General features: G+C 38.5%; 3 protein-coding genes and 2 long non-coding RNA genes across 5 annotated transcripts in view; 1 reads left to right on the forward strand and 4 right to left on the reverse strand.

Annotated features, from left to right (window-relative positions):
- The first annotated feature begins 26,296 nt into the window (after positions 1-26,296).
- LOC109159518 (putative disease resistance RPP13-like protein 3) lies at positions 26,297-44,385 on the forward strand. The gene is made up of 2 exons (XM_019307622.1): positions 26,297-26,981; positions 44,152-44,385. The coding sequence occupies exons 1-2, from the start codon at positions 26,348-26,350 to the stop codon at positions 44,352-44,354; spliced, it is 837 nt and encodes a 278-aa protein (XP_019163167.1). The 5' UTR covers positions 26,297-26,347; the 3' UTR covers positions 44,355-44,385.
- LOC109159519 lies at positions 32,215-47,482 on the reverse strand. The gene is made up of 3 exons (XR_002050590.1): positions 46,991-47,482; positions 45,667-45,670; positions 32,215-32,225 (listed from the first exon to the last, which is right to left on the reverse strand). It is a non-coding gene; the product is annotated as an uncharacterized LOC109159519 (long non-coding RNA).
- Positions 47,483-53,602: 6,120 nt separating this feature from the next.
- On the reverse strand, positions 53,603-54,046 carry LOC109159567. Its single transcript, XR_002050608.1, has 3 exons — positions 53,925-54,046; positions 53,725-53,829; positions 53,603-53,637 (listed from the first exon to the last, which is right to left on the reverse strand). It is a non-coding gene; the product is annotated as an uncharacterized LOC109159567 (long non-coding RNA).
- Positions 54,047-56,380: 2,334 nt separating this feature from the next.
- LOC109159542 lies at positions 56,381-59,354 on the reverse strand. Its single transcript, XM_019307642.1, has 3 exons — positions 58,907-59,354; positions 58,068-58,378; positions 56,381-57,646 (listed from the first exon to the last, which is right to left on the reverse strand). The coding sequence occupies exons 1-3, from the start codon at positions 59,352-59,354 to the stop codon at positions 56,381-56,383; spliced, it is 2,025 nt and encodes a 674-aa protein (XP_019163187.1).
- Positions 59,355-71,176: 11,822 nt separating this feature from the next.
- LOC109159543 (putative late blight resistance protein homolog R1A-10) overlaps positions 71,177-72,089 on the reverse strand; it is a 2,767-nt gene continuing 1,854 nt past the window's right edge. Inside the window, exons 1-2 of the mRNA XM_019307644.1 lie at positions 71,277-72,089; positions 71,177-71,185 (exon numbers count right to left, since the gene is read on the reverse strand). The exon at positions 71,277-72,089 is cut by the window's right edge and continues 1,854 nt beyond it. Of these exons, the coding sequence (XP_019163189.1) occupies positions 71,177-71,185; positions 71,277-72,089 (822 nt within the window). The remainder of the gene's footprint in view (positions 71,186-71,276) is intronic.

Genomic DNA, 72,089 nt, shown 5'->3' on the forward strand with positions numbered 1-72,089 from the left:
ATTTGTCCGTTGGAAAAAGACAATCTCAAATTTTGAATCTTGTCAGTTAGTTGACAAGTTTAGAAAGCGGTGGAAGGAAAGAAGGTTGGGAATGAAGATTCTCGGGATCTCGTTCTCAAAGGATGGCCAATTGGAATTGACTATCGTGTTGTCAAGCTCAAGCACACATTTGCATAAGGAAGCTAGATGGATGCATGGTACAAGGAGACAAGGAATACAACAAGGAAAATGTGCAAGGAAACAAAAGAAGCTATACAATTAAAGATGGAGTGAATTGGAATTCCTAGGATTGCAATGTAGAGATATTGGTGAGAATTGAGGCTCGGTGATGGTTTGGTCATTGGCACACGCTTTGCTAGTGCTAAGCCGATACGTACTTAGCCTCTTAGGCAAATTCTATGCCTAAGGCATTACATAGAACACCTTGCCTACGTGATTGCTTCCGACCTTGGCCCTCTCGGATCACAAGGTTGAATTGCAAGTGGAGAGGCTAGAGTGTATCACAATCTCTTGCCAATACACTCATCCTAGAACTCATGCATAAGTGCGCGCTACACATACACAAGTATATACATAATCTACTTCCAACATGGATCAAACTCATATTCATTACACCTCAATCAATACATCATCAATCACGAGAAATATCCAATTCACTAAGAGAATGCTAGCTACACATGATTAGAGATTGAAATCACAATCTAGATGAATCAAACTAGCAATTCAATAATAGAAATCGGAAATTACAAGCACACGTCTAGAGATTACCAATTTGAATCACAATGTGAAGATCAATCTACAAATTGGAGAAGAGTTTTCCACAATCAAGAGAGTTGTCAAGTCTCTTCACTCTAGATCACTCATCTGTCTTAGAAATTGAAGATCAAAGTGTATAGCTAGGTGAATCTACTCTAATTTAGAGAGAGAAAATATACAAACTAAGCTAAGAGTTCTGAAAATGAAATATAGAATGAAGAATGATGAAATAATCCCGCCTAGCCCCTTTAAATAGACAGAATTCTGGTGCGCGTACCCCCTGGCGTACGGCGTTGGCGCGTCGCATACGCAGCCTATTTTCCGCCTTTTCTCCTCCACGCGTGTGGATCTTGTGCGTGGGACTTTCGGGTTCCGATCCATTCCGGCCCACGCGCATGGATCACTTCGTGGATGGGTTCTAGGCGCCTTTTTCCATTGCATTTGTCCCCGGTTCACTCCAGTTTAACAGTTCAAACCATATGCCTTCCTTTAAGCTCAAAAGCCTTCAAAACACTAAAGTGAACATGATTATGGGCATTTGCAACACATTAGCGCATTTAATAGCATTTACACATAAATCATTCACAATAGGCTTCAATTAGGCACAATTAAACCCCTTAATGACCACTAAAAGGTGGTATCTTTGGTACTTATCATTAGTCTTGTAGCCTTTTCAGAAATCTTTATTTCATTTTTAATGTTGTGTTAGACATTAAAAATGTTTAGCCACTTTTTGAGCTCCAAGTCTATGCAAATATGCTCTCCAATTTAATCTGATGAAGTCCACGCCATCTGGAAATTAATCTTCAATAATTTCTCTATTCTTGGCTCTTTCTATTTTGGACTAGTCACTTTCCTTTATTTACTTGAGCTCATATTTCTTCTCATTTATTTGACTACTGACTTTGAAATTAATCTGGATTGCAATCTCATTTCCTTGCACTTCAAATTAATTTCATCTTGAACTTAATTTCTTGAAATTCGGATCTCCTATTTTAATTCAGACTTAATCTCATCTCTGGAAATCTCAGCCCTTGATTGAAACCTCAGTTCATTGAAACTCCAGCCCTTTCTCTAATTAGTGAATTAGCACTAAAATCTCAACCCTTTCTAATTTAGAATCTGAAATCTCTTCTCATATTAGACTTGCAACTTCCACCCTTACTTTATTCCGCTACTGACAAGTATGCTCATTTTGTCTTCAGTTAAGGAGAACCCAAGGGCGAGTAGGCCTAAGGTAGAATTGATAGCATGAGTGAAGGGTGTGTGGAGAATGATGCATGTAATAATCTTGAGGGCTAGCTTTGGTGTAGGCGGTGTAGGGTGATTCGGGCCTTAGTATTCGAATGACGCTAACCAAGCAAACCTAGCTCCCACGGCTCCAAGGGAAGGCTCTGGATTAGAGTTATGGACACGTGAGCGTAAAGATCAAGATGCGAGGTGATGGGGTCAATGTAACTACTTTCTCTAGTTATCCAAACAACTAGAATAAGTGGGGGACTTGTGATGAGCGAATGGACTCCCGATCCAAAGTCAATTGGACTCAAAGAATCGATGCCCAAGAGTTAAATATGTATAGGGAATAATCAAACCACATAGTGATATGGATTTTTTGGCCCCAATCTTCTCTTCACAATCAACTAAAGTCCAAACAGAAAATTCAAGATTTATTTGGTTTGATTTGTTCAATTTGTAGTCGGATTGTGTAATTTGTAACGGTATTTTCATTCATTCATGTATAATATGCCAATTTCATTAATGTATAAAACTATAAATGGACAAAAATGCCTTAACAAATTACACATTTTGGCATATTTTAGCAGAGGAGGGGTGATTGGCATGATCAATTTTGACATGAAATAATAATCGTTGATGAAAATTGGTACTAATTAAACATGTGGACCAAAATTGTCATTCTGCTAATATTCATGGGACCAAAATTGGCATTTACTCTATATCAAATTAAACCTCTCACTTATGAGAGCTTAAATCCACTTGACCGATCCAAATCGAAAGTAGATCTCACTCAATATTTTACCTCAAAATAACTACTTGAAATGTCATTTTTAACTAATTTTCTAACATAAATGACTTGATTTCTCTCACATCTTTAAAGTTGAAACTTGAAAGAGCTTTCGTAAGGGTTGATGGATTAAAACACAAAGGTAGGAAGTGTATGCAACTTTCATGAATGCACTACTACTACGATTGAGAAGGTGATATCTATCTCTATATATATTAAAGTAAAATGATGGCCACAAAATTTTCTCTCCAAAGTGTAAATGCATTTTGATAAAAACAAGATTATAGGAAGTATGAATGCATTAATTGTGTGGGTAGATGTATTTATACATATTTTTTTGAAGTTATTATGTGTATTTATATTTTATAAATTATATTTTATTATTATAGCTCTATCTCTATCTTTATCTCTATATATATTAAAGCATAATTAAGTATGGAAAAAAGTTTTTTTTTTTTTTTTTTTTTTTGAGATACGGGAAAAAGTTTATTATGCTCAAATTTATTGGTAAAATTTTATATTTAATATAATTTGTGTATATATTCATATAAACCTCAATTATAATTAATTTGATTCCACATATATACAAAGAAGAAATTAGATATAAAATAAACATAGTTCTTACATAAATAATCTTTTTAAAATGAATAAGTTTTTTGTTTAGATTTTTGACAAATATTATCTGTTATTTTATTTAAATACGTTTAGTTATATAATTAAAGTAGTTATTTCAAATTCAAATAATAATATAAGTAACAATAAACTTTAAAATCAACATAATAATAACATAATTAAACTTTTAAAAATATTAATATTACATTGTATAATTATACTTATATTTTTAATAAAACTAATTCTAAGCTGAAGAACTCAAGTACGTTTTTCTGTTTTTACAACCATTACTTTCTTTGCTAATTTAGAAGATGTCAAAAATTTAATTGGTAAATTTGTTAAATTAATAATTGTTCGTGTATCGTACGGGATAATTACTAGTGATATATAAACAGGAAGAAACCTCAAATTGGGTGGGTGGGATGAGAATATAATTGTGTTGTATTGAATAATCAATCTGAGAGTACAGAGAGCGAATATATAGATACTAGATAGAATCCTAGTCTAACACGAATAAGGTAGTCCAAGTCTAATACTAATAATATAGTCCTAATACTCCTCCTCAAGCACAAGGTTGGCTAGCCAAAATATTGAGCTTGCGACGGAGTAAATTAAAACGTAAGGACGAAAGAGGTTTAGTAAAAATGTCTGCTATCTGATCTCTGGTAGAAATAAAATGAACTTGCAACTCCTTCTTTGCTACTTTGTCACGAACAAAGTGATAGTCGATCTTAATGTGCTTCGTGCGAGCGTGAAACACCGGATTAGCACATAAATAAGTGGCTCCAAGGTTGTCACACCAGAGCTTAGGCGCAGAAGATTGTGCAAAATCAATTTCCTTCAGCAAAGAAACAAGCTAAGTAACTTCTGCAGAAACATCAACCAGCCCTTTGTACTCAGCTTCAGTTGAGGAACGAGCCACAGTGCGCTGTTTTCGACCTACCCATGAAATAAGATTGCTCCCCATAAACACAGCGAAACCACTAGTTGGCTTTCGGTCATCCGGATTGCCGGTCCAATCTGAATCATAATATGCATGAATATCTAGAGAGATAGAAGAGGAAATATTGAGACCAAGATTGAGTGTCCCATTCACATACCGTAAAACTCTCTTCAGAGCAGCCTAGTCCGCCGTAGTAGGAGAGTGCATGTGCTGACACAAACGATTAACAACATAAGAGAGATCAGGACGGGTTACCGTAAGATACTGCAGAGCACCTGCAAGGCTGCGGTACTGAGTGCGGTCAACATATGGAACCTCATCACCTGTCACGGCTTTTGGGGTGGAAACTAGCGTGGCAACGGGCTTGCAATCCACCATACCTGCTCGCTTGAGAATATCCTTCATATACCGTTGCTGAGACAGAAGCATGCCTCCAGACACAGGAACAGTCTCAATACCCAAAAAAAAAAAAGGCACACCCATATCACGAACTTTAAATTCAAGAGCCAATTTGTCAATAAGAGCAGCCACATGAGTTGAATCAGAACCCATAACTAAGATGTCATCCACATAAACCAAAAAATAAAGCTGAATATTGCCACGTGAGTAAATAAACAAATAGACATCAGTTTTGGAAGGCGAGGAGCCCACAGAAACCATAACATCATGCAAACGTGTGAACCATGCACGAGGGGTTTGTTTGAGACCATACAGAGAACATTGAAGTAGACACACATGCCCAGACATAGATTTGTCCTCATAGCCAGGCAGCTGGCGCATATAAACTGTCTCAGCCAAGTTGCCATTCAAAAAAGCATTGTGGATATCCAACTGTCGAATAGTCCATCCACGAGAAACTGCTAAAGATAAGAGAAGACGTACTGTAGTCGGTTTAACCACGGGACTGAAAGTCTCAAAGAAGTCCTCACCAGCCACCTGATTAAAACCATTGGGAACTAATCGAGCCTTGTGACGCTCAATTGAACCATCAGCTTTCCTTTTGGTTCTAAACACCTACTTGCAACCAACCACATTCATACCTGATTTATAAGGAACAAGTTGCCATGTATTGTTATGCACCAGGGTATTAAATTCCAAGTCCATTGCATCACGCCACTCAGAACATTTGACCGCTTGAGAGTAGCACGTGGGCTCAGTAGTAACATCAGCGGAAAGTGCAACATGATCATGTGGCCCCGTGCTCCGTGTAGCCATACCGTGAGACCGAGCAGGAGTTGGTGAAACGGGATGACGAGACCGACCGCGCGGACGGCCACACGGCCGAGCAGTCAGCTGCTCCGTGACAGTCCGCTCGGACTCGGCCACGGTCTCAGGACTGGGCTAGCTGGGTGTAACACCCCGAAATTTTTAAACTTTTAAAGAATTATATAACAAAGGTATTCTCTTATTAAATCCCAAACAGAGCATTACTAAACATAAGAGTATGGGGTGCTATGCCACACCTGAGCTGGAGAACTCAGATGCACAGGCTAACTAACTAAATTCCTTAATAATGTCAATACATAAGCATGACACGCAGGCCGAAAGGAAAACTATCTACACTACGCTTCGAATCTCTAGCGCGCTCCAGTGTCTGCTCATCAGTGCCTGAAAGCCAAATATATCTGTTCAGCGAGAGATGCCGGTAACCCACTCCAACGCGTTGAAATACAATACATATAGGCATATATATAGATATAAGAAAAACCATTTCGAAGCATGAAGATATATCCTAAGAGACTCTAGCTTTTAAACGGGGAATAGACTCGACAGATAGGGATAAGCACAATCAACAGTCACATAATTCACAAGCACAGGGAACGGACTCGACAGATAGAAATAAGCACATCCAATAGTCATAACCAATCATATACGGTTTTCTAGCATGTATCCTATGGTCACACTTTCATAACATTCGTAATCATCAAACCATCCATATCTCATCACATAGCACACTTTGTTGGCGCCACAGGACCAATCGCATGCCCATACATGAGGGTCAGCGCATATAGCTCAGACACGGCCCCGCAGCACCCTGCCCCGTATCGCAACACGGAGGGGTCGATCGCAACCGACCGATGAACCGCAGCTCATCATAATGTTTGATCGCAACCAAACAGTGGACCGCAGCCCAAGAGTAGTCATCTGACCGCAACCAGGAATATGAACCGCAGCTCATGTAAAACGTTTGATCGCAACCAAACGGTGGACCGCAGCCTGAGAGTGTAAGTCTGACCGCAGCCAGCTTCTGAACTGCAGCTCAGGAATAACCAATTCGATCGCAACCGAATTGGGGTATCATGCACACATAACACATAGCAAGCACATGCAACCCACATTAACACATTGGGAAGGGGGGGAAAACGTATAATGAAACCTATGCGTGGTCATCCAAAAACTAGGAATAATCCTAATAGGTTCATACTTCTTCCACCTAGGCTAACGGGATACCAATTCAACCAGCATGCGATATATATAAGACTCATTTATCCTACGAACGGTACCCGAAACATCAAACTAGACTTAGGCACGATAGACGGAATCCGTTGGGACACCACGGGGGTCGGGGGAACGTCAAACGAGGAAGCCAAAATCCCGAGGTGGGGTATTTTCCAGCGGGTAGCCAGTGGGTGAGGGGTCACCCGCCGGCTGCCCGCCGGTGGCGTGATTCCGGGCAGCTGCCCGCCCGCCGGCTGCCCGCTGCCGGCGCTGCCCATATCGGCCGCGGGTAGGTGGCGGGTCCCCTACCCCCCACTGACTCTTTCATCACAGAAAAACGCCCCGGGAACCATTGTGGAACCCGAGACCATGCTTAGACACTTTCAAACGCAATTGACAACAATACGCAGACAGTTAACGGATTCAAAAGCAAGAACATACGGCACATAACCTATCATGCTTTTCTAAACATAATCAACACCCAAACATGCGAATTCCCACCCAATATACCAAGAATAACACCATACGAGTTTCCCGATGCAACCTAGGGTTCTAATTACTTTTATTTCAACAAGAACACAATTCATCTTCTTATATCAAGATTCGGTAGGAATATCACATAAACATCAAGAACATTATATAATTATCAAGAACACCAAGAACACCACATAATTATCTAGAACCTCTTATAATCAAGACCATCAAGATCACCCATGGAATCATACACCAATTATCAAGATCAATATAACGAATCATCAACACACAAGAATATGGGGGAAATCCTAAGAGGGGAATCATAGCTATGAAAATAGGTTTTGTTGAGACATGGGTTACCTCTTAGCCTTAATTAATTCCTTGGCTATGAAGGGTCTTTCTTTAAGCTTTCTTCTTTCTTGATTTCTCCTAAGGGGATTCTTGGAACTTCTTGTGTGGTGAGAGATTATTGTGGTGTAAGATTTAGGTGCCTCCTATGATCCTATATATATATATATATATATATATATATATATATATATATATATATATATATATATATATATATATATATATATATATATATATATATATATATATATATATATATATATATATTCCTAAGAGTCATAATTGGGGTCTAAATACTATGGGCTTGCTAATTCCATTCCTTATAGGACTAAGGACTTGTTTTAGGGATAAGGGTCCATGGTCCATAGTGGACCATATTAATTAATTAAAGAGAATCCTAATCATAATCTGAATAGTAAAAGTCCTACTTCCTTTATTCCTAATAGATAACTAGGTCTAGGATTCCTAATTAGAATCTGAATAGTAAAAGGTTTACTTTCTTTATTCCTAATAGGCTTAAGACTCTAATTTAGGCAAGGGTCCACGGTTCATGGTGGACCTTATTAATTAATTAAAGGGAAACCTAACCGAATTAAATCATATTTAATTATTATTAACGGGATTAATTAAATAATTAATCCGGGATTGAAGGCCGTAACACGGGGTGTTACACTCTCCCCCCCTTAAGAGAAGCTTCGTCCCCGAAGCTTAGAAATCATTGCTGGGGTAACGAGTCAAAAGTAGTACGGTGGTCCTATAGAGAAAGTATTCTACAGGGAAACTGTATAATTGTATGTCTATGTGTGCTGGGTTTTTGGGAACGATTGGGTTTAAAGGGCTAAGAGAGTGGGTCTCAAACCTGAGGACAAAGTGAATTTAGGAATTAGGATCAAAGTTTTCAAGGTTGCAACTTAGGGTGTGAGGTTGCCACCTTGTATGGAATCGTTAAAATAGGGAATCAAGAATGTGGTTTGAGGGGTAGAAAGGGTTTTGAAATAAGGAGGGGGCCGATTTTCCGAGGGAGGGAAAGGAATTCGGCTAGGATGGGTTAAGGGTTCTCGATCTTAAGTGACTATTCTGGTTTGATGCTTTGATCACGTCGTATTGACGAACTGATGATTCTTCTTCCTTGGTGTTGACACTTGCTTGACTTTAAGATCCTTGTTAGACCTTGCTTCCCAGGCTAAAGTTTCATCCTTCTCTCCTATCTTGAGGGCATCTCCCGTGATGATTTAACACTTACTTCTTTAATGCGTCCAAGGTCTTGACCAAGTTTAATTTGGTCAACCAAGCCAATCTCTTAGGGCACACTTCCCAAATTCTTCCCAAGGTCTCTTGGGAGTCGATAAACTTTGGGTTGACTTTCTCTTCTTATTGAATTTCATCTCCTCTTTAGTGAATGAAATTCTTAGTAAGACTTCATGTCTTCCCCGAGGTTTGGCTTGTTGTGCCCTTTTGTGTTACTTTTAATGATGAAGGTGCCCTTGCATGCTCTTTTTCTTCTTGAAGCGCAGTTGGTTTCCTAATCTCGTTGCGGAATGACTCAGTGACTTTACGAGTCATCTCATTTCTTTGTGGGTCCTTAATAACCCTTGAGGCCTTGGCACAAATTTGCTCTTTTACTTTTTGCCTAGCACCACGGACTACGTCATTCTTGATTTCATACAACTTGTAAGGAGCCCTCTGATTTGCTTGAATGATATCCATGGTTTGAAGGGGTCCCGGTTCATCCTTAGCATTTTGGCTTTTAAGGCCTTTGTGAGTCCCTAGCACGAGTTCCCAACTCGCCTCCTTGGTTTGCACAATCCTTCGCGCCAATCATCCCTAGTCGGTTACATTGTAGAGTCCAACTTCAACTCCACGTGTAATGCAATTGGTTGCGCTTTTCTGACGATGTTTCGCGTGTCAAGGTCTTTTACCGAGGACACCATGTTTGGGCAACCCACGGTTCTTTACCCAAGACTCGCGTTCATCAACCGAGGCACACAAGTGCGCCACGAATCAATAAACGAGGAGTTAAGAAATCAGCACATTGTACCAGTGGGCGCGAGGTGGGCGGTCGTCCGCCTGCCAAGCTCCTGTCAGGGACCCGTCAAGGTCCCGCCAAGGTCCCGTCAAGGACCCGTTAGGGTCCCATCAAGGTCCCGTTGGGGACCCGCGGGAAGGTGACTAGGAAGAGTGAATTCCTTCGGGAAAAATCCCAAGAATGCACAGATTCAAGTCTCGACAAGCCCCATGCCCATGTGCACAACAAAGGGGTTCGAATACATAGGATGACCCATCGTACAGCGTTATTGATCCTTAAGCACAAGTTCTAGATGAGTCAAGATTCTCGTATGTTCTTTCCGTTCAGTAGGTTGGGTCCGGTTTCCAATTAGCAACCTCGTCATATTCACTGGGTAGTTGGTTATAGGCCAACTTTGTCTTTTCCTTGCTTGATTAATGATAAGCCTTCTTGGTTTTTCTTGGAGTTCGGCTTGTCGTTCACTCTTTATTCAATCCTTTGGTGACCAAGTGCTTGGTGATGCATTTCTCTTTCTTGGAATGCATTTGATTGACTACCCTCGACGTCGCATGGTGTTTTGGCGATTTTATGTGTCACATGCACTTCTTACGGTGCTTTAAAACCATCAAGGTCCTTGTTCCAAGGTAAGACCTTTATTGCAGGGAGGCTTTAGTTGTATGATACTTTCCATGCGTCTGTTGCCTCTTCTTGCCATGTCGAGTCCTTTTCGACAATTCGCACTAAAGGTTGAGGAAGGATGTTGTTTATGCGTTACTTTACATCCTTGCATTTAATTGGCGTTTCCTGTCCCTTTTACAGGTGGTCCCCCACTTCTGTTACTCCTTCCTTTGGGTTTGTTCCTGAATTTCCCGTTGTAGAAGTTGGATTTGATAGAGGTCGGCAGCACTGGTGTAGGCTTTGTTAGGGGTTCGGGGTTTGCTTACAATTAGGGCCTTCTGGGTTTCGTAGTTTGTGGTCTGTCACAGACTTCTTTATCTTGGTTGACTCTGTAGGATCTAATCCAGGCGCGAAACGAGCCAGCTGGAGGAATTGTTTGTGGTATTCCCTGACAATGGTCATCCCTTGTTTTTAGGTGGAGACTTTCTCGTACATGGTTGCCCTTACGGGTGCGGGGTGGAATCGTCCTCATAGCCGTGCCCCTAGGCATTCCCAGTTGAACCCCCGGTTGTTGCCCATAAGTGGGTTCTTCGTGGATTTATCAAAGATCAGCCTCGTGTCTTGAAGTAGAATGAGGTTATCTCTACGCTGCGTTCCTCTGGGCATTCCACTAGCCCGAGGATTTTGCTGAAGGTTCGGATCTATTCTTCTAGGAGTGTGGGATCCTTGGCTGACTTCTTGTTGGCCCCATGCTGCTGGTTTTCAGGGCCAATATTTGTTGTAACGATGCGTTGATGTGTTGCACCCTTACCTTGGTGTGGTAAGCGAATGGGAGTTCTTTAAATTAGTGAGGGATAAAGTGAGGAGAGGTTATGTGATGGTAGGCAGGTTTCACAATCTCACCGCGCGTCCTAAGATTCCTGAGTCCTATGTTCCTAAATACCTAGAGTTCAAGCCTAATGTCCTAAAGTCCGGTCTTAAGAGTCTTATCCTAGGGTCAAACTTAGGCTATGATACCAACTGTAACACCCCGAAATTTTTAAGCTTTTAAAGACTTATATAACAAAGGTATTCTCTTATTAAATCCCAAACAGAGCATTACTAAACATAAGAGTATGGGGTGCTATGCCACACCTGAGCTGGAGAACTCAGATGCACAGGCTAACTAACTAAATTCCTTAATAATGTCAATACATAAGCATGGCACGCAGGCCGAAAGGAAAACTATCTACACTACGCTTCGAATCTCTAGCGCGCTCCAGTGTCTACTCATCAGTGCCTGAAAGCCAAATATATCTGTTCAGCGAGAGATGCCGGTAACCCACTCCAACGCGTTGAAATACAATACATATAGGCATATATATAGATATAAAAAAAACCATTTCGAAGCATGAAGATATATCCTAAGAGACTCTAGCTTTTAAACGGGAAATAGACTCGACAGATAGGGATAAGCACAATCAACAGTCACATAATTCACAAGCACAGGGAACGGACTCGACAGATAGAAATAAGCACATCCAATAGTCATAACCAAGCATATACGGTTTTCTAGCATGTATCCTATGGTCACACTTTCATAACAGTCGTAATCATCAAACCATCCATATCTCATCACATAGCACACTTTGTTGGCGCCACAGGACCAATCGCATGCCCATACATGAGGGTCAGCGCATATAGCTCAGACACGGCCCCGCAGCACCCTGCCCCGTATCGCAACCGACCAATGAACCGTAGCTCATCATAATGTTTGATCGCACCCAAACAGTGGACCGCAGCCCAAGAGTAGCCATCTGACCGCAGCCAGGAATATGAATCGCAGCTCATGTAAAACGTTTGATCGCAACCAAACGGTGGATCGCAGCCCGAGAGTGTAAGTCTGACCGCAACCAGCTTCTGAACTGCAGCTCAGGAATAACCAATTCGATCGCAACCGAATTGGGGTATCATGAACACATAACACATAGCAAGCACATGCAACCCACATTTACACATTGGGAAGGGAGGGAAAACGTATAATGAAACCTATGCGTGGTCATCCACAAACTAGGAATAATCCTAAGGGGTTCATACTTCTTCCACCTAGGCCAACGGGATACCAATTCAACTAGCATGCGATATATATAAGACTCATTTATCCTACGAACGGTACCCGAAACATCAAACTAGACTTAGGCACGATAGACGGAGTCCGTTGGGACACCACGGGGGTCGGGGGAACATCAAACGGGGAAGCCAAAATCCCGAGGTGGGGTATTTTCCAGCGGGTAGCCGGTGGGTGAGGGGTCACCCGCCGGCTGCCCGCCGATGGCGTGATTCCGGGCAGCGGGCAGCTGCCCGCCCGCCGGCTGCCCGCTGCCGGCGCTGCCCATATTGGCCGCGGGTAGGTGGCGGGTCCCCTACCCCCACCTACCCCCACTGACTCTTTTATCACAGAAAAACGCCCCGGGAACCATTGTGGAACCCGAGACCATGCTTAGACACTTTCAAACGCAATTGACAACAATACGCAAACAGTTAACGGATTCAAAAGCAAGAACATACGGCACATAACCTATCATGCTTTTCTAAACATAATCAACACCCAAACATGCGAATTCCCACCCAATATACCAAGAATAACACCATACGAGTTTCCCGATACAACCTAGGGTTCTAATTACTTTTATTTCAACAAGAACACAATTCATCTTCTTATATCAAGATTCGGTAGGAATATCACATAAACATCAAGAACATTATATAATTATCAAGAACACCAAGAACACCACATAATTATCAAGAACCTCTTATAATCAAGACCATCAAGATCACCTATGGAATCATACACCAATTATCAAGATCAATATAACGAATCATCAACACACAAGAATATGGGGGAAATCCTAAGAGGGGAATCATAGCTATGAAAATAGGTTTTGTTGAGACATGGGTTACCTCTTAGCCTTAATTAATTCCTTGGCTATGAAGGGTCTTTCTTTAAGCTTTCTTCTTTCTTGATTTCTCCTAAGGGGATTCTTGGAACTTCTTGTGTGGTGAGAGATTATTGTGGTGTAAGATTTAGGTGCCTCCTATGATCCTATATATATATATATATATATATATATATATATATATATATATATATATATATATATATATATATATATATATATATATATATATATATATATATATTCCTAAGAGTCATAATTGGGGTCTAAATACTATGGGCTTGCTAATTCCATTCCTTATAGGACTAAGGACTTGTTTTAGGGATAAGGGTACATGGTCCATAGTGGACCATATTAATTAATTAAAGAGAATCCTAATCATAATCTGAATAGTAAAAGGCCTACTTCCTTTATTCCTAATAGATAACTAGGTCTAGGATTCCTAATTCGAATCTGAATAGTAAAATGTTTACTTTCTTTATTCCTTTTTTTTTGAAAGTTTACTTTCTTTATTCCTAATAGGCTTAAGACTCTAATTTAGGCAAGGGTCCACGGTTCATGGTGGACCTTATTAATTAATTAAAGAGAAACCTAACCGAAATTAAATCATATTTAATTATTATTAACGGGATTAATTAAATAATTAATCCGGGATTGAAGGCCGTAACACGGGGTGTTACACTGGGCACGAAAATGGGTGCAGTTGGCGGTTCAGCAAGCGACTTGGCAATGTGGTCATGCGACCAGACCGCATCATCATTGGCAAAAATAGGTGCAACGGCCTACGGTTCCGGGATCGGTGTGACAACCTGCGAATCAACACGAGCAACAAACGGAAAAACACTCTCATCGAATCGCACATGGCGACTGATATAAACCTTGTTAGTGTTAGTGTCCAAACAATGATAGCCACGAAAAGACGGAGGATATCCAAGAAAGACACAGGGAGAAGAACGAAACTGTAGTTTGTTGCGGTTATATGGACGCAAGTTGGGGAAGCATAGACACCCAAATACCCGGAGATAGGAATAGGACGGCGGGGAACGATGTAATAGAGAATGTGGAGATTTATTAGACAAGACACGAGTTGACATTTTATTAATCAGGTACACAGCAGTTTCAAATGCATAATCCCATAAACGAGACGGGACAGATGCCTGAGCCATTAAGGCAAGACCTGTCTCAACCACATGTCGATGCTTGCGCTCCACCCTCCCGTTTTGCTCATGAGTATACGCACAGGATTGCCTGTGATGAATACCGAGAGATGCCAGAGTGGAGCCAAGCTTTTTATACTCTCCCCCTAAATCAGATTGAAAAGAAAGAATTTTGCAGGAAAAAGATCTTTCAACAAGTGACCGAAACTTATCAAATATGGCATATAACTCATATTTAGCACGCATGAGATAATACCACATATATCTAGTGTAATCATCCACAAACAAAACAAAATATTTAAAGCCATTCGCAGAGATTAATGGCGCAGGGCCCAAATATCAGAATATATTAATTCTAAAGGTTGCGTACTAGTGGTTACAACACGAGATAAAGGAACGCGAGATGATTTTCTCAATTGACAAGACGAACAAATATTGGGAAGACCATTGGAATTAAAAGTACTAAGAGACGAAGATCCTAAAATTTGGCGCAGAACCCGGGAGTGAGGGTGCCCGAGACGCATGTGCCAAACAAAAGACGATCATGCGGCAACAAAAGCAGCTGGAGCTGGACGCGAAGTAGGCCAGGAATAGAGACCCCCCGATGCATGCCCTTTAAACAAAATTTTCCTGGTGATAGTGTCCTTCACAAAGAAACACGAAAGGTGAAACTCAAAGAAAACATTATTATCTTTAGCAAAACGCTGAACAGATAATAACGAAGAAGATAAACCAGGGACATGCAAGACATCACTCATCCTAAAGGACCTAGAATCAGTAGCTAACGAAGCGGAACCAACATTAACAATGGGCAAACCTGAACCACTGCCGACTCGTAGTGTCTCCGGACCATCATAACATGTCGCAGATGTCAGCAAGAAAGAATCAGGGGTGGCGTGATTCGTAGCACCAGTGTCCGGAAACCACTGATGAGGGCCATCTGCAGAACCATCATCACCAGAAACAACCACATGTGCCTAAGGAGCCAGGGAATCAGGCGTAAAACGCTGCAAACAGGAAATAGTAGAGTGACCTTGGTTGCTACAAATCTGACATCGAGGGCCCGAACCAGATCTCCCTCGGCCACGGCCACAGTTCCCTCGACCACGGCCTCCTCCTCCACGCTGCTGAGAACCACCGCCCCGGCCACCGTGACCTCCACGGTTGACAGCCATAGCAGCCGGCGCACCAATAGGGATGCCATCATCGGAGCAGATCCACTCTTGCGATACTAGAAAGTCCGCTACCTCCGTTAGGGAAACAGGAGCTCCACGCGCCAGGGTCGCAACCAATGGCCAAAACTCAGGGCGTACACCACGGAAGACATATAAATTTTGGTCGTCTAACTCAACCTGACGACCGGCGAGAGCCAACTCATCAACCAACATCTGCGCATGGCCAAGATAATCGGAAATGGAAGAATCACCTTGCCGTAGCGCTTGTAGCTCGCCGAGCAGCCGTAGGGCCTGAGACTGCGTCAGTGAGCCTAGGGTTTGCTCAATGGTCTGCCATAGCTGCCGTGATGTGCTTCGGCCGACAGCGAGACGCAGAGTCTCCTCGGACAAGGACAAGATAAGCATCGAAAAGATGGCCTTGTCCTGTCGCCGCCAAGAAGTCTGCCGTGCCGAGAGGTCCGTAGCCGCCGGGCCGGAGCTGTCGGCAGTCGAGGTGGTCACCGAGACAGTTGCCGGAAACGGCACGGTGCTATCAATAAAACCAAGAAGCCCTTGGCCTTCGAGGAACGGTAACATTTGAGTTCTACAGAATAAATAATTCCGGAAGTTAATTTCAGGGAGACAAAGTGATGTGCCAAGGAAAGACTATTACTGGCGGACACCGGAGGAACGTCGGTAACGGTCTGTTCAGAAGATCCAAGAACAGAGCCGTCATCACCGAGGGTTTCCATGAGAGAAAACCTGGATAACTGATACCAGATGAGAATATAATTGTGTTGTATTGAATAATCAATCTGAGAGTACATAGAGCGAATATATAGATACTAAATAGAATCATAGCCTAACACGAATAAAGTAGTCCCAGTCTAATACTAATAATATAGTCCTAACAGGTAGAACACTACTGGAACTCAATGTGGATGATTGTTCTAAGAATAATACTAATGAGGCGAGATGCATGGGTCTCATCCATAATGAATATGGAAACTAGTTTATTGGGTTCAATTACAATTGTGAGCATCTCCCTTCAGTATGACCAATGCCCTATTTGGTAAAATAGTTAGCTTATCAATTAATTTTGATTTATTTGATCATTATTAATTGTTTGACTTGGTTAAAAAAAATCAACATCAGTATTTGGTTAATTAACTTTTTGTAACTCCAAAATGCTAAAATTTAAAAAGCTGTTCAAAACAACTTTTTCAATTAACTTTTTGAGAAAAGAAATTATATCAAACAACTATCAACTAACATCTAATACCCTTTAATTAACTTAATCAACTAACAGCCCTTTACTATTTCGGTTCGGTTCGGTCTCAAATGGAAGTACCGATCGGTTTGATGAACCCGATCAGTTCGGTTATTCGGTCCGGGTTTTACCCGACCCCAATCGAAAACCCTATCAATTTTTTTTAATAATATATATATATAATGTATTAAAGGTCCAAGGTGAGGATTGAACCCTTAATCATTTAATTATAAAACAAGAGCTTTACCCATTAAGTTATAGCCACATTTATATCAATATTTACATTTGTATGCTAATCAAGGTATACATTTTTCATTAAATGTTGTACACTCCAATTATAATGGACAAAATTATAACCTTTGGCCACCAGCCTTGCTTTATATCTGTCAACAGTCCCATCAGCCTTGTGTTTGATTTTGTACACCCACTTGCAACCTATAGGTTTCTTGGATGGTGGCAAGTCCACCAAGGTCCAAGTCTGATTCCTTTCTAAAGCAGCAATTTCTTCTTGCATAGCCACTTTCCAATATTCATGCTTGACTGCTTCCTTGTAATTTTTGGGCTCAGTATGACATGCAACATTCATAAGGAAGGATTGGAAAGGAGGGGAAAGTTTAGTGTGACACCCCAAAAATCCACACTCCAATCCATGAATTAATTGAGTAATTAATTCTATTTCTTTTGAGGAATTGATTCCTAAAATCCTTATTTTTAATACTCAAGGACTAGTATTTGACTAGTCAATCTTTAAGTTGTGTGGTACCTTGTGCTTAGAGAGGAGTTCCCTTGTTCCTTACACTTTCTAAGGGTTAGTAAGGGTAGCCTTGTCTTTTCACCAAGAGTTAGTATTGTATCCTAACCTAGAAGACTTCTTCATTTCATTCCTTACAATTCCTAGAAAAATATCTCTACCTTCTCTCTAGAAAAGAAGAGTAGCTTGTTCTTCAAGCGAAGTGAGACCTTTGCCAAGATTCAATCTTTCACCTATTTGGGCATCTAGAAGGGTAAGATCTAAGCTTGTCTAGTCTTTCTGGTTCCATCTTAGTTGTCTTTTTCTTAAAGGTGAGATCTTTATGATCTTTTGGTTTGATATTGAAGTGGGTTTGGCTAGTGAGCTTAGTGGAGAGCTTGTTGTGGTGTAAGAGAAGTCTTTTGGTCTTCAAGAGGTAACCCATGCTCTACAAAACCTATTTTGCTTACCTATATGTGATTTCTTGGATTCTACTTGTTCTTTGCTATGAAATGTGAGGGTTTATGCATTTATCTTGTGATATTGCATATCTAGAGCTTGTGTTTAGGATTCCTTTGTGCCATTGTGTAACACCCCGAAATTTCAAGATATTTAAAACTTATAAAATAAAGGCGGAATCTCATTAAATCCTAAAACGTAATACAAGAGTACGGGGTGCTATGCCACACCTGAGCCAGAGAACTCAGATGCACAGGCTAACTAACTAATATCCTTGATAATGTAAATGCATAAGCATGACACGCAGGGCGAAAGGGAAACTATCTACTTCTACGTTCCAATTTCTAGCGCGCTCCAGTGACTTATCCTTCGGTGCCTGAAAGCCAAATATATCTGTTCAGCGAGAGATGCTGGTAACCCACTCCAACGCGTTGAAATACAATACATATAGATATATATAGATATACGAAAACCATTTTGAGCATGAAGATATATCCTACGAACTCTAACTTTTAAAACCGGGAATGACTCGACAGATAAGGCTAGACACAAGCAAAAGTTATAACAAGCGTATACAATCCACAACAAGCAAGACAGATAAAGCTGAGCACAATTAATAATCATAACCCAATATAAACGATCCCCAGCATAAATCCCATAGTCACATCCCCCAAGATACTCATAGTCACAACTCATCCATATCTCATCACATAGCACACTTTGTTGGCGCCACAGGACCAATCGCATGCCCATACATGAGGGTCAGCGCATATAGCTCTGACACGGCCCCGCAGCACCCTGCCCCGTATCGCAACACGGAGGGGTCGATCGCAACCGACCGATGAACCGCAGCTCATCATAATGTTTGATCGCAACCAAACAGTGGACCGCAGCCCAAGAGTAGTCATCTGACCGCAACCAGGAATATGAACCGCAGCTCATGTAAAACGTTTGATCGCAACCAAACGGTGGACCGCAGCCCGAGAGTGTAAGTCTGACCGCAGCCAGCTTCTAAACTGCAGCTCAGGAATAACCAATTCGATCGCAACCGAATTGGGGTATCATGCACACATAACACATAGCAAGCACATGCAACCCACATTAACACATTGGGAAGGGGGGGGGGGGGGGGAAACGTATAATGAAACCTATGCTGGTCATCCAAAAACTAGGAATAATCCTAATAGGTTCATACTTCTTCCACCTAGGCCAACGGGATACCAATTCAACCAGCATGCGATATATATAAGACTCATTTATCCTACGAACGGTACCCGAAACATCAAACTAGACTTAGGCACGATAGACGGAATCCGTTGGGACACCACGGGGGTCGGGGGAACATCAAACGAGGAAGCCAAAATCTCGAGGTGGGGTATTTTCCAGCGGGTAGCCAGTGGGTGAGGGGTCACCCGCCGGTGGCGTGATTCCGGGCAGCTGCCGGCGCTGCCCATATTGGCCACGGGTAGGTGGCGGGTCCCCTACCCCCCACTGACTCTTTCATCATAGAAAAATGCCCCGGGAACAATTGTGGAACCCGAGACCATGCTTAGACACTTTCAAACGCAATTGACAACAATACGCATACAGTTAACGGATTCAAAAGCAAGAACATACGGCACATAACCTATCATGCTCATCATAATGTTTGATCGCAACCAAATAGTGGACCGCAGCCCAAGAGTATGTCATCTGACCGCAGCCAGGAAAGTATGAACCGCAGCTCATGTAGAAACGTTTGATCGCAACCAAACGGTGGACCGCAGCCCAAGAGTGTAAATCTGACCTCAACCAGCTTCTGAACCGCAGCTCAGGAATAACCAATCCGATCGCAACCGAATTGGGGAATCATGCACACATAACACATAGCAAGCACATGCAACCCACATTAACACATTGGGAAGGGGGAGAAAGCGTATAACGAAACCTATGCGTGATCCTTCACATACTAAGAATGGTCCTAAGGGGTTCATACTTCTTCCACCTAGGTCAACGGGATACCAATTCAACTAGCATGCAATATATAAGACTCATTAACCTACGAATGGTACCCGAAACATCAAACTTGACACGGCACGATGAACGGAGTCCGTTGGGACACAACGGGGATCGGGGATACATCAAACGGGGAAGCCGGGGTCCCGAATGGGGGAGATTTCCAGCGGGTAGCTGGTGGGTGGGGGGCCACCCGCCGGCTGCCCGCCGGTAAACACTGTTCCGGGCAGCGGGTCGCCGGCGGGCAGCTGCCCGCTGCCGGAGACGCCCCTTCTGGCCGCGGGTAGGTGGCGGGTCCCCTACCCCCCACTGACTCTTTATACAGAAAACGCCCCGGAAACCATTGTGGAACCCGAAACCATGCTTAGGCACTTTACAACGCAATTAGCGATCAACACGTAGACAATTAACGGATCAAATACGAGAAACGTACGGCACATAACCTATCATGCTTTTCTAAACATAATTGACACCCAAACATGCGATTTCCCCACCCAATACACCAAGAATAATATCATACGATACAACCTAGGGTTCTAATCACTTTTATACCAACAAGAATACGATTCGTCTTTTAATTACAAGATTCGGTAAGGATATCACATAAGCATCAAGAACATCACACAAGCATCAAGAACGCCAACAAGAACATCAACCTAGGGTTCTAATTACTTTTACATCAACAAGAATACGGTTTGTCTTCTAATTACAAGATTCGGTACAAATAACACATAAGCATCAAGAACGCCATACAATTATCAAGAACACCATATAATTATCAAGAACTCCACATAATCGTTAAGAACACCATAGTTATCAAGAATCTCCCGATATCAAGATCACACATGGAATTATCCCACCAATCATCAATAATAACATCACAAATCATCAATACACAATAATATGGGGAAATCCTACGGGGGAAATCATAGCTATGAAAATAGGTTTTGTTGAGACATGGGTTACCTCTTAGCCTTAATTAATTCCTTGGCTATGAAGGGACTTTCTTTAAGCTTTCTTGCTTTCTTGATTTCTTCTAAGGGGATTCTTGGAGCTCTTTTGGGGTGGTGGGGCGTTATTCTTGTGGGAGTTCTAGGTGCCTTCTAGGTTCCCTATTTATATATCTAAGGGTCTTATTTAGGGTCTAATTCTTTTAGGACTAGGGGTTGGGTTTAGGGGTGAGGGCCCATGGACTATGGTGGGCCTTTTTCCCTAATTAATTATTATAATTTATTCTTTCTCTTGGGCTATGGGTTAATTAATTAATTGGTTTTAGGGGCCGTAACACGGGGTGTTACACATTGCTTGGCATGTTCCTTGGTTCAAGTCATTTTGTTGTGTTTGGTGAGATTTGGCATGTTTTGGATTGAATTTGTGTTTGGAGAAGAAAATCCCCGAAGGGATTTGTTGTGGAATAGGGATGTTTCTGCGGGCGGAACGGCGGGCGAGGCACCACCCGCCGGCCTACCCGCGGGTACATAGGCCTGTGGGGATGTGCTCCCGCGGGCGGGACCACGGGTGGGGCACTACCCGTGGGTCCACCCGCGGGGAACACAATGGTGTTCGTTCGGGATTTGTTCCCCGTGTTTTGTTTGTCTCGGTATTTGATCTTTTGGCTTCCCGATGTTCTTTTGTGGAACTATTTGAGTGTCTTCTTGATGTTTCGTAGGTCTAGAACTATATGGTAGGTATCCATGTAGGATCTTTGGTGTCTTTAATCGTGCTAAGTGTTCAACATTGTGTTTCGTTGAACCAAGAAGTGTCTTGTGTGTTCCTCGGAACTATCTTGAGTTTCCCCGTTGTTAATCATGCTAGTTCGTTGTCTTAATGCTAGCGTGGGTGTTGTTCGTACCTTCCGTTTGGTTGATGATAACTTGTGTTATTCATCGTTGTTGTCGTTGGGTTGTGACCCGTTCCTTGATTGAGTGTGCTTCATACCTTCTTTGCAATCCGTTGATTGATTCGTGTGAGTGGTGGTGCGTGTGTGGCTCTACCTGGATTGCACGATTAGTGGTTTGGGACACTAGTCACCAAGGTATTGCAGCGGTCCTCGTGGTGGCCGTGACGTGATTATGGAGTTGTGTTCCTTCGAGAAAGGTTCACGTGATTGGGGGATAACATTGTGTTATCCGGGCATGTGTTGCCGTGATTGGTGGTGGTTTGTTGGTGGTCTGTTGGTGGGGGACGACGGTCCCGGCGGAATAAGGTTGGACTTGGATGTACAGGGGATCTTGGAGGTAAAGGTTGGCTTGAAGGTACAAGGTTGGGGGTAGCCATAAGGTTGGAACAGGGCATAAGGAAGGCATACCAACTCGCGATGGGTGATGTTGCGAGGGCTTGTAAAGCCGGTGTTGTGTGATCTTCTCTCGTGACGTGTGTAGTCACGGAGGCTTGTGGTGTTTTGGCATGTGTTGCCATTGGGTGAGTCTTTATCCTTGTGTGTGGTTAACCTTTGTGGTTGGGATGTGTTCCCGGTGTTATCCTTGTGAGTGGTGAGTCTTGTGTTGACTGGTGATCTTGGTTTTTGACTTATATATATGTATTCCGTTTCGAAAATGGTTTTTATATCTTATATCTACCTATTTATGATACTTAACGGTATTGGTGGGTTACCAGCATCATTCGCTGACCGGGCGTCGCCCCGATGTTTATCTTTGTATCTTTCAGGTGTTGAGTAGTCGAGCGCGATGTCTAGAGGCTGGTAGCTTAGCACCTGTATCTTTAGACTGTGTTTTTGCGGCCTGCGCGCCAATGTTTTTAGATTGTTTTTAGATTGATGTTTTGGGTTAGTGTGATACACTTGCAGATTGTTGCCTTAGCGTTACCTAGTGTGGTATACGTGGCATAACACCCCTGTTTGGATTTATTTTATCCAGTTTCCATTTATCTTCCGCTGTGCTAGTTTTGTTGTTAATCTGCATGTGTTAAGACTTGTTTTTAGGTCTTGTTTTTGGGGGGGGGGGTGTTACATTTAGTGTAACTCACAACTGTAGAGATGTCGTGAAGAGATGTCTTTACCACAGAATTATGGCAAACATAGTCCTTTAGGTAAGTTGGAATCTGTTTTTGTCTGAAGGATTTTCTAGCAGGTTGTTTAGGCTCTTGGGGAGGGGAGTTGTCTGTTTGTTCAGGTGGGATGTTGTCTGGTAAGTTGATGTCTGATTCTTCAGGAGCCTGATTGTGAACCTGCTCAGGTAGGTGCTCAGAACTGTTATCAGGTTGGCAGCAAAAAAATGAGTCATCAGAAAACCTCATTGCAGTGTCATTTATAACAGGAAGTATAATCTCAGAGAATTTGTTCTTTTCTTGAGTAGCAATAGGCTGAAACGGGAATATGTGCTCATAGAAGGACACATCTCTGGATACAATTATCCTTTTTGTGTGCAGATCATACAGCTTATAACCTTTAGTACCATTGGTGTAACCCAGAAAAACACACTTCTGGGCTCTTGGATCAAATTTCAACCTGGGACCCAAGGTAGCAGCATAGGCTAAGCAACCAAATACTCTCAGATGTTGATACTGTGGAATCTTGTGAAGAAAGACTTGATAAGGTATCTGATTACTGATGGCAGCAGATGGCAACCTATTGATGATGTAAGCTGCATGTAATACACACTCTCCCCAAAAATACTCAGGTAAGCTTGCTTGGAATCTCAATGCCCTAGCAGTTGACAAGAGATGTCCATGTTTCCTTTCAACTCTGCTATTTTGTTGTGGAGTATAAGTACAAGAAGTCTGATGTAGGATCCCTTTCTGACTGAAGAACTCATTCATATAAAACTCTAGGCCATTATATGTTCTAATGCACTTCACATGAGTTTCAAACTTATTCTCAACCATATTGCAGAAATTTATGACCAGGCTTCTAACTTCAGATTTTTTCTTCATCAAGTATATCCATACTGCCCTACTATGGTCATCCAATATAGTGAGAAAAAATTGATGGCAATGGGGGGTGGGTACCTATAGGGACCCCAAACGTCTATATGCAATAAATCAAAGCAAGCAACAGAAATAGAATCACTGGGAGAGAAGGGCATTCTTTTTTGCTTAGCAAAGTGACAACAGTCACATGGCAAGTCTTTATTCATATGAATTGTGGAGTCCACCTTATTCAAACACTGTAGTTTAGAATAGGAGGCATGTCCTAGTCTAACATGCCACAAAGTACACTTATTCACATTTGAAGTAACACTGTGTACAGAAGAAAAAATATCAGGAAAGCTCAAGTAGTACAATCCATTCTGAAGTTCAGCCAATCCAATCATATTGCCATGGACAGCATCCTGTATTATGCACTGGTCAGTATGCAACTTCATGGTGTAGTTGGAGCTCTTAATGAATGCCCCCACATATATCAAGTTATAGCAGAATCCAGGAATATATAACACATTATACAAGATGAATTCGTCATAAAGATGGACAGTTCCAATGCAAGAAATGGCAACCTGCTGTCCATTGGGTAGTTTAACATGCATATTGTAGATTTCTCTGGGATTGGTTAACAGCTCCTTATGACACACAATGTGATGAGTAGCACCACTATCTAGTATCCACATATCTTTGTTATGACTAGCAGATTTATGAGAGATGGCAGTACCTTCCATCTGGTTAACTGAGGCTGTGTTGGCATGTGCAATGTGGATGGTTTGATCAAGAGGAGTGTTGTTCAGTGGTTCCTTGTCCCCATGTGTCTTTTGGTCCTGTACATACTCTAAAAATTTCTTGAAGTCATCATGAGTAAATGATATGCTCCCACCAGAACTTGGCTGCTGGAGTGTCACTGGACCTTGAGTGTTGTTCACATAGCTCTGGTTCTTGGGCCTTGGCTTAAATCCAGGTGGATAGCCACGCTTTTTATAACACCTATCCTCTGTATGTCATGTGAATCCACAGAATGTGCACACAGCCTTCTTGTTCCCTCCTGTGAATTTCTTATAGTTTTGCTGTCCAATATTGGTTCTAGCCATCAATACACTACCAGCTGCATTGGTTTCTCCGGATTGGAACATCTGACTGCCAGAACCAGATGAGGTAATGTGGAATTGCCTCTCCTGCTGTGCTATCATAGAGTATGTTTCACTGACTTCTGGCAATGGTTTCATCAACATAATTTGGTTTCTTGCACCTGTATACCTGTCATGCAATCCAATCAAGAAGATAGACAACTTGTCCTTCTCCATTTGCTCATTTATTGTATCAATTTTCCTCCCACATTCACACCTAGTATTACAATTGCAGAACACAGAAGGTCGAAGTATGTGTAATTCATCCCATAATAGCTTTTGTTGAGTGAAGTATTCATTCAACGAACTGTCTCCCTGCTTAGATTGATAGATTTTGCATTTGATTTCGGCGATCCGGAACAGATCTTGTTGACTGAACCTCTTCTTAAGATCGTTCCACACTCCATATGCTGTATCGATCCAGAGGACACTCCGGCCGATCATCGGAGACAAGGAACGAACCAGCCAGGTAACTACCATATTGTTACAGCGTTTCCAATAGGGATATCTTCGATCATCTCTGGACGGTTTGGTGATGGTGCCATCTACGAACACAAGCTTATTCTTGCATGATAGCGCCATGGACATAGCCCTAGCCTAGGGATGATAGTTCGGACCTTCTAAAGGCATAGACACCAGCTCCAAAGCCGGATTCTCGCTTGCATGCATAAAATAGGGATTTGATTGTGTTTGTGAATCTAAAGATACCTCAGTCATGAGAGGAAGCGGAGCAGGCGGAGCAGGCATCGTTGGTGCCGGAGTTCCAGATGCCGGTCCTCCTGCTGCATTATCGATCGGAGTTGTTCGTGTGCCGATCGGCGGCCACCCTGCCATGGTGGTGGTTCTTCTGGAAAGCGAAGTCTCCTTACAGGAGCTCTGATACCATATTGCGAATTAACAAAGGAGAAATAGAATGCACAGAAATTGGAAAGAAGGAATGTATTTCATTATTCAACAGAGAGAATATCAGACTGTTTATATATTTACAAGAGGAATGGTGAGCGGGAAATATAACAAAAATAACAAACTTGGTTGGAGGTGGTTAGGCCAGGCTGTCAATGCTGCAAATATCAATCCCCTGAAAGGCTACATGAGTTGGTTGACTTTCTTGAGAAATCTAAGAATCAATTCAACGCTGATGAACACGTGCCGATGCAAGACTGGAAAGCAAGGCTTAAAGATAATGCCCTGGGAATAGAAGATGAAATTGAATCGAAAGTAATTGAGAGTTGTAGCCGAAGGCAGAGTGCGAGTACTGTTGCTGAAAGCTTTCGTTACACCTTGGACTATGCAATTGAAAGGTTCGCAAAGTGTTGTGTGAATGAAGATTTGCAAGTGAATGATATTGTTTCATCGAGGGAAAGGATTGAAAGTAGTAGTTCCTCCCTTCCCATAGCCTCAGAGCTTCAGAGCACAATGGTAGGGCGCACTACTGAATTGGAACGTATCAAATGGTTACTCCTTGAAGACAACTCTGAAGAAAGACTGGTTGTACCAATTGTTGGCATGGCGGGAATAGGTAATACAACTTTTGCTAGAAGCTTGTACCAAGATCCATTAGTTAAATCTCATTTTGATGTTCTTGCCTGGACAACTGTGTCTACGTCTGCAACATATGACATACGTAGAATGCTTCGTGAGCTTTTGTTGTGTATTGATCCAAAACAGAAGGAATTCATCCATCAAGTCAATGACGACCTACCTGACCTAGTACATAAAGGGTTACTTGGTCGGAGGTATTTGATTGTTCTAGATGACATATGGGACAGTAACCATTGGGAGGAAATTAAAAGGTCATTTCCAGAAGATCCTACTGGGAGTAGAATATTGTTGACCAGTCGACATGCTGAAGTGTCCATGCACGCAAGATCGTATAATAATTGTTCTTTAAACCTGCCTTTCTTTAATTCAGAAGAAAGTTGGGATTTATTTCTTCAAAAGATTCATCTTGCAAGATTGGGCTCAGAAGTTCAAGCAATATGGAGACACATTGTCAATTATTTCAAGGGATTTCCCTTTGCAATTGTTATAGCTGCTAGACTTGCACAAACTGTTAGGAATAAATTGTAATAGATTTTGATATGCCATATTGTAAATCGTAGATCTCCAATTTTATTTTGGTTAGACTAGTCAAGTCATAGACCAAGAAAGGGAAAAATAAATTCATTAGTTGAGGAAATGGATGAAGAAGATATAAAGCCTAAAATCAAGAATTTGCCTAGAGAAAATGGCAAACAAAAGAGGAAGATGTATGCGTATGATATTCAAGAAGAAATCCCTCAAGAAATCCCTAAGAAGAAAGAACGTGACTTAAAGTTTGCATGAAGCTATCTTGAAGATCAAGCATCTATGGAAAGAAAGGAGTACACCAAGTGAAACAAGAAAATAACCAAAAATTTGTAAGGATGAGTTGGTAGAAGTTTGAATTATTATATGCAAGGTCACAGGTTTGAATCTCACATCTCACATATTTTAAAGAAGCCAGATAAAGTATGAGGCGATGGTTTGGCCGAAGGAAAGCAATTTGCAAAGTCAATGGGATGAGATTTCCGTGAAGGTGTTAGGAATAAAGTGTAATGGTTTTCATATGCAAAATTTGTATTTGTAGATCCCCCAATTTTATTTATAGGTCTTGTAGAGTCTTAGACCGTGATCGGGAAATTATTTAAATCTGAAAAGAGAAAAAAAGAGGAAGATGCATGAAAATAGAAGAAGATATCAAGCCGAAAATTAAGAATTTGTCTGGAGAAAATGACAAATTGAAGAAGAAGATGAATGATATGAAATCACGTCAATGCTACTCAAAGAAGATATCCCAGAAGAATTTTCGTGAAGAAAATTAATATTGGAAGAATGCATGAAATTGACTTGGAGATCAAGCATCTATGGAAAGAAAGAAGTACATCAAATGTGATTGGAAATTTAATTAAAAGTTGTATGGACGAAGTGGATGATGCTTGATATATTATCCGAAATGGCTCAAGTTCAAAACTTACCATCAATAATTTTAGAAGTCAAATTAAATTAATCTGATGGAGTTGGGCGCTAGTTTAAGCTTTGGGCGCCAATTACAAGTGGAAATTGGGAAGCAATTTCACTTGGGTGGCAATTGAAATGCAATTGGGAAGCAATGAAATCAATTGAAATTGGGAAGCAATGAAATCAATTGAAATTGGGAGCCAGTTTCAGAGAAAATTGAAATCAATTGAAATTGGGAGCCAGTTTAACATGGGAATCAATTCAAGATATCAATTGAAATTGGGAGCTAGTTTCAGAGAAAATTGAAATCAATTGAAATTGGGAGCCAGTTTCAGAGAAAATTGAAATCAATTGAAAGGAGCAAGTTTAACATGGGAATCAATTCAAGATGGGAGCAAGTTTAACATGGGAATCAATTCAAGATGGGAGCCAATGTAGAATTGAAATTGGGAGCCAATTGAGGTTGTAGTAGGGGACCGATTCAAAGAAGACATGGAGATCAATGGGATGCAATTTCAAAGTTGGGGACCGATTCAAAGAAGACATGGAGATCAAATTGAATGCAATTTCAAAGTTGGGGACCGATTCAAAGAAGACATGGAGATCAAATTGAATGCAATTTCAAAGTTGGGGACCGATTCAAAGAAGACATGGAGATCAAATTGAATTGAGATAAAATTCAATACAGAAGTCTGGGAGCCAATTTCAAAGTCAAAGTCAACAATTCAAATTGGGAAGCAATTGAAAGCACCAAAATTGGGAAGCAATTGGAAGCACCAGGAGTAGATTGGGAGCCAATTGCAAGTCAAAGTCAATTGGGGGCCAATTACAATGGAGAAATTCAAATTGGGTGCCAATTACAAGCCAATTGAAATTGGGTGTCAATTACAAAGGAGAAATTCAAATTGGGTGGAAGTTCAAAGCCAGTTTGAAGTCTGAGAACACCCAGACGTGAGAATGAAGAAGATGAAGATGAACTTACAGTGAAAATATTCTCACAAGGAAAAATACTAGTTTAACTAGTATGGGATTAAATTGAAGAATATTTTTAAATCCCAAAGATACAAGGACCACTTCAGAGCTAATCAGAGAAGCCATTCTACACCAAAACTGAGACCCAGATATTTCCACTCAACGTAAAACCGGAGGAATATCAGATGAAGTTTGGGAGCTCATTTACATGGAGATGAAACTCCATCAACGGCTAGCTTATCTCTTTCTGATATTTTTGCAGAAGATAAGATAAGATCTCTGACAAAAGATACAAGATTTCAAAAATGAGAGCGTCTCTTTCCAACGGACAGATTCTCATTACCAGCTATAAAATGATGAAGATATGAAGACTTGAAGAAGGGGGAACTCACGAACAAGAGAGCAGAAAATTCGAATCCATAAAAGGGATCGAATAGAGCAATTAAGCTAAAAAGAGCATAGAGCAAAAATCTCATTTTGGTAAAGAGCATATCAAAAATCTTCAAGTGAGAAGTGAGAAAAGAAAAAGAACTCAGAGAGCTTCAAAGAAAATATTCTGAGAGTTCTTAAACAGAGCAAAACAGAGCATAAATATCAAGTGCTTTACTTGATATATTCAAAGAGAGAAAACACTCAGAGCTATCAAGAGAAATCATTCCAGAGTGTTTATCTTCATCAAAGAGACCTGTGCATCATTGAAGATCAACTACAGAGTCTCAGAAGTTGGAAGCAAGACAACACTTGTTTTGGAGCAAAACAAGATAAGGGAGGAAAGTAGCATGGAGCTGTGAAATCCTGGATTGTCACACGGAGCTGTGAGATCCGAAGCAGCAGTGTCGGAGGCACTGGGCGTGATTGGTGTGGGCTTGGTGATCAAAGCACCAGATCACGAGATACGTTTCTACCGGAGTGTGGAAGACGGGGGGAAAGTAACGCGGAGTCGTGAAATCCTGGGATAGTAGCGCGGCGACGTGATACCCAAAGCAGCAGTGTGGTGTCACTGGGCGTGATTAGTGCGGGCTTTGTGATCAAAGCACTAGATCACGGAAATTCATTGTATCTTGGAACCAAGGAGTGGTAGATATAGTGAATTGGCTCTTGGAGAAAAGAGCAAGTGGAGTAGGAGGATTACACCACCTCGCGAACCACTATAATTGTCTTGTGTTCTTTGCCGCTACATATTCGCTCTACACGAGATATACTGCTCACACAATCTCACACACACTTTATGTTTATTTATTTCCGCTGTGCACCATACTCTAACAATCTAGTTAAGAGTTTTGGTTTATCTCTGGCTTAGCAATTGTTGTGCTGTGCGAAAAAGTTTGAAAGTCTATTCACTCCCCCCCCCCCCCCCCCCCCTCTAGACTTTCACCTTACCTCTTTTGGGACCAACAGAAGGGATGAAGTTTCTCAAAATTGATATCCCGAAATTGATATAGGGATGCAATTTCATCTGAAAGTTGAAGTTCAAAATTGATATCTCAAAATTGATACAGGGAAAGCAATTTCAAATTGAAGGGATGAGATTTATAAGGGTCTCAATTCAAATTGGAGATATAAATAGCAAGGGATGAGATTGCAAGTCCAAATCAAGTAAGGGATGAGATTTCAATTGACAAATCTAGCAAGGGATAGAGATTTCATTTCCCAAAATAGCAAGGGATGAAGTTTCACAAGGGAAGAGATTTCCCAAGTCAATTGAAGAGATGAAGTCTGGAAGCAGTATACAGACCCAGACGTGAAGTACAGAGGAAAAATATAAGAAGAAGTTGCAGAAGCAAAAATACTAGTCTAACTAGTAAGGGATTATATTGGAGATTATATTTTGAAGATAAAAATCCCAAGAGGCGTGATCGACACCAAATGGAGATTTTTGGGACGCCATTTTTGCGAGAACTTCTACCTCAACTTGCAGAGAATCTCTGACATATCTGCAATGTTATCTTATCCTCTGAAAAGGCTATACAGCTAGATGAAATTCAAAAATGAGAATGTTTCTCTCCAACGGAAATATTCTCATTACCAGCTATAAATAGATGAAGATTGAAGCTGAGGAAAGCAGAAGCATAGAAGCAAATAAGCAAGAAGCGAAAAGAATAGAGCTAAACAAAGCATACAAAATTAAAAGAAAGCTTTCCATCTCAAGAGCTTAAATTGATATATTCTTTGTGAGATAAACACTCAGAGTGATACAGAGCTTACAAAAGAAATATCCAAGAGTGTTAAAATCTTCATCAACTACAAGAGACTCAGCACACCATCGAAGATCATCTACAGAGTCTCAAAGTTGGAATCAAGGCAAAACTTGTTTTGGAGCAAAACAAGGGAAAGGAGGAAAGTAACACGGAGTTGTGAAATCCTGGATTGTCACACGGAGTTGTGAGATCCGAAGCAGCAGTGTCGGAAGACATTGGGAGTGATTAGTGCGGGCTTTGTGATCAAAGCACTAGATCACGGAAGATACGTTTCTACCGGATCGTAGAAGACGGGGGGAAAGTAACGCGGAGTCGTGAAATCCTGGGAAAGTAACGCGGCGACGTGAAACCCGAAGCAGCAGTGTTGGAGGCACTGGGCGTGATTAGTGTGGGCTTGGTGATCAAAGCACTAGATCACGGAAATTCATTGTATCTTGGAACCAAGAAGTGGTGGATATAGTGAATTGCTCTTGGAGATAAGAGCAAGTGGAGTAGGAGGATTACACCACCTCGCGAACCACTATAAATTGCCTTGTGTTCTTTACTGCTTTCTTTACTTACTACTTTTGCTTGCTTCTCACGAGAATAATCTTGACACAATCTACACGCACACCGTATCGTTTATTAATTTCCGCTGTGCACTATACTCTAACAATCTAGTTAAGAGTTTTGGTTTATTTCTGGCTTAGCAATTGTGGTATTGTGCTAAAAAGTTTGAAAGTCTATTCACCCCCCCCCCCCCCCTCTCTAGACTTTCACCTTACCTCTTTTGGGACCAACAATTGGTATCAGAGCAGGTGCCTATCCGAGTCAGATTTTGTCTTTAACTGATACCAACAATTGGTATCAGAGCCTGTAGCCTATTTGAGTCAAATTTGTTTCAAAGCAAGTTGTCTCTTTGGGTCAACTTGTTTCTGACTGCTAGGCAGATCCATCTTACCCAGTGTGTGTAAATTGGATTATTTGTCTCTCGTATCAACCGAGAAGATGAATAAAGATTTAGCTCAAAATCTATTATTCTCGCTTGATAAATTTGATGATTGGAAAGTTCGTATGCAGGTTCATCTATCAGCTTTACACGATGAAATGTGGGAAGTTATTTCCACTGGCCTGATCGAAATATTGAAAGTAAATAGGCTTTTCTTCTATCTCCGGATGCTCAACAATTCGTACCAAAGCCAAAACCGGAATGGACATCGGATGATAGAAAGAGGAACAATCTTGACAACATTGCCAAAGATATTCTGTTCAAAGCCATTGATGATACAATATTCCCAAAGGTTCGAAAATGTACAAGTGCAAAAGAAATTTGGGATACTCTCATCAAGATCGGAGAAGGAGATGAACAAGAAAAAGATAACAAGCTCACTATTGCTATGAAGAAGTTCGAGGACTTCAAAATGCTCTCAAATGAATCCATTGTTGATATGGAAGCTCGAATGATCAAAATCCTTGGAGAAATTAATGACCTTGGCAAAAATATTAGCCAAAAGGAAATTAATCTCAAAGTTCTACGAGGCTTACCATCTACATGGGACATGAAGGTTATGGCTATGCGAGATCACCGAGATCTAAGAATATTGTCAACCGACAAATTATTTAGTGATCTTAAAGCATATGAGTTCGAGATGAAGGCCAAAGATGATGAAGTTCATGAAATTCGAAATCCAGCTCTAATGGCCGAACAACCATCATCCTCCAGGTCAGTAGATAATATTGATTTTATAACTGACGAACAATTTGCTCTTTTTGTTAGAAAATTCAAAAGGTTCATGCGAAAAGGAGACAACAAAAATTCTGCTCGTGGAAAATTTGTCTCTCGCACGACACAAGAAGAGAAAGTCGAAGAAAACAATAATTTATGCTACAATTGCCGCAAACCCGGACATTTCAAAATAAATTGTCCGTATCCGATCGTTAGCAAGTATCAAGGCATAAATGTTGAATCTACACCGAATAAATCCGAAAGCAAAGATCGAAGGTTCAAGCGTGACAAAAGAAAAGCTCTCATTAGCAATGAACCAAATGAAAATGATGAGTCGAATGGATTGTCATCAAGTGATGAAAGCTCAAGTTCGGAAGATGACACGGCTCTAGTATGCAAATCAATTGAGTTGAGTTCAAGTGAAGAATGCTTTATGGCTCTTGGAGCAGAGGAAGAAGAGGTAACATCTAATTCTTTCAATTCTGTTATTTCCTCTTTTTCTCGTGAATCTATTGGCAGTCTAATGCGAGATTGTCAAGAGATTATGCTCACCCATCCTCAACTCAAGGAGCGCAATAATATTCTAATTCTTGAAAAAGAAGAGATGAATAAAAAATTGCAAGATGCTTTACTTGAAGTGAGTAACTTGAAGAGTGAAAATATTCAACTTCAAGAAGAGTGCAAAGCAAGAGAGGTTAGAGAACATAACCTTCGGGCTACCATTGCTACGTTTACTAATTCGTCCAAAATTATGGATAAAATGGTAAACATGCAAAAGCCATCAGGAGATAGAACCGGAATCGGTTATGACTCCACATGTTCTCAAACCCCTCCGAAACTGACTAATCTTACTACTCCTTTAACTAATAAAGTGCAAGTGGTAAAATTTGTTAAAAGTCAGTATAACACAATGAGACAAGGACTTGGCTATCATGAGAAAGCAAAGTTGAATGTTGAAAGGCCGAAACAGTTCAATAATACGGCAAAACAACAAAAATTCTTCAAGCAAAGATATGCCAAAGAGTCAAGTGCAAAAAGAATTTTTAGAAAAGAGGGAAGCTTTTCTAGAAATAGAGATGGAAGATTTTATTCCACTCAAAAGGATTGGCTGTGTAAATCTTGTTTTAATGCTTCTTATAGACCAAAGCAACAATCCTCTTCCCAGGTGCCTAGATTTAAAAATGTTTTTCAAAATCCGGCGCTAAAAATGTTTTCAAGAGTTAATTATGATTATCGTGTTTCAAATGGTTACAAACCACCTTATCTTAATTCAATAGGATCTAGGTGGGTTTGGTTACCAAAAATCACTAACAGCAAAGGACCCAAGCAAGTGTGGGTACCTAAAACCAACTAATCTTTTTTGTAGGATGTTTGGTACATCGACAGTGGTTGCTCATGCCACATGACTAGAAATAAATCTTGTCTAGTGAATTTCAAGAAAACCGATGGACCAAAAGTTATATTTGGAGGAAATCAAAATTATGGAACTACAAAAGGAGTTGGTACAATTGAAAGAAATGGTTTAAAGATCGAAGATGTTTCATTTGTTGAAGGCCTAAAATTCAATTTGTTGAGCACTAGTCAATTTTGTGATAAAGGCTATCTTGTGGAATTTTCCAAAGATAATTGCCTAATAAAAAATGAGCTCTCAAACGAAGTTGTGCTCACTGGAAAAAGGCGAAAGAACATCTATATTGTTGATTGGAGCACAAGCAAAGATTCAGTATGCTTAATGGCCAGAAATTCGAATGAAGCAAATTGGGAATGGCACAGAAAGCTCAACCATTTAAACTTCAAGACTATCAATAAGCTTGTAAAGAAAAATCTAGTTGAAGGACTACCAAGTATTATCTTCAAAAAGGACCAAGTGTGTGATGCATGCCAACGCGGGAAGCAAATCAAATCATCATTCAAGTCTAAGACGCACGAATCAACATCAAGACCGCTAAGCTTGTTACACATGGACTTATTTGGACCGGTTGATCCAATAAGTGTAAGTGGTAAGAAATATACTCTTGTTGTTGTTGATGATTTTTCCATGTACACTTGGACCGTGTTTCTCAAGAAGAAAAATGAAGTTGAACAAGTGTTGCCGAAGCTGTTGAAGCAACTACAAAATGAGAAAGAATTGCAAATATCAAAAATCCAAACCGATCGTGGAACCGAGTTCGTGAACAGCGTTATACAAGCTTTTTGCAATTCACATGGAATTTCTCATCAATTATCTGCCGCTAGAACACCACAACAAAACGGTGTTGCCGAAAGAAGAAACCGGACGCTTAAAGAAGCCGCACGAGTGATGATTAGTGCAGCCGGTCTCTCGAAATGATATTGGGCGGAAGCTATCAACACAGCTTGCTATACGCAAAATCGAAGCATGATCCACAAGCAGTATAGCAAAACGCCATATGAGCTATATAAAGGGAGAAAACCAAATATTGGTTATTTTCATATTTTTGGATGCAAGTGCTTTATTCATATTAATGATAAATTGCATCTAAAAACTTTTGATGAGCGTGCAGATGAAGGAATTTTTCTAGGATATTCGACTACCAGCAAAGCATTCAGAGTGTTGAACAAAAGAACAATGGTGGTTGAAGAATCCATACACGTGGTATTTGATGAAAAATCACACGTCAATATTGATGCTCTGGACGAAAATGGCGAAAATATTGAACAAAATGGTAACAAGTGTCATATTGATTTTTGTGATACTGATGATACGTGTGAAGAAAATATTTTGCAGGGAATGGATGAGTTGGAAATTAATTCTCTAGAAAATCCCATCTCTCATCCAGTAAGAAGTGGAGTGTGGGATGCAATTGGTATTGAAATTGCAAATCAACCCAGGGATACAGTTGAAGTGGAAATTGCAAATCACCCCCTGGATGCAATTACTGGAGAAGTTGGATATCTAGAAAATGAAGCAGAAATTTGAACCAGTGCTACCTCTTCTCAACCAGTGAATCCACCCAGCACCATGCACCCTTTTGAACCAGACTTAAGATGGCTCAAAAATCACCCACAAGAATTAGTGATCGGAAATGTTCGAGATGGCGTGAAAACAAGATCATCTACCATGGAAGCATTGTTCACATGTTATCTATCTCAGATTGAACCAAAAGAAGTGGACGAAGCTCTAAATGATCCAAGTTGGATTGACGCCATGCAAGAGGAACTCGATCAATTCAAAAGAAATGACGTTTGGGAACTTGTTCCAAGACTAATGAACCACAATGTTGTAGGAACTAAATGGGTCTTCCGGAACAAAGCAAACGAAGAAGGCGTGATTGTTAGGAATAAAGCAAAGCTCGTTGCAAAAGGATACTCTCAAGAAGAAGGAATAGATTTTGATGAAACCTTTGCACCGGTAGCCAGACTCGAAGCTATAAGGATTTTCCTAGCCTACGCCGCACACAAAGATTTCACTGTTTATCAAATGGACGTGAAAAGCGCATTCTTGAATGGATTACTCGAAGAAGAAGTTTATGTCGAACAACCCCCAGGTTTTGAGGTAAAAGGCGAAGGTGATAAAGTCTACAAACTTAAAAAGGCATTATATGGGTTGAAACAAACACCTAGAGCTTGGTATGACACCTTGTCAATGTTCTTGATAAGCTGTGAATTCACCAAAGGCCTTGTTGACAAAACTCTCTTTAGAATTCAAGATGGTGATCATATTTTATTAGTGCAAATATATGTTGATGATATTATTTTTGGAAGCACTAACAATTCTTTGTGTGAGAAATTTTCGAAGCTTATGCAGAATAAATTCGAAATGAGCATGATGGGTGAATTGAATTATTTCTTGGGCTTATAAGTCAAACAATTGAAGGAAGGAATATTCATCAATCAAGCAAAGTACACCCACGACTTGATAAAGAAGTTTGGCCTTGATGGAAAATCATCGATCAAAATTCTAATGAGTACATCAATAAGGCTAGACAAAGACGAAGATGGAAAAGATGTCGAACAAACGAAATATAGAGGAATGATTGGTTCACTACTATACCTCACTGCAAGCAGGCTGGACATTTCTTATGCTGTGGGAGTGTGTGCAAGATTCCAAGCAAATCCAAAGGAAAACCACCTCACCGCAACAAAGAAAATCATAAGATACTTGAAGAGCACAATCAATGTTGGATTGTGGTATCCTAAAGGTACAGATTTTACGCTAACTAGTTTTTCAGATGCGGATTTTGCAGGTTGCGAAATAGACAGAAAAAGCACCTCCGGAACTTGTCAATTCTTGGGAGGAAGGCTTGTTTCTTGGTTTAGCAAAAAGCAAAATTCCATCGCAACTAGTACCGCCAAGGCCAAATATATTGCTGCAGGAAGTTGTTGTGCTCAAATTTTGTGGAGCAACAATTGAAGGATTACGGAGTGAATTGCGACGATATTAGCATATTTTGTGACAATACAAGTGCGATCGCTATCACTCACAATCCGGTGCTTCACTTAAGAACCAAACATATCGACATACGACATCATTTCATAAGGGATCATGTTGAAAAGAAAGATCTAAAAATCGAGTATATCCCTACGGAGAATCAAGTTGCAGATATTCTCACGAAGCCTTTATGCGAAACGAAATTTTCTACTTTAAGGCATGAATTGGGAATGCTTGAAATGAGCTAAGTATCACTGGACTTAATCTCATGATTTAAATTTGATACTTATGCTCATATATTTTATTTGATATGTACGTTCATATATTTGTTCGAAAATTGCATGAATAAATTAGTTCAATGTGTTTAGTATCTATTTGTAAAATTGTATGTGAAATTTAACGTGAAAATATGTGCCATGCAATTCATTTTCAAAAATCTGTGTTTATTTGATTTAATTGCGTGACTAAATGTTTTTAGCTATGGCATAATACGTGTGTTATGTATAATTGCTTATGTGAAAATTGCCATGCTAAGTGTTTTAAATTAGTTATTTTAATTAATTGGCTAGTTTCTAAATATTTGATTATTTGATTAGATGTGTGTTTTAGAATCTACCGTATATATGTATGTTTATTTTTGGTGATTAATTGAAATTTGTCTAATTTTCTAAATCTGTGTTTATTTTAATTAGGAGATTACCGTGTATGTGCATATTTATGTATGGATGAAATTTAATTGCTATATTTTAAATGTCCATATATGTTTCGAAAATTATATGTGAGATTTACGGATATATGTGTGATTATAATTATGTGATTTTATATGTTATATCTAACGTGTACATGTTTTTTAGAATAAAAAGGAAGAGATCAGATTGAGTTGAAACCTCCATTTTCTAAACCTCTACCCCATAAAACTCAATCCCATTAAAACTCTTCACCTTTCAAACCTATACCTCTTAAACTTCTACCCATAAATTAAATCCCACAAAAATCTCACCCTCTCTCACAAAATCAGATCCCCTCTCCCGTAAAATCTCCTCCCAAATCCATACTCTCTCTTAAATCTTCAAGAATAATCAGAGGTGTCCATTCATAATCTCCTTACTCTATACACCTTACATATATAGGGTACCTAAAAGACTGAGAAGCATTTAATGCTCTTGTCTGCTAATGATAACTTTCTTCTCTTTCCTAGTAACACCTCAACCAAAAGACACCTCCACCCCTAAAAGTGCCTTGTCACCACACCTATTATAAGGGTCTAAATTGAGATTTCTCTCTGAGAATTATACATCCTCGTAAATCCTTCTTAAACCATACGAAACCCTTCGTATTCCTCTCAGACGAAATTTTCCAGTTCTATCAAGATCAGAAATCTCTCTCTCTCAAGCTCTCAATCTCACCGGCGAACACCATGTCTGGAACCAAAGCCATGCAACCCAAAAATCTGCTTACTCTACAACAACAATTGATCGATGGGATGACACTCAATCCGGAGTTCTTTATGATTGGAGCAGCCGACAAGGAAATAGCAAAGAAGATTCTCAATGCTTTGAAGGATTGTGGACTATATGATTTCTTCACCTACAAATACGTTGGAATTTTTGAAACAGATGTGACCGAGTTCTATTTGCATGCCACTGTGAAGAACCACGTGATTCACTCTAAAGTTGGAAGAACAGATGTTCAAATTTGTGAAAAAGATATCAAGGAGTGCTTCAAATTTCCTGATTCGGAGCTAATGCCAGAAGCTCACCATTATGACGCTCAATCTTTCTGGAATGAAATTCGTGGTCCAAAAGCACCTGTAATTCATGACTCAACCAAGCCAAAGAACGTGCTGAAACCAGAATATGATATGCTTATAGAGATGATGTACAAGATTCTTGACAACAAGCTTGGAAGTGTGGACGATCTATCTAGAACATCCGTGAGTCTGATGAACGGAATCATGCAAGGAATAAAATTCAACTGGGCAAAATACATCTTCAATCGCCTATTATTCTTTGTAAACAATGCAAAACCTCATGGAAGACCACTTGAAGGAAATCATTTTCTCCATAAAGTTGGGTACGGACTTATTATTGGAGAAATTCTAAGAAAGAAGAATGTGCCTCTTAGAAGAAATAAAAGTGTTGGAATCTACAGAACACTTTTCAGAAAATTTGGACTCGACTATGGCAAGAAAACAAATCGAAGAAAAGGATCAGAAGGAGGTGGTTCCACAAGCACACCACAAAGTTCTAGAAGAAGGAACAGTAAAACTCCATCTGCAGCAAGTGCACACATGGGTTCTAGCAACCCAAGCAACAGAGATCAAGAAGTCGTAAGCTCGGCTATAGCACTTATTCCATTTCAGGAAGTGGCAGAGTCTGAAGCTCATGAAGTAGAGATACCCGAGATGCCAATGGAAGAAGATACCACTCGAATGGAGTTTGCAGGAGTTGAAGTGCAAGTTTCCAATGACTTGCAAAGGAGAATCGCGAATCAATCTGCAGTTGAAGCTAGTGTTGAACCCATTGTGTTCGACAAAACACAAACTCGAGATGATCCAGAACTGATGAAGGAATTAAACCGAGTTCAAGCATGGAAGGAATGGAGACTTGAAAGATATCACTCTTTTATCTCCAAAGTTGATTCAGAGTTGATACAAAGTGAAGAATTAGCCTTTGAATGGCTAGGAACTAACTCAATGCTTGAAGCACTAAACATGGATGCAAATCAAGTTTATAGGCTGAAGCTTCAAGAAAAGAACAGTAAGGGAAAACGAGTGGCCACAGCAACTCAAGAAGATGCCAATCAAGTCTCTCCAAATGATATTGAAAAAGAGAATGAAATGAGGCTACATATTGCTCTACACATATCGTTGACTGACACTCATTGACATCCAGGTGATACTTCAATTAATATAGCCAATGATTTTCTTGAAAATTTTGGAGAAAGGGCGAATGAAGGAAGTACACTTGTAGAGGTACCAATTTCAGCCTCTGAAAATCATGAGTCTATTCCTGTCAGAGTTCACTGTGGTGAACTTTTGATATCAAATGTGACCCCACTAATATTGATATAAATGCATTGGACCCTACAAGGGATGAAGTAAGGGATCAAATTGATGGTGAAATTAGACCCTCAATTGGGGGGGGGGGGGAATACTTATATGAAGCGTCAGTGCACAATAACACCTCTGTGATGTCTCCTCAAAATAACTCTCTGGAAGAAGTCAATTTAAATACAGAGATTATCTCACGAACAGAGGTGATTGAAGAAGAAATTGAAAATCATCTTGAAAAAGCCGAATCGCTAGAAGAAAATTTGCAACTCATTGAAAATCTAGTTCTTGGTGATCCACGAAGGAATTTGTTCAAAAGTCTACACTCTCTGAACATGAGTAGAAGCCGAACCCGAGAAGAAGATGAAGATGATTTGTTAACTTCACTGTTTGCAAAAGTTACAGAATCAAGTGATGTTGTGTGTCAAAAGATTGGAACAACTCTTACCGAGCAAGGACATCTCTCGTTACAACACTTTGAGGACACACGAACAAATTTGAAGGAGCTATTGGAACATCAAAACGCTCTGCAAACAAAGATAGACAGAGCCGAAAGACATCTAAAAGGAGATCTCACCGAATGATTATTGGAGATAATCCAACTGATGAAGAAGGAACGAGAAGCTACCGAGAAGATCAACAATGAAAGACAGATGAGACAAATAAAAGCCATACAAGACCAGGAGACAAGGATAAATCACCTTGAGGTAGAATTATCCTCTATGGCTAACAAAATATCTGATTTGCAGGATGTTTCTCTCAAAACACATGATGGTGTTAAGCTTGTTAAAGCCAATCAAGAACAAGATTCCAAATCCATTGGCTTTTTGATTGATAATGTCATAAGGGGGGAAGAAATTCTCAATCATCTGTCTTTACAACAACATGAATTCATCATTGGAAGTCAACCGCAACAGCCAGTTTTGACCGCCGCACCAACAAAAGGCCAAGGCCGAGGACGTGGTCAACAATCCCAAGTTGGTTTCGCTCAATTTTCAAATCCGAGTCTTGGATCAAGCTCATCTAAAGTTGCTGAAACTCGAAATTGGTTCGAATGCTCAAAAGGAACCTTAACACCGCAGAAAATTTGGACATCCGAGAATGTGCCAAGTATGGTGAAAAGATGGCCCAAAGCTGATCAAGCTCAATGGATATCTGAGAAGAATAAGGAAGAAGAAGCAAAAAGGAAGCAAACCGAGATGTGGTATGAGCTTAGAGATTATACCAACAATAATGGTGAAAGTTTGGGATTCCAAAGAAGCTTTGAAGAATGCATAATTTGGTGGGAAGCCGGAGCTCTTCCGGGCACCAATATTAAAGAGGCCTTTGGACACTACATGGCTGGAAATGTGACTAAGAAGTTTGAATGTGAAAAGTTCAAAAATGATATCTGCAAGATGAGAGAACATATCAAGGATATATTGAAAGCTGACATGGGAGTCAAGAAACCCAGAAGGTAATCAGATATGAACTCCTCAAAAATATGATGTTTTGAATATCTATATTTTGGAATGATTTTGGCTATAATAATATTTCCTCTAATCGACTAATATGAATAAATATTTCCGATGGTCTGGTCTAAGTCTGTTTTGATTTATTTTGGCTACATGTATTAGTTCGTGAATTAAAAAGACAAGAATTGTTAAACGCATGCAAAAATTTGAAAAGATAAAAATTGATTAAAAAAATTAATCAAGGATGCGTATAGGACTTGTCTAAATTAATTCACAAGTTTTTGTTTTCCCTAGAATTATTTTTGTCAAACTCATCTTGGCTTTGTCAAAATAAAATTGAGCAAAAATATTTTTCAAAGACTTAAAGCCAATATTTGAGTATAAGTTATGGCATTATCAAAAGGGGGGAAATTGTTAGGAATAAATTGTAATAGATTTTGATATGCCATATTGTAAATCGTAGATCCTCAATTTTATTTTGGTTAGACTAGTCGAGTCATAGACCAAGAAAGGGCAAAATAAATTCATTAGTTGAGGAAATGGATGAAGAAGATATAAAGCCTAAAATCAAGAATTTGCCTAGAGAAAATGGCAAACAAAAGAGGAAGATGTATGCGTATGATATTCAAGAAGAAATCACGAAGAAGAAAGAACGTGACTTAAAGTTTGCATGAAGCTATCTTGAAGATCAAGCATCTATGGAAAGAAAGGAGTACACCAAGTGAAACAAGAAGATAACCAAAAAGTTGTATGGATGGGTTGGTAGAAGCTTGAATTATTATATGCAAGGTTATGGGTTCGAATCTCACATCCCACATATTTTAAAGAAGCCAAGTTTAAATTCCATCAGATAAAGTATGAGGATGAGATTTCTAAATTGACTAAGGGATGAGATTTACAAGTGAAGAGTTGAAGTTCAAAATTGATATCTCAAAATTTGACAAATTTAGCAAGGGTAAAAATATAAGAAGAAGTTGCAATATAAGAAGAAGTTGCAGAAGCAAAAATACTAGTCTAACTAGTAAGGGGGGGGGGGGGGGGGGGGATTATATTGGAGATTATATTTTGAAGAAGTTGCAATATAAGAAGAAGTTGCAGAAGCAAAAATACTAGTCTAACTAGTAAGGGGGGGGGGGGGGGGGGGGGGGATTATATTGGAGATTATATTTTGAAGATAAAAATCCCAAGAGGCGTGATCGACACCAGATGGAGATTTTTGGGACGCCCCAACGTGAAGTACAGAGGAAAAATATAAGAAGAAGTTGCAGAAGCAAAAATACTAGTCTAACTAGTAAGGATTATATTGGAGATTATATTTTGAAGATAAAAATCCCAAGAGGCGTGATCGACACCAGATGGAGATTTTTGGGACGCCATTTTTGCGAGAACTTCTACCTCAACTTGCAGAGAATCTCTGACATATCTGCAACGTTATCTTATCCTCTGAAAAGGCTATACAGCTAGATGAAATTCAAAAATCAGAACGTTTCTCTCCAACGGAAATATTCTCATTACCAGCTATAAATAGATGAAGATTGAAGCTGAGGAAATCAGAAGCATAGAAGCAAATAAGCAAGAAGCGAAAAGAACAGAGCTAAACAGAGCATACAAAATTCAAAGAAAGCTTTCCATCTCAAGAGCTTAAATTGATATATTCTTTGTGAGATAAACACTCAGAGTGATACAGAGCTTACAAAAGAAATATCCAAGAGTGTTAAAATCTTCATCAACTACAAGAGACTCAGCGCACCATCGAAGATCATCTACAGAGTCTCAAAGTTGGAATCAAGGCAAAACTTGTTTTGGAGCAAAACAAGGGAAATGAGGAAAGTAACACGGAGTTGTGAAATCCTGGATTGTCACACGGAGTTGTGAGAACCGAAGCAGCAGTGTCGGAAGACATTGGGAGTGATTAGTGCGGGCTTTGTGATCAAAGCACTAGATCACGGAAGATACGTTTCTACCGGATCGTAGAAGACGGGGGGAAAGTAACGCGGAGTTGTGAAATCCTAGGAAAGTAACGCGGCGACGTGAAACCCGAAGCAGCAGTGTTGGAGGCACTGGGCGTGATTAGTGTGGGCTTGGTGATCAAAGCACTAGATCAGGGAAATTCATTGTATCTTGGAACCAGGAACTGGTGGATATAGTGAATTGCTCTTGGAGATAAGAGCAAGTGGAGTAGGAGGATTACACCACCTCGCGAACCACTATAAATTGCCTTGTGTTCTTTACTGCTTTCTTTACTTACTGCTCTTGCTTGCTTCTCACAAGAATAATCTTGACACAATCTACACACACACCGTATCGTTTATTAATTTCCGTTGTGCACCATACTCTAACAATCTAGTTAAGAGTTTTGGTTTATCTCTGGCTTAGCAATTGTGGTACTGTGCTAAAAAGTTTGAAAGTCTATTCAGACCCCCACCCCCTCTCTAGACTTTCACCTTACCTCTTTTGGGACCAACACAAACAATAATAATCAATGAGTCAGTATGGATTTCCAAGGAAATCGAGAGAATATTTTATGAAAGGATGTGTTATGAATTTGTTGAAGGTATTTCAAAGATACTTATTTTGAGTTATAACAACTTGCCTAACTTTTTGAAGATTTATTTTTTATATTTGGGGATTTTTCCGGAAGGTAGCACTATTCCAGTGAAAAAAACTTATTAAATTATGGATAGCAGAAGGGTTTGTGAAGGTAGAAGGTCATCTAGGTGTTTAGTTTTGATTGACAAAATTAGTTTAGATGGCAAGATTAAAACATGTAAGGTGCATGACATAGTACATGACTTTTGTAAGAGGAAAGCAATGGAGGAGGACCTCTTACATGTTGTAGATGGACATTTTGGTCACTTAGATACTTGTCGTTGGGTAAGTATTGAAAAAATGGATGTTTCACTTGACGTTATCTCAAATAGATCTCGATCCATTTTATCCTTTTGTCACGATGAAGTTAATTGGTTTATTAGAAAAATTACAAATTTCAAGATGTTGAGAGTATTGGATCTAAGTAGTACTCCCTGTACTGAATGGAATTTGTTGTTTACTGGTGTTTGTGTTGATCTAGTTCTTTTGAGATACCTAGCTCTGAGCATTATATACTCCCCTGGTCAACAATTGGGAATGTGGAAGTCGAAAGAGAGTGTTAATCTACAAACTCTTTTGCTTCTGACAGACAAAGAAAGAAGGGTGAGTTGTTATACAACAAAGGTATATCAAACTTGGAGGATGCCAATGTTGAGGCATCTACAATTGAGCCCAGTGTATATGTTCGATAATCCGAGTGTTGTTTTAGAGTACTTGCAGACAATTTATTGGTTACGCCCTTCCCAATGCACAAAGCAAGTATTTTTTAGAATACCAAATAAATACAAAAGTGATGGGAATTTTCATACCGTGGTTGGGGGATGAATTTGTATATAATCCTGCTCGGTCGGATGAGAAATGTTGGCGGTTAAATGAAAATTGGTTGGATGATCTTATCAATTTACAGAAGCTTGAGAAACTAAAAATTAATAGCCATGATGAGAGTCATATTATACTTCCACATGCAAGTGTTTTTCCAGGACAACTCAGAATATTGACATTGAAAGGAACTTTGCTGCCATGGGATGCTATGGAAGAAGTTATTGGAATGTTGCCAAATCTCCAGGTGCTTAAACTTAAAGATCGGGCTTGTGAAGGATCATATTGGAAACTTAGTGGAGGTGGATTTCCTAAATTAAAATCACTGCTCATTCAAGGAATGGGGTTGAAGCAGTACTGGACAACTACTGACAATGCTTTCCCTGTCCTAGAGCGCCTCATCAATATTACATATTGTTATAATTTGAAGAAGATCCCTTCTACTTTTGCTGAGCTATACACTTTGCGATTAATTGAGTTGTACAGTTGTGATTCTTTGCTTGTTCATTCTGCAAAAGAAATTCAGCAACTGCAACAGGAGTCAATTGGGGATAATTTGTTTGGTGTTCATGACTACAATACTCATAAGGTTTTAATTTCCAACTATAACTCACTCAAATTTTCATTTATTTAATTTTTTTTAATGGTTTCGTCATGGTCATTAATTATTTAATTTCAGGCAGCAAGTATTGAAGAAAAATAACAACTGAAAAGTGGAAATTTTGAAGAACAAGAACGTAAAAAGGTTTGCATTAAACAAAATCTTGAAAGTAGTAACATTTATAGATTTGTTGTATTTTATTTTCATTATTTGTTTTATCCCAATGTTTAATTATTGGGAAAAATGCATTTAGTTATTTAATTATTTCCTTTCTAGTAGTTATTTTAGTCCTTGCATTGTTGCAACATACCTTTAACTTTGAAGCCATGCATGTCCTTGGACTTGTTGATTTAGGAAACTTCTTGACATATTTGCTACTTCTACTCCAACTCAAAATTAATTAAACTTTATTTTGATATGATAATGTTTACTGAGTAACCGAAAAAGTTACATTCCAATGAAGTATTGATGTGAGACTTAGATTTAATTTGTCAATTGTACTCTAACAATAATTTACATTGCATTAACTCTAGTTACTCTACACAAGTGCTTATATACACTTGTTTTGTTTGTCTAGTGCTCTTCTTAATTCCAACTACAATTGGGGCCATTTAAAAAAAAAAAAAAAAAAAACAGAATATATACATACACACTCATTGCTAAAAGATTTGTTATGGCTTCTTGATGAGCATATTACCATATATGAAGTAATAGGATTTTAATTATTTAAAAATTATATGCACTACTGGAAATTCTGAAATTTCCGACCACCTGAAAATGATCTTAAATTAAGTTGATACCAAAAAGTCCAAAAAGTGGTCGGAAATAGCAACAAAGGTTTTTCCGGATACCAAAAGTGGTCGGAACAAGACTTTCAACTTGATTTAAGATCACTTTGATGTGGTCAGAAATTTCAGAATTTCCAGTAGTGATGGAGTAATATAATATATATGTATATATGAATTATGTTCGACATTCAACAATTTGAAATACTCTATACTTGTGGTATAAAAGTGCAAAAAAAAAAAAAAAAAAAAAAAAAAAAAAAGGAAAAAAACAATAGTCTAAAACCTATATATTACTCATGTTTTCTATAGCTTTATGTTGACCACTATGATTTGTAACAAATTTTGGATTGATAATCTGCAGGTTTCTATTTAATTTGATCAACAAATTTTATTTTATTTTTAACTTTTTGTCAGATTATTTTTGGCATAATTTGTTTTGGTTATATATAATCTGTAACTTTTTGTCAGATTATTTGAATGCTTAATATTTATTAGTTTTTCATATGAAAAACTTTAAAATAACTAATCCTCATAAGTTTTGAGTAGCTGAAGTACAAGGCAAGTGATCCTGAATAATCCAGCTACTTTGCAAGTCAAGTTCAAGAGGAGGAAGATTCGAAGCTCACCAATGTTGACTTCTTCATTTGCTTTGAAGATGACTTCGACAACAATGACATCAATTGAAACAATCTTTATTTCTTAGCTCCCGGTCTACTGCCCATCCCTGATAAAAATCTTAAGCTTTATTATTTTTGCTATAATTTATCTTAAAAGACTTCTTTAGTTGCATATTTTGGACCTATGGATGTCCCCCTTCCTTTTTACTTGAGTTTAGCGCTTTGAATTTGGTCTGAGAAATTGTTTCATTGAGGAGTGGAATTGCTTTGCAATAAGTAGTGTAGGGATGAGCTAAGTTTGATTTTGATTATTGTTTCTTTTGTGTGGGCTCGTATGAATTATATTTGATAATTTCTATATGTTTATTCACTACATATTTCAGACTTCTTGTTAATTAATACCATGTGAATTAAAGGTTATATACATTTCAATTTTCAAACTTTTATATTTTGTGAAAGGAAGAAAATTATAAAGTCAAGTACTTTATATTTGTTTTTTATTTGGAATTACAATATATACTTGGTAATGTTATCATCTAGCAACTAAAAAATATTATATATTTTATTAAGTATTAGTTTTTCCTTCACAATATAATTTTCTCCTCCCAAAATTACAAACCCCTCTGGTTTTTTTTTTTTTTTTTTTTTTAATACGTACAAACCCCTCTGTTAGAAATGCTGTTTATTAGATTTAGATGATGCTAACAATGTATAAGTTAAGCACTTTAGAACCCAAAATTTTGATGTAATTTTGAAAATTTAGAAACAACAAAATTATATATCGATAGATCTTTACCCCATAGATTCTTTGTATGCATAAAAAAAAAATTGAATTCCAACGTATCCTCACAGGGCGTTTGGTTGGAGAGGGGGAATTACGTGGGAAAGAATTTGCAATTTCATGGGAGATGAATTACTGGGAATAAAGTAGGAATTTAAATTCCGGTGTTTGGTTTACAGGAATAGAATTACTGGGAATTTCAATTCCAATGATTGGTATACATGGGAATTAAAAGGGAATAAATAGTATAAAGTAAAAAATTAAATGTTCAGTTGTTGTTAGGCATTAATTTTAGGTTAAAAAATGAATGGGTAATTTTGACTCATCACTATCTTTTTTTCTTCCTAATATCCCAGGAATTAAAATCTCAGGGGAGACATGAGATTTTAATTCCATGAAATGGGGAAATTGCAATTCGAGTAGAATTGCAATTCCTTTAAACTAAATAAGGAAATTTTGTGGCATTTGAAATTAGGTGGGAAGGGAATTTAAATTCCCTTCAACCAAATGCTCTGCCATAGATAGGAGTGAGCATCGTTCGGTCCATTTAATCCTGCAACTATGACAATTGCAAGCAGAAACCCTTTACAATACTCAACAATGTGTCTCCATATCCCTTCAAGTTTCATAGGCAATTAAGCTTAAGCTTTTTTTTTTTTTTTTTTTTTAAAGAAGGAACTCTTATTAAAAACCAAAACAACGTCTTGTCAAGGCCCAAAAGTGACCAAGGCTACAAAGATATAAAAGAATAAAGCTAAGAGGCCTAAGGCTAACTAATAAAGAAAATAAACTCTAAACCACCAAGTGGGCCCAACACCCATTCTACAAACCACCTGTATCACATGCAAAGTTGAACAATTCCTGGGCGTCATGCCCTACACAAAGGGTGGGAACGGTGCTTCAAAGCCAAAGAAGGACTAGTTTCACCCTCAAGCGTCAGGTCGATCCCCCACGGTACAGAGCTCTGCATTTTTATCCGAGGGGACCTATGTGACCATCCATAGAAGCAATGAAACCAGCCTCGCGAAACCCTACCACCCTCATGCGTTGGACAGATCCCCTCCGATACAGATCTCTGCATTTTTATCCGGGGGGACCGTGAATAGTCCGCCACATGAGCAATGGTTCTCACCTCCACCCACCCTTGGAACCCAGGCCACCCTCGTACGTACAGAGCTCTGGATTTTATCGCAGAGGGCTTCAACGGCCCAAGGTCCCAAGTGATGGCTCCCTAACCACTGATGCCAACATATATACCACCCTTAAGCGTTAGACCAGCTCCCTCGGTACAGCGTACTGTATTTTAGCCCGGGGAACCTATACGGCCATCCACAGAAGCAATAGTATATATGCTAAGCACCAGAAGCCCACCTCACACCCACCCAACCCTTTATATAACAACCAGCCTTTTCTTCCAATCGCCAACTCAAGCAAGATATTTAAAGCAGACTAAGAGAGCACTCCCACCTCAGAGTGTATGCTATGCATGAAACACAGGAATCAAATCCCGCGAAACACACAGCCACAGATAGAAGCAGGACAGGCACAGAGAGCACAGAGCAGAAAGAGAAAACCCCCAGTATTGGAAAGCCCCCTACGCCCTATGCCAGCAAGGCCAACTACTCAACTAGCCCAGCAGAAACCAATAAAACATGAAGTGATAGTACAAGTCCGGAAATATCTCCGCTAAAGAAATAAATGAAAGATAAATAAGGAAAATAAAGACGCGGCTCGCAGTCCAACAGGCCAGCCAATCTCCTATCAACGGCACCAGCAACGAACAATAACCAGAACCCTAACGGCATTAGCTACTATGGGCCAGCAGCAAGCCTGACTAGGTCAACGGATTTGATAGATCCTGCCCGGACTAGGGTGCCTCTTGTACCGCTGACACCTACGTTGTTGAGGCTAGGCCTGACACAAAACCAAACCATCATTTCCTCTAAGTAGTACTTTCCCTTCATTTCAAATTTTCTTTATAATTTCCTTTTCTCTTTTCGTCTCTCTTTTTTTAAAAAAAAAAATGTGATACAATTCATCAAAAGCAAAACATAGTTCAAGGCGGGTCATAATCATCAAAAATCACCGATGGGATATCATCATGAACAAGCAACGCACACACCCTCGGCGGTAAGTCTGACAAATTACGGAAAATAAACTCCACATCCTTATCCCCAACCCAATCTGCCAATGCAGCCACCGGGAGGTTACCCTGCGGCAAACACTGAAGAACAGAAACAGATGCACAGGAGCAAAGAAACCGGAGTCGTGGCACTTCAGAGTCAAAGACCCATGGACTAGGTGCGGTGGGGTCTACATAACCCTTAAGCTCAGGCAATACAGACTCTAAGACTATGGACCTAAAACCCTCGGCTAAACACCATTCAAGAGAGCGGTGCATACCATGGAAAAAATCCCGAAACCCGTCGACTGCCGAAATGGCTAGGCCGTAGCAGAAACCACCCCCCCCCCCCCCCCCGATTATGTACCAAGGCAGCAGTCCCACCCAACGACTCGGAATATGAAAAATTGAGCTTTATAGAACCATCCGAAGGGGGATCCCATCTAACAGCGCAAACCACGCGCCGCGGTACAGTGGAATCTATGTAGGACAGAATGACCGGCCAATTAGGTGGCAAGATGTGTTCCTGCGGTCATCGCCTAAAGAGACATTCTGCCACCCCTTTGGCAACCCCATACACCACTCGAGGTACACTCGGCGGCCCTCTGCCATGTAAGCATGTGTTCCTGTGCTTCCATAACTCCCAAAGGATAAGATAAGGCAACCTGCAAATAACAAAAGCAACAAGACGGTTATGTGAAACCACCCGCTTCCACCCAGTCAAGAGCGTCCGTAGACTCGATGACTGAATCGCAAGCCGAGTGATCCCATAAAAAATCCCCATACAGCCCTAGCAGTGTTCCCTGCATAAAAGATGTGATCAATAGTTTCCCTAACAAGGTTATTGCAGCACCAGCATCTGGAAACAATAAGGCGCCCAAATCTAGCCATGGCATCATCAGTGGGCAAGCGACCCCTTAACACACGCCAAGCAAGAAATGACACCTTAAAGGGAAATGCTTATGCCAACATGCACTCAAAAGGGGATCTGACTGCACCGGTTTAGGTCTGAATAAATATTTTGCAGAGGAAAAAGAAAACAAACCGTCCGTAGCCACCCGCCAAATAGGGATGTCAGCTACTCTTTGACCCAGACGGGACATGTCAGCCTCCAACCCAGGCGGCAGAAGGTCATCATACACCGATAGGTCTAACTCTCCGTCCTGAATGAAGTCAGACAAAAGATCACCAGAGTACTCAACCCCCGGGAAGAGGTAAAGGCGCCCTAGTTTGCCGATGCCGGACCAATTATTCCACCAAAGATTAACATCCCCGTGAGTCAGGCGTCATCCTAAGACTGCCTCTACCTCATTCCTGGCGCTGAGCATTCGCTTCCAAGTGTGTGAATCGGAGGTTCGCGGTCGTTTCGCCACCAGGTGAACTCGACTGTAATACTTAGCAGTCTTGAAACTTCCCCACAGGGAATACACCTTGCGGAAATTCCACCAAAGCTTCGCACTAGATGCCCGCACCATCAAGTCAAGGTCAAGGAATCCCACTCCACCCTCTTTTTTAGGTAGGGAGAGCGTTTTCCATGAAGCCCAATTGTAGCGTGCACCTCCCGACTGCCTCCAGAAAAAGGCGGCAAAACACCGCTCCAGGTCCCGAATAACCTGCTTAGGAGGGGCACAAGCTGCAAAAAGATGTAAAAGAATAGCCTGCAAAACAGAAGTAATTAAGATTGCTTTCTCCCCTTAGATAGCATCCGACGCTGCCACCCAAGGCATTTGGCCTTTACCTTGTCCACCACAGATGAAAAATAAACACACTTCTTCCTCCCCACGTAAATAGGGCACCCAAGATAGGTGAAAGGGAAGGATCTATGAATGCATCTAGTGATGTCCCCAATCCTACGGATTACTCGACCCGATGTGTCAGGATGCATATAAAAAGCACTCTTAGGAAAACTGACCATTTGGCCTGAAATCCCCTCATAATCTTTCAAAGCACGGATGACTTTGCATATTGCCCCCTGTCTCCCAGTACTAAAAATAATAACATCGTCAGCGTAGGCTAAGTGATGAATATGAGGAGTACCAGGAGGCTGGGAGAATCTAGGGACAGCCTCGTCTTGATGGACTCGAGCGAGGAACGTAGAGAGGACTTCTGCAGCGATGATTAAAAGACTAGGGGAGAGTGGGTCTCCTTGCCTCAATCCACGGGATGAGGTAAAGAAACCCTCTTTGACCCCATTGACAATGACAGAGTACAATACTTTGGAAATAGCACGATAGACCAAGTCAATCCAGACTTCAGAAAAATCCATCTTACGCATCACAGAGACAAGAAAAAACCAGGAAACCCGATCATAGGCCTTAGCCATGTCCAGCTTCAGCACTATATCCTGATTTCCTAGCGTAATACCATGGCACATCTCAGAGGCAAGCAAAATATTATCAGTAATAGGCCGTCCCGAGACGAAACCACTTTGATGAGGAGACAACAGCCTCGGTAGGACAGAAGCCAACCTGACTACCATTAACTTTCACTACTACACAACAGGCTTTTAACGTCGGCTAAATAGAGCTTTTAATGTCGGCTATGTTCCGTAGTTGTTGCGGGCGACGTTGTAAATATTATCTATAACGTCGGCTATTTATATAGCCGACGTTATATATTATTTTAAAAAATAAATAAATAAAGTTTACAACGTCGGCTAATAGAATTTAGCCAACGTTGTATGGTATTTTAAAAAATAATTAAAATACTTACAACGTCGGCTAATAGCACGTTGTAGGTATTTTAAAAATAATTAAAATACCTACAACGTCGGCTATTAGCAATTAGCCGACGTTGTAAGTATTTTAATTATTTTTAAAATACGATACAACGTTGGCTAAACGCTATTAGCCGACGTTGTAAACTTTATTTATTTTTTTTTTAAATATATTCAACGTCGGCTATTACTTAATAGCCGACGTTGTATGTTTTTTTATTTGTCCATTTATACCCAAAAACCTGCTCAAATCTACTCACAACCACAACCACAACCACAACCTAAACCTGCTCAATTTCTCACAACCACAACCACAACCTAAACCTGCTCAATTTCTCACAACCACAACCAAAACCTGCTCAATTATTGCACCACAACCACAGCAAAATATGTAGAATCTAATATTTATAATGAAACAAGTAATAAAAGTAATAAATCTCACAATTTGATACTAATTAATAATACAAGTTAACATTATCAAAAGCTAATATCAATTTGTTTAATTTACATACTTAACCATACATCAACAAAGAAGTCGGCCCATACATCTCTTACTTGATCAATTTCTTGTTGAGTGTAGCTCGATCTACCAACTCTCTCAACAATCTACAAAGTTGATAATTATTAAATAATTAGTAAGCTAGAATTTTTAAAATTAAAAAAAGAAAGGTATTATATTAAATTACATGCCTTATCCATTCCCGCACATGCTTCTTTGGAAAGAATTTCAAGCATGTATTTCATCACATAATATCCACATGCCGTACTTCCAACTTGTTGAGCACACTACATTTGAAATTTTATTTAATAAAAAAAAAATATATGTAGTTTTACAAATGTATAAAATACTTACCAAAACCTTAGTCCATTTTGGTGAACGAGTTGATACATTGCTTCTCAACAACTTTGCTGAATTGACACACCTAAAATTATAAGAGATTAGTTTACATAAATACTTTATACTTTATACTTTATTAATTATACATATTAATACTTATAAGTTCACATACTTTTCAACAATATCTTTGATGTCATCACGTGGCTGGCCTCCAATTGAATCAAACCAATAGATTTCATTAAGTTGAGGACAAATTGCCATCAACATCCAATGATCACTACAAATCAATAATGTATTAGTTGTAAGTAAATATAATATATAATAAAAGTGTATTATATATAAGTTATTTTATTTTAAACAATTAAAACTTACTTTAAAATATATGGCGCTAGATAGCATTGTTTTTTGCCATATTGCATGGTGACGTTGATATACCCTGTCCGTTCATCTATAGTATTTGAAACTGGTTGAATGAAATGCGGATCTAAGAAGCCATATGTGGTCTTTGATGTCAATTCAAATTTGTCATAAAGACCCCTATTCAAAAATACAATCAATCATATATATCAGTAATATAATAAATGAATGAAAAATATTATATAAACAAATATAAGTAAAGAACTTAACTATTACCTTATAAAGAACTGCAATATGGAAACATCTAACGTCTCCATCTTTAAGAAACGCATAATCTCCAACGGGTCAAGTTGTAAGGGATAGTCAACATCGCCCACAATACCACGCTCCATCTTTATCACAACATTTTCATCAAGCTTGCGAATAATTCTATATACCTTTAGACATCAAGGACTCAAAGAAGTCGGATCAGCTATATTCAGATCAGCAAAAGGTCGTTGCACACCGGAATCATAAGTCATTTGTGCCTGTTCAATATAACTAACAATTACTATTTTTAAAAAGTAAATTAAACACTATTTTAAAATCCAAAATTTTTTAAAATACATACCTCATCACCTTCGGTATACAACTCAACCAACTTCTTTGGCCAAATAATAAAGTTGTGCAATGCATCCCTTGACAGTTGAACCTCATCGGTAGGGAAGGGTACCCTTGCACTTGACACGAGAATTTCAGTCACGGTGACCTTCACTTGATCCGCATGTATTTGTATCCCGTGAACCCTTTCGGCCTTGTAAACTATCCCACGTGCAACTTTACGTCTAATGGGATCTTCCAAAAACAATTCACATCCGGCTCCTAACTGCATGAATTCATATTAAGAAATAGGTAAAATGTTTTTAATAAATAATAAGATTAGTTATAAATGATTACTTACGGCCGGCAAATCAGCAAAAGGGTCTGGAGAGCTTGCTTTTTCACTTTGACCATGTGGTTGGACAGCTACACGCATGTCTTCCTCCTGCCTTGATGGTACAGGTTGAACCGCTGGAGTCCTCATACTACTAATTTCATCCCTCATCTCTCGAATGGCTGCTTGCAAGGATGTTTTATATTCCTCTCGGGCAACCGCTAACGCCTCAGCAACTGCTGTCTGAATCATATCTTTCACTTGTGGTGTAGACTGGCTTTGACGAAGTTTTGCATGACCAAAGTAGCTTTTTAAGACATGTTCTCTACCCATGGCTCTAACACGTTCCCAATGCTCATCTGTACCTATGGCACTAGACAATATATCTTGTGTACCGGACTCAACAAACTCTCCTTGAGAAGCTTGCAATGATAGCAAATCCTAACATATAAAAACAATATTTAATAATGATTACTAGCTATCTTAATAATGTAGAAAATTTTAACATTTTACTTACAATCTTTTCCATGACCATTCTAGTCGCTTCGTTGTTGATATTTCCTGATTTGTCCATTCTTGCCCTCTTCCACTTTTCATGTCTAGCTGGCGGAGATGGAGGAACAACTACTGACGATGGATCTGATCTTGCAGCTTCTTCTTGTTCTTTCATCTTCTCATCCATCATAATCTTCTCCAATCTCTTATAGCCTCCTCGGGCTAAATGATGTGGGTGAACATTCTTACTCCGTATTTCTTGATGTTTCTTTCTTGATTCCTACACAAAAAGAAAACATTAAGTAAAAATATATATCTTTAATATATTTGAGTTAATAAATAATTGATAGAAAAATTACAATATATACCTCAAACTCTACAGTTTTACGCTGCTCCACGTACGTTTTCCATGTATTTGGATCAACAAATGTGTATTTTTGACATGGAGTATTCTTTATTGGGTCTTCATTATGGAATATGTAGTCTCTGTTCAATCTAGCTTTAAAATCTCTCCACCGTTCACCTGCATATGACATCAAAGAATCCTTCAGATCCACATCATCAGTGGGAATATCATAAACGCTCTGCAAGACATGATTACTTATTAGAAACAAATTAAATACAATTATTCAATAGTTTTATAAATAAGTTGCATACCGTGATATCATCCCACACCAACGCTTTACTCTCTTCTGGGACCTCTTTCCTATCTTTATATGTGATTGGAACTTTGCTCCGTGCAATCAACGCAAAGTAACTTTTGAATTGGGTGCTCCCTGGCCCAACAGCTTCGTGTTTCCTATTAAATTGAACCACCAATTTTGTGTCACCACGCCCAGAAATTAATTTTGTCATAACGGTGGCACCCCGCCTCTTCTTAGCTTTGGTATTAGTACCTTTAGCTTGGATTGTACTATCAACAGGGGGGTCATTTGATGAATCCATATGCCTGTTTAGCAAAGAAATTATTAGTGAATTGACAAAAGAATAATATACATAAATATAACTGTAAATATTTAGATATAGTAAACACAAGAATAAGTTAAAGCATTACAAATAATAATCAATTCTCCCATAGCCCTTCATGATGATCATCACGTGATGCATGCACTCCATCTATCTCGTTATCTATAATAACTGGTAATAAACTTGAAGAAAAGGGTGGTATTTCCTCAATCTCATAACTAACATCTTCATTCCCTTCACCAGTAATTTGTCTCTTTCCATGAAGAACAACAGACCATTTTTTATCACTAGGATCAGTAACAAAAAATACTTGTTTTGCTTGGGATGCCATTATGAATTGCTCATTTTTGTGACCTTCCCTGTTCAAATCGACAAGTGTAAACCCTAACTCATCAGCTTTAACATCGTGTTTACTATCTACCCATTTACATCGGAACATCGGCACTTTGAACTGAACATAATCAACCTCCCATATTTCTTCAATCACACCATAATATGACAACTCTGCAATGACCGGATTTTTATCTTTCGAACTACTGAAGTGCACTGAATTTGCAACCAAAGAAACTCCACTGTTTTGCATAGTGCTCTTTTCATCTTGTTTTTTTGTATAAAAAGAAAATCCATTTATATCATATCCAGTATAACATATGACTTGCATACAAGGACCATGACCTAACCATCGTACTGTTTCAGAATAGTTAGTAGCATTCAGAACTTTATTCTTGAACCAACTAATAAAAGTACGATTATGTTCGCTCACAATCCACATGTCTGTCTTTCGTGGATTTTGCTCTTTAAACAGTGGCTTGTACTCATCTAAATATGGCTCGACTTCACTTGTATTATGCAAGATGTACAAATGTGCTTCCTCAATATCTTCATGAGGCATACCGGCTACTTTGCGTCCTCGAGTACCTTTCCCAGCACTTCTTCCTTCATGTCGATACTTAGAAAGACCAATAGCTTCTACCCCCGCCAAATATTCAGTACAAAATTCAGTTACCTCCTCAGCAATATAGCTTTCAACAATAGATGCTTCTGGTCGATATTGGTTCCTCACATAACCTTTTAAGACTTTCATGTACCGTTCAAATGGGTACATCCACCTCAAATAAGCAGGACCGCACTGTTTGATCTCTCGCACCAGATGTACAACCAAATGAACCATGACATCAAAAAATGACGGTGGAAAATACATCTCCAACTGACACAATGTAACAATAATGCCATTTTGCAATTCATCTAGTTTGTCTGGATCAATCACTTGTCCACAGATAGCATTGAAAAAGAAACAAAACCTTATAATAGTATATCTCAACTTTTTGGGCAATATACCTCTAACAGCCACTGGCAATAGCTGCTGCATTAAGGCATGGCAATCATGAGATTTCAATCCCACCAATTTTAAATCTTGCATATTCACAAGTGTTCTAATATTTGATGAGTACCATTGTGGTACCTTGACTCCACGTAAACACTCACAAAAACTTATTTTCTCCTTTATTGATAAAGTATGAGCAGCTGGAGGCAAATATGTCTTCTTATCCCCTTGGCGTGGAGCTAATGTTGCTCTTATGTTCATTTCAATCAAGTCTAATCTAGCATTGAGTCCATCTTTAGTCTTACCTTTTATATCTAAAAGAGTTCCAACAAGACTATCACACACATTTTTCTCCACATGCATCACATCAATACTATGTCTCACATCTAATGTCTTCCAATATGGAAGATAAAAAAAATATGGATTTCTTTTTCCATGGACTCTTTTCATTTGGAGGTACCTCAACATTAGCTCTTGACCTCTTACCTCTTTGAGATTTAAGCTTTTGAGTTTTACCAAAAGTAACATTTATACCTTTCACACGTTCATAAACTTCAATCCCAGTCATTGGTTGTGGAGCATCTGTATAGTCTTGTTGCCCATTGAAAGCCTTTTTTAATCTCCTGTAAGGGTGAGCTCTATCAAGAAACCTCCGGTGACCCAAGTAGACTGTCTTTCTGCCATGGACAAGTTGTGTATAACATGTATTATCTTCACATATAGGGCATGCCTTATGTCCTTTGACACTATACCCAGCCAGGTTTCCATAAGCTGGAAAGTCATTGATTGTGCAAAAAAGCATAGCATGCAACTTAAAATTCTCTTTCCGGTAGGCATTAAACACTAACACACCTTCATCCCACAATTTTTTCAAGTCATCAATCAAAGGTGCCAAAAAGACATCTATATCATTACCGGGTTGTTTTGGGCCAGAAATCATCAAGGACAGTAATATATATTTGCGTTTCATACACAACCAAGGAGGTAGATTATAAATCACTAACATAACTGGCCACGAGCTATGCTTGCTACTTAGGTTCCCGTGAGGGTTTATACCATCTGTACAAAGGCCAAGTCTAAGATTTCTGGACTCATTGCCAAATTCAGGAAAAACATTATCAAAGGTTTTCTATTGAGTAGAATCAGCTGGGTGTCGAAGCTTGCCATCAGAAATTTTTTGATCTGCATGCCATGTTAAGTTTTTCGCGTCGCTTGGATTTGCAAACATACACTTAAATCTTGGAAGAATTGGGAGATACTACATAACTTTAGCTGGTGGCCCTTTCGAACTTGCCTTACCAACAACATGCTCTCTTATTTTGTACTGAGATGCCCCACAGATCGGACATGCATTCAATTCTTTGTAATCATTCCTAAACAATATGCAATCGTTAGGACAAGCATGTATCTTTTCATACTCCATACCCATGGGACACATAATCTTCTTTGCATCATATGTACTCTTCGGGAGTCCATTATCTTCTGGAAGCATATCGTTTATTAAATCAAGTAAAGCAGTAAAGCTCTTGTCGCTCCATCCATTCCCAGCTTTTAAGTTGAATAATTTCAAAACAGCAGATAAGCGAGTATATTTACTACACCCGGGCCATAAAGGCTGTTTTGAATCATTTAATAATTCATCCAACTCATTTGATCGATTTGTGAACTCTTCTCCAACATCACGGAACATTTCGTCCAACCTATCTTCAGACTCATCATCTTCATTTGCTTCGTTGTCAACATACATGTTAGATGTACTAGTCTCTCTTCCTCCTTCACCGTGCCATATCCATTTTGTATAATTTTGATTAATTCCATCGCAAATTAGATGATCATATATGTCATTGCCACTTAATAGTTTTAGATTACAACACTTCTTACAAGGACACCAAAATGTTCCATCATTATTTGGAAGATGACATTTTGCAAACTCTATAAATTCTCTAACTCCGGCATCATATTCCGTACTCAACCGAGAAGCTTTCATCCAACTTTTATCCATCACAAGTCAATCTAGGATAATATTAATTTCAATTAAACTTTTGTTAACATTGATTCAACTCTATCAAAAATAATTGTTGTGGTGAAAATAGACTAGTAATTACAAATATATACAAATAAACTCTAAAATGCAAATAAATTGACTAAAATTCAAGTATACACTCGACAAAAGTGAGAAGTCTTCTAGTCATATGTCATTAGTGTGACTTAACTAAAAATTTACTCTTAGTCATTGTATAATATCTTAAGTAATTGAAATCCTTATTAATCATATTCAACCTTCAACAATTTACTCTATCAAATATATAAATTATATATTTTGTTGAATAATAAATTATTTAATTTTATTGACACTCAAAGAAATAAAAGAGTAAATATTAAATTTGGTTTTAACCATCACAATATTTGAGTTACAAGTTTCATATATACCAACATTATAAAAAATTATGCAATTAGTATTTATAAATATATACAAATAAACCCTAAAATGCAAATAAATGGACTAAAAATCGAAATTAAGAAATAATAATTACAAATATATACAAATAAACTCTAAAATGCAAATAAATTGACTAAAATTCAAAATTAATCAATAAAAATTACAAATATATATAAATAAACCCTAAAATGCAAATAAATTGACTAAAATTCGAAATTAATCAATAAAACTTACAAATATATACAAACAAACCCTAAATTGCAAATCAATTTAATAAAATTTGAAATTAATTAATTAATTAATTAATTAATAATAATTAAAAATTAAAAAATATATATATATAAAACTTACCGCAGTCCGTCGACGATGGTGTAGCGGCGGAGGGAGAATGTCGGTCTGCGGCCGTGGGGAGGAGAGGTTGAAGCGGCAGCGGCGGGGGGTTGCAGTTGCGGCGGCGGCGGGGGGTTGCAGTTGCGGCGGCGGCAGAGGAATGAAGCTGCAGCGGCGGCGCGGAGACGACGTCGGCGGGGATGGACTGTGCGTTGGGGACGACGGCGGCGGGTTGCAGCGGCGTCGGCAGTGGTGGTCTCAGATCGGGGAAGAAGAGATGGAGGAGATGGAGGAGAGGGGAGCAGATCGAAGAGATTGGAGGAGATGGAGTACCGCGTGCGTCGTCTGAGATGAGGAGATTTAATTTATTTTATAAAGTTTATAACGTCGGTAGCCGACGTTATAAAGAAAAAAAATAAAAAATAAAATAATTAAAAGTATACAACATCGGCTAGATAGACAGCCGACGTTGTATTAGATTTATTTATTTTTTTATTATTTTTTTTATAACGTCGACTAAAGGGATTTAGCCGACGTTATATATAAATAATTTAGAAAAAAAAATTAATAAACGACCTACAACGTCGGCTATTAGTATAGCCGATGTCGTAGCTTACGTATTTCTTTTATATTTTTATGTTTACTTTATAACGTCGGCTATTACTAAATAGCCGACGTTATAAACTATTAAATGTTTTTAACGTCAGCTATTTATATAGCCGACGTTAAAGACCCGACGTTGTATGTGAATTCTGTAGTAGTGTTTGTGACAATTTTACAACTAAAGTTGCACAAGCTAATGGGCCTATAATCAACAAATGTCTCCGGGCTGGCTTTTTTAGGCAATAACACTATGGAGGTGTGAGTAATAGACCTGGTGAACTCTCTACCAAGGAAGTAACTCCTGACCATATTGACCACATCCCCCTTAACGATATCCCAACAAGATTTATAGAATGCCCCTGAAAACCCGTCTGGGCCTGCGGCACTAACAGAATTCATGTCAAACACAACCTTTTTAATCTCATCTTCCTCAGGGATAGCAATAAGCATAGCATTCTCACTATCAGTAACCAGACGCGACATACAGTCAAGTTTAGACAAATCAAAAGTACCTAATTAAATAATTAAGCTTCCATAATTGAGATTAATCCTCTGATTAAATAATTCCCAACTTTTATCTGGAATTAGGAAAGGCAAGTTTAGCCAATAATTATGCGACCCTCCCATAGAAATGGCAACTTCTTGAAGTTGTGTGGTGACTAATATTCGACTTCCATTAGAGCATTATTATCAGTTGGAATATTAGAGGGGAGAATGTAAGAGTGATTAGGAAAGAGAAAATGGGAGGAAAAAAAAAGAAAAAAAAAATTGAATTTAAAAAAAATAAAAATAAAAATAACAAACGCGCACAACCTTTCCTTTTCTCCTTTTTTTTTAATTAAATTTCTGACATTATTTTGACATTTGAAGGAAGATTCTTTTTGAGTTATCTCATTCTCACATCAGCTTTGCTCTCCATTTGAGAGAATTAATTTTAACATTAACTCTCAAATCTTCTCTATAGTGGAAGTTCTTACTATTATCTAGAAATCTAGAATGCATCTTTGGATTTCATTCCAGGAGCTTGTGCTCCACACATCATCTACAACAATGAGATACTCCGATCCAGTAAGCATTTACGTAGTAGTACTGCGAGTTCTTCGTTGCTTTTATGGATGGTTTCCTTTTCCTGGGTGATTTGCATAGTAGACAAGAGTTGAAGAAGCATTAATTTGTCGCATGTCAGGTTTTGCAGACACAGTTGTCCAAGCACCAACGTCAAAATGAGATGAAACTTGATGGATAATCAATCGTTATGTCATGGAACCGTGTTCACCATCAATGGTGAACATGGTCCCAACGGTGTTAGTGCACCGTTATTTTTTTTTTTTTTCCTTAATTAATCGCGTGACTTTTATTCTTCATTTTCACATTTCGCAGATTCACTTTAATTTGAGGTGAGCAATGATTTCGGACATTCATAAATTATGAATCCATGCCTGCACATTCGCTTTGGAACCATGCCAAACACATTTCCGTCCGAAACCATCGCTGCTCCTCTGTAGCGCAAGCTTTTTCAACATTCATAAATTATGAATTTTCTATTATGAAATTATGAATTTTCTGTTATGAGATTATGAATTTTCTGTTATGAGATTATGAATTTACAGTAAATTCATAATCTCATAACAGAAAATTCATAATTTAATAAATGTTTTTCTTTTATGCGATTATGAATTTTCTGTTATGAGATTATGAATTTAGAGTACATTCATAATCTCATAACAGAAAATTCATAATCTGACCAAACGCGCGTCGTTAACACCACATTAGCGGATTTTTTTTTTTTAACGTAAAAACGGCGCCGTTTGGACCCGTGTTCACCATTCATGGTGAACACGTTTCCAAGGCATAATTTGCGATGGATAATATACCAGGCTTGAGCCACAGGGATCGGCTAAAGAAAGTCACTGTATCAAGGAAGCCCATATTTGCTAGATGATAACATTACCAAGTATATATGTAATTGCAAATTATGCTGTGGATCCGGGTCCACCTTAAAAGGTAGATCACGGTTATATTCACAATTTTTTAACTCTATATTCACAATTTTAGATCTCAATATACAAAATTACAGAACTCAATATTCACAATTTTAGTACTCTGTATTCACAATTTTAGTACTCTGTATTCACAATTTTAGAACTAAATATTCACAATTTTAGATCTCAATATACAAAATTGCAGAACTCAATATTCAAAATTTTTAAACTCTATTTTCAGAATTACAGAAATCTATACTCACAATTTCATAACTCTATATCCACAATTATATAACTGAATATTAACGCTTGACTTGTTTTCAATAATTTATTTTTAAAAAAAAAATCATTAGCTATGAAAATGGTGCCACTAACGGTACCGTTATTTTCACAGGCATAAACTGTGTCATTTTGGACCTGAATTCACCTTACAAGGTGGACCCGGGTCCATGGCATAACTATCCGTATAGTATGTAATTTTCAAACAAAAAAAAACAAATATAAAATACTTGATTTTATAATTTTCCTCCTTTCGCAAACTATGAAGTTCTAAAAATTGAAATCTATATAGCCTTCAATTCACATGGTATTAATTAAAAACAAGTCTGAAATACGTAATAAATAAACATGTAGAAGTTTATCAAATATAATTTATACAAGCCCACACAAAAGAAACCATTATCAAAATCATGGCAAATTATTTTGTGGATCCGAATCTAAAAATACATAATTTACTTATTAAATGTTTCACAATTTACATAGATAATTTACCTACTATAACTATAACTGTTGCAAAATCATGCTTAGGTCATCATCCCTACACATATTACAAAGCAATTCCACTTCTCAATGAAACAATTTCTCAGACCAAATTCAAAGCGCTATACTCAAATAAAAAAGAAGAAGGACATCCACAGATCCAAATATATGTTAGGAAAAAAGGAGTGTTTGATGATAACGAAGTGAGGAAATGAGATCTTCCGGCGTGTAATCATTTTCCTATAAGCTTTAAATCTCCCTCGTATAAAGCAATAAGTTCAAGATTTAATCTTATGGGATACAAGAAGATGATGAAATTCTTAAGTTGCTTTATTTAAGAATTTTCTGTAGAAATGCAGTACTGTGAAATATCTCAATCTTATGCAAGTTTATTGCATGTATCTTTTTCAGACATTTCTCCAAGTATATATAGATGCAAAATATATCTGTTTGGAGAAGTTACATGAAAGTTGCTGTAATTTAAAACTCAACTTCCATAAGATAAGATATATCCTGATTGATATATCTATCACTGGAGAAATTATTAAATATATATTGAGTCAGTAACTGTATGCAAAATTATATACATATATATATATATATATTTATATATTCCTTACGCATGGAAACATGCAAAGGATAAATATAATAATATACATATATGTAGTTCAATAATCTCAAGCATACAGCTACATATATCAAGCATGTTAAGAGTAACTTTGAAGCATATAGCTTCAAAAAATAGAAAAGCATATTTCAAGCATGTTAAGTGTAGTTTTGAAGCATATAGCTTCAAAATGCCCCAAAACCTTATACATGAAAATATCCAAACATGCATTAATACTCTCAAGCATATAGCTATATATCTCAAGCATATAGCTATATATCACAAGCATATAGCTATATATCTCAAGCATATAGATATATAAAACTCAAGCATATAGCTATATATTCCAAGCATATAGCTATATATCACAAGCATATAGCTATATATCTCAAGCATATAGCCATATAAATTTCTCTCAGTATTTTAATTAACTTTCTACCAAACTAAAATAATATTTACAACTCCACAACTCCAAATATTATTTAAGCTTTCATGGTAGTTCATCTGAAACATTAATCTCCATTACTATATAAATTTCCAACATTCCTCCTCCATTTATATAGTAAAATTAATATTGTACCAAGATAAATCCAAAACTCATGTATAAATGAAAGTGTCTTAGAGATTGAACTTTCACATGGTATTATATTCGGTACATAAATTCGGATTGCAGTGATGGACGAACCTTGAATCACGCAGTTTCTTTGAATAAACGTAGATATAATACACACAAGCTTTACAGTAACTACAACTCAAAATAACTTGACACTATTAAAGGCCATGTGTCCGTATCCATTCATAAGCATTTCCAAGCTAAACACAAACTTGTTGAAGCGGCCACACTTCATGCTCACATAGGCTGATCTTTTATTTCATGCCCTGCACCAAGCATTTTTTCAAAAGATCAGTTAAGAGTAAAACTCATCCCTACTACAATGCAGACCATGTACTTACTTCAGGGATACTTTTTAAAATAGTACTTGCCGCCAATAAATGAAGTAATCATCTACATTGAACTCAAGGCCTAACGTGATAACTTAGGCGTGAGTTGAGCTTTCCTTCATCTCATGACTATCAACGGGTTTCAAACCTATCCCTTCCGATGTCTTTAAAACCATGTCCCTTGCCAAGGCTTTTGTAAACGGATCCGCTAGATTGAACCGGGACCGTACAAAGTCTAGTGCTACAACACCATTACTTAAGAGCTCTTTCACATAGCTATGTCGCAAGCCTATCTGTCTTGACTTGCCATTATAAACACTGTTATATGCTTTGGCCAGTGTAGTAGCGCTGTCACAATGTACTAAAATAGGTGACGTCAGTTTTGGCCAAACTGGAATTTCAAGAATTAAATTCCTTAGCCAATCAGCTTCTTTGCATGCTGCTGCCAATGCAATAAATTCAGATGCCATAGTTGAGTCTGAAATACAACTTTGCTTTTTAGAAGCCCAGGAGATAGAACCTCCTCCAAGCAGAAATACACCCACTAGTTGAGGAATAATCTTCCTGATTTGATATCCAACTGGCATCAGAATATCCTTCAAGGATGGAAATATCTTTTGAATATTTTAAACCATAAATAATATTCAGATATTTTAAAATTCTTTTTAATGCCATCCAATGTACTGCACTAGGATTACTAGTGTATCTACTTAGTTTCCTTACTGCAAAAGCAATATCAGGCCGAGTACTTGTCATTGCATACATAAGGCATCCTATCACTTTAGAATACTCCAGTTGTAGGACCGGATCACCTTCATTTGGTATTAACTTCAATGAAGGATCCATTGGAGTAGAAACTGGGGAACCACTAAAGTGATTAAATCTTTTTAACACTTTCTCAATGTAATGAGATTGTGTTAAACTAACACCATCCTGAAGTTTAATTATTCTTATTCCAAGAATAACTTCTGCTTCTCCCAAATCTTTCATGGAGAAACTGGAACAAAGAAAATCCTTAGTTTCCTTAACTTTTTCCAAATCAGTACCAAAAATCAACATGTCATCTACATATAAGCAAATAATAACCCCTTGTCCCTGGTTAATAAATTTGCTGTAGATGCATTTATCTAACTGATTTATTTTGTACCCATTAGCTAGCACCACTTGATCAAACCGATCATGCTATTGCTTAGGGGCTTGTTTTAAGCCATAAAGTGACTTAATCAATTTGCAAACTTTATTTTCCTGGCCTGCAACCATGAATCCTTCTGGTTGCTTCATATAAACCTCCTCCTCCAATTCACCATTTAAAAATGCAGTCTTAACATTCATTTGGTGAACCACTAGATTGTGTATAGCTGAAATGGCAATTAACAATCTAATAGTAGCAATTCTTGCTACTGGAGCATAAGTGTCAAAGAAGTCAACTCCTTCTTTCTGCTTAAAGCCCTGTGCGACAAGTCTAGCTTTAAATTTATCAATGGTACCATCAACTTTCATTTTATTTTTGAAAATCCACTTGCAGCCTATTGGTTTACCATTCGGTGGATTAGTTAAAATCCACGTATTATTCCCCATTATAGAATCCATCTCATCATTTATTGCTTCTTTCCAGAAAGCAACATCTTGAGAATTCATGGCTTCCTCAAAAGTATTAGGATCATCCTCTATATTAAAATAATATAGATTTTTAGTCTATGTAGACTCCCTTGATCCTTCTATCAAGTACAGTTAGAATCTGGTCCAAATGTTTTTCCTTTTCTTGTTCTTTTACTCTTTCTAAGCTCAGGTTCCTGCAAAACTGCATTATCATAAATTTGATCATCAACTTTGGACTCACTAGAACTAGGAATTAAATCCTTAGTTTTATTTATTGATGAAAAATGATTTTCATCAAAGATAGCATCCCGGGACTCTATTACGGTATGAACCGAAATAAAGTCATTTGGTTCTATAACATAGAACCGGTATGCTTTGCTGTGTTCTGAATATCCTATAAAAATACAGTCTATGCCTTTTTCTCCCAGAGCCTTCCGTTTAGGTTCCGGCAACCGTACCACGGCCCTGCATCCCCAAACTTTCAAATAATTCAAGTTTGGTTTTCTTTTGTGTCAAAGTTCATAGGGAGTTACCCTATTTCTTTTGTTAGGAACTCTGTTGAGAATATAACATGCAGTTAGCATGGCTTCTCCCCAGAAACCTTCACTCAGACCGAAAACTGATAACATGCAGTTTACCATTTCTTTGAGTGCTCTATTTTTCCTTTCTGCTACACCATTTTGTTGTGGTGTATAAGGAGCTGTGGTCTCATGAATAATACCAACAGATTGGAAAAATAATGGGTCATAATATTCACCACCCCTGTCAGTACGTAATATTTTTACTAACTGACTAGTTTGCAATTCTACCTCCAATTTAAATATTTTAAATTTTTCTAACGCTTCATCTTTAGAATGCAGGAGGTACACATAGCAGAGTCTTGAATAGTCATCAATGAATGTGACTATATATTTTTTATTTCCCAAAGATGGGGTGCTATGAAAATCACACAAGTCACTATGAATTAATTCAAGTAAAATTGAATTCCTTTTTATACTAGGGAAATGATTCCTGGTTATTTTATTTAACATGCATGCACTGTATTGTTCCATGTTCAAATCAAAGGATGGAATTAATCCATCTTTAGCCATCTCACATAAGCGTTTATAGTTTACATGACATAAACGAAAATGCCATAATGAAGATGTACAAACTGAGTACACAGAACCAACAATATTATTGATATTCAACTTAAACATATTGTTACATAGGAAGCCTTGGCCTACAAAGGTACCGGCCTTAGATAAAATAAATCTATCTGCTTCAAACACAAGCTTAAAACCACACTTGTTCAATACAATGCCAGAAACTAAATTTTTTCTAACATCTGGGGCATGATACACATCTGTGAGCGTTAACTTCTTTCCTGAAGTAAGTAATAACTCAACTTGTCCAATGCCTTTGACTTTTACCATGGAATCATTTCCCATGTACAAGCTCGGACCATTATTCAGACCTTTATAAATCTTATATAGATTTATATCCTTGCAGACATGTCTGGTTGCCCCAGTGTCAACCCACCACGAGTCATCAGTCTGCATGACACAAATTTCAGATATCATAGCAATGAAATGTTCAGTACTATCAGAAACAAGATTAATTGTTTTACCTTGTTTCCATTGGCCACTTCCCTGGCCATGATCACCAGAATTTTTACCTTCCATTTGTGCCTTTCTTTTCTTCCAGATTTCACAGTCTTTTTTAAAGTGTGGACCGTTGCACACCCAGCATGATACAGATGTCTTTCATTTTCCTTTCTTCTTAAACTTTGACGAATTTGTGGCCTTTCCTGGCTTCCCTTTCCCTTTACGGTTCCCACTTGATTTGCCTTCATCAACAAAGTTGATGACAGAACCTGAAGCCCCAGTGACTTTTGCACTACCTGCATTCTTACTTTCCTGCAGTCTGATTCCCTCCTCAACCCGAAGGTCAACCCCCAACTGTTCCATGGTAAGAGCTCCATTTTTATGCTTTAAGGTACGTTGTACCTTTTTCCAGGAAGGGGGCAACTTATCAATGATACTGGCAATGGCAATGGAATCATCCATACTCATATCATGTTGCCTCATTTGCCCAAGTATCCTGACAATCTCATGGAATTGTTCCATGAACAGACGATTGTCCACCATTTTATAATCATTGAACTCACTTACCATGAATTTCTTACTGGAGGCATCCTCAGATATGTACTTTGCCTCAAGTACATCCCAGAGATCCTTTGATGATTCTTCATATTGATAAATATCAAAGAGGGTGTCAGACATACCGTTTAGAATATGGCCACGACAAGCAATGTCATCATTCTCCCATTTGAGTCTCTGGCGAGTAGCCTCGAGAGTCTCATCCTCCCATTCCTCCGGCTTTGGGGTGCTTAGTACGTATGCCACGTTCAGAGCCGCAAGGAGGAACTTCATCTTCTTCTGCCACCTAGGGAAGCCCACGCCTTCAAACTGCTCCAACTTAGGGAAGTTGGTTGCAAAGTCCAGAAGTCCAGAACTCATCCTTCCTCAGAAACAGATATTTAAAGCTTATAGATTGTTATGAAAAAAGGAGTGTTTGATGATAGGGAAGTGAAAAAACGAGATCTTCAGGCGTGTAATCACTTTCCTATAAGCTTTAAATCTCCCTCGTATAAAGCAACAAGGTTCAAGATTTAATCTTATGGGATACAAGAAGATGATGAAATTCTTAAGTTGCTTTGTTTAATAATTTCCTGTAGAAATGCAGTTACTGTGAAATATCTCAGTCTTATGCAAGTTTATTGCATGTATCTTTTTCAGACATTTATCCAAGTATATATAGATGCAAAATATATCTGTTTGGAGAAGTTACATGAAAGTTGCTGTAATTTAAAACTCAACTTCCATAAGATAAGATATATCCTGATCGATATATCTATCACTGGAGAAATTATTAAATATATATTGAGTCAGTAACTGTATGCAAAATTATATATATATATATATATATATATATATATATATATATATATATATATATATATATATATATATATATATATATATATATATATATATATATATATATATTCCTTACACATGGAAACATGGAAAGGATAAATATAAATAATATACATATATGTAGTTTAATAATCTCAAGCATACAGCTACATATACCAAGCATGTTAAGAGTAACTTTGAAGCATATAGCTTCAAAAAATAGAAGAGCATATTTCAAGCATGTTAAGTGTAGTTTTGAAGCATATAGCTTCAAAATGCCCCAAAACCTTACGCATGAAAATATCCAAACATGCATTAATACTCTCAAGCATATAGCTATGTATCTCAAGCATATAGTTATATATCACAAACATATAGCTATATATCTCAAGCATATACATATATAAAACTCAAGCATATAGCTATATATTCCAAGCATATAACTATATATCACAAGCATATAGCTATATATCTCAAACATATAGCCATATAAATTTCTCCCAGTATTTTAATTAACTTTCTACCAAACTAAAATAATATTTAAAACTCCACAACTCCAAATATTATTTAAGCTTTCATGGTAGTTCATCTGAAACATTAATCTCTATTACTATATAAATTTCAAACAATATACGCAGCTAATGAAGTCTTTTAAGATTGATCATTGCATATTGATCATTACATAGAATTCAATTAAGATATTGTATGAAAGTATGATTTTTGCGATTCTCCTTGAGAATTTTTGATTATGGGGGTTCAAACAAAAAGAGCAAAAAGAGGAAGAAGTAGTTTTTGCCTACCGTACTTACTCCCCCTTTCCTTATATCAATAACTCAATCAAAAGGCAATTCTCTCCAAGAACAAAAAATGTCTGTTATGCTTAAGATCTTTAGTTTGATCTGTCTTAATTCTGCCCTTTATTCGAGTAGTTTTTTCTTCGGCAAATTGCCCGAAGCCTATGCTTTTTTGAATTCAATCGTAGATTTTATGCCAGTCATACCTGTGCTCTTTTTTCTCTTAGCTTTTGTTTGGCAGGCTGCTGTAAGTTTTCGATGAGATCCTTAATAATATCTTAGAAAATTCATGATTTTACCAATAAAAATTCTAATTATAAAAAAAAATTAGTAAGATCTTATAAGATTTACAGTTTGAAATCTCGATTCAAAAATTTAGTAAGATCTTTTTGAAGATAAACAATAACAAAAATAATAAACCTTGGGATTTTTATTTGGGATGGCCGGATGGGCAGTAGGGGAGCTAAGAAATAGAAAAGAGTTTTTCCAATTGATGTCATTGTCGTCGAAGTCATCTTCAAAATATTCTTCTGTATCTTTTTGTAATTCCTTTTCAGCGTCTCTGAAATTTTGATAGATACAAGAATATATTAACGATGGGAATGAAACAAAAATTAAAATAAGGTTGAGTGAGTTGTATATATAGAAGATACCCAAATATTGTAGGCACGGACAACAAGTTGTTCATTTCCATAATCTCTCTGAACTTCTTGTATTTGTTTGGCAGAGTTGACAAGCGGTAAATAACAATGAGACAACTCAATCAACTGTAGAGTGTCGATATCTTCAAAACTAGAAGGGATTGCTTCCAATCCATAACATTGTTTGATAATTAGACGCTCAAGGACAGGGAAACCATTACCAGTGGCATACCAGTACGTCAAATATGATGTATAAATAAGCAACGATTTTAACCGAGGAAAACTATCTCCAGTTGGTTTCCAATCCCAATATTTTCCTCGGCAAGCTCTATTTTTAAGTTTAAGCACCTGGAGGTTAGGCAACATACCAATAACTTTCATAGAGTCCCATGGCAGCGAAGTTCCCCTCAGTTTCAACTTTTTGAGCTGTACTGGAAAAGCATCCACATCTGGAAGTAAAACAGGATAAAAGTGTCTGGTTTTAATTTTTAGTTCCTCAAGTTGATGTAAACACCTCAAATTATCCAAACAATTCGGCTCTCCAAATTCCACACGGATGTCAATCAAAATCCCCATCACTTTTGCATTCGGAATCCTCAAAAACACTTGCTCTGTACATTGGAATGGGCGCAACCATTGAACTGTCTGTATGTATTGATGAACCTCAGTTGGAGTACCAAACACAAATGTTGTGCAAACTTGGAGATGTCTCAACTTTCTCAACTCCCAAATTTGAGCAGGTATCAATGGGTTGGGGTCTGTACTTGTACTGCCACCCCTATTTCCTAAAAGCACAAGAGTTTGTAAATTCCAATCCTTTAACAC

Source organism: Ipomoea nil, unplaced genomic scaffold (genome assembly GCF_001879475.1).
Source record: "Ipomoea nil cultivar Tokyo-kokei standard unplaced genomic scaffold, Asagao_1.1 scaffold2833, whole genome shotgun sequence".
In the NCBI taxonomy this organism is placed as follows: Eukaryota; Viridiplantae; Streptophyta; class Magnoliopsida; order Solanales; family Convolvulaceae; genus Ipomoea; species Ipomoea nil.

What these genes read in the sequence shown, in the direction of transcription:
- LOC109159518 (XM_019307622.1), top strand. Translation starts at nt 26,348, where the DNA reads ATGGTAGGGCGCACTACTGAATTGGAACGTATCAAATGGTTACTCCTT. An exon ending in AGCTGCTAGACTTGCACAAA is followed by an intron (nt 26,982 to 44,151) that starts CTGTTAGGAATA and finishes GACCAACACAAA; the next exon opens with CAATAATAATCAATGAGTCA.
- LOC109159542 (XM_019307642.1), bottom strand. Translation starts at nt 59,354, where the DNA reads ATGTATGTTGACAACGAAGCAAATGAAGATGATGAGTCTGAAGATAGG. An exon ending in AATAAGAGAGCATGTTGTTG is followed by an intron (nt 58,379 to 58,906) that starts GTAAGGCAAGTT and finishes ATGACTTTCCAG; the next exon opens with CTTATGGAAACCTGGCTGGG. An exon ending in GGTCAAGAGCTAATGTTGAG is followed by an intron (nt 57,647 to 58,067) that starts GTACCTCCAAAT and finishes GCCTTAATGCAG; the next exon opens with CAGCTATTGCCAGTGGCTGT.